The sequence below is a fragment of the Puma concolor genome, chromosome B4, assembly GCF_028749965.1.
Source record: "Puma concolor isolate L17-30 chromosome B4, mPumCon1.1.hap2, whole genome shotgun sequence".
Taxonomy (NCBI): domain Eukaryota; kingdom Metazoa; phylum Chordata; class Mammalia; order Carnivora; family Felidae; genus Puma; species Puma concolor.
In genome coordinates, this window is record NC_141673.1 from 3,866,299 (window position 1) to 3,934,590 (window position 68,292).

At 63.6% G+C, this 68,292-nt stretch overlaps 1 protein-coding gene across 5 annotated transcripts; it reads left to right on the forward strand.

The window, feature by feature from the left end:
- Window positions 1–1,067: 1,067 nt before the first annotated feature.
- On the forward strand, window positions 1,068–48,465 carry WNT7B (Wnt family member 7B). 5 transcript variants are annotated; one of them, XM_086712003.1, is made up of 4 exons: window positions 1,068–1,597; window positions 25,758–25,980; window positions 41,045–41,316; window positions 47,119–48,465. In XM_086712003.1, exons 1-4 carry the CDS (start codon window positions 1,502–1,504, stop codon window positions 47,596–47,598), a joined length of 1,071 nt encoding a protein of 356 aa, XP_086568129.1. In that variant the 5' UTR covers window positions 1,068–1,501; the 3' UTR covers window positions 47,599–48,465. The 5 variants fall into 5 exon arrangements, with proteins under 5 accessions (XP_086568129.1, XP_086568132.1, XP_086568131.1 ...); XM_086712006.1 differs by having other exon boundaries at window positions 1,072–1,597; window positions 25,758–25,984; XM_086712005.1 differs by lacking the exon at window positions 1,068–1,597 and adding an exon at window positions 5,359–5,918 and having other exon boundaries at window positions 25,758–25,984.
- Window positions 48,466–68,292: the final 19,827 nt, after the last annotated feature.

Genomic DNA, 68,292 nt, shown 5'->3' on the forward strand with positions numbered 1-68,292 from the left:
CGCCGCCGCCCTCCTCTCAGCCCCGCGAGTCTCGGGTCCCAGCGGGTCGTCGGGAACTAAGCGCTTCCCAGCTCCGTCTGCGCGCCCAAGGGTGGCACGCTCGAGGGCGTCCCGGGGCTGTGAGCGCGCGCAACAAGGGCTTGGCCAGGACAGCGGTTAGGCGGCTGGTCACGTTCCGCCCCTCAGTACAGACCGGACTTGGGCGCAGCAGGGTCTGTGGGGCTGGCCACCACTCGGCCCCCCCTCCCCCCGGCCTGTGCCAAACCGGACAGTTCTGAATGTGCGAGGGTTAGACCTCGCGCTCCGGGCTCTGAATGTGAACACTGAGCCGGGCACTGCGGAGGGGACTGAGCAGACTTCGGGGACCTCGGGCAGTGGAAGATGGGACGCAGGGGCCCCCTCCACATCCTCCTCTCCCTCCCCATCACGGTGCTTAGCGCAATGGCTTCCGCAGGAGGTCATCCAAGCCATCCGCCTGCACCTGGCGGGGCCTGTCCGTCCCTTCCCGGTCCCCTCTGAGTTAGTCTCTCTGGCACCAGCGCTGACAGGCGGGGGTGACCCTGGGTGCCAGGGGAGGGCTGATCGAGGTCTGCCAGAGAAGCAGTGATGCTTGGGCTAAGGGTGTGGCCCAGGAGGCCCCCAAGTGTGTAATTGCTGGGGGGGGGGAGGGGAAGCGTGCAAAAGAGAGGCTATGGGTTGGGTGGTCTCCCCCCCGCCCCCCCTCCCACCAGAGACTGGAAGCGGAGCAGCCATCAAGACCTGTACGGGACGTTCCTCCGCGCCCCACCCCCACCCTTTCGGCCAGCCCCACCGCAGGTGTCTCTTCCCAGACGCACCCTCCCCTGCGGGCCGCCCCCCCCCCCCCCCGCGCACCCAATCCCCCTCCCCCTGCCCAGTCCCAGGAGGGCGATCGGAAGGGAGCCAGCCTGGGCCGGGGGGTGGTGGGGGGGTGGTGGATGTGTTTGTGTGTCACGGGGGAGGGAGGAGAAAAGGGAGGGGAGAGCCCGGGAGCGAGGGAGAGAGAGCGCGCGGCGAGCGAGGAGGGCGGGCGGGAGGCGGATCCTCCTACCTGGGGCGCGCTCGCTCGCTCGCAGCTCGCTTGCCGGGGCCGCGAGTCACCTGGGGAGGCGGACAAGTGCGGACACATTGGCCGCCGCGGCGCTCGGCGAGGCGCGCACGGCCCCAGGCGGCTGCGCCCAGTGGAGGCAGCTCCCTCCCGCCTGCCGTGCTCGGGCCCCGGCCCCCGCCGGCGCTCGCAGGCCCCAGCGATCGCGCAGCCCAGCACCGAGGTCGCGGTCCCCGGCCCAGGTCACTACCCAGGCGCACGCGGCGGCGGCGGCGGCGGCGGCGCCCCGAGCTCACCATGGTGGCAGCGCGCGCCGAGTCCTCGCGCGTCGCCGGCCGCCCTAGCCGCAGCGCCGGCTGAGAGCGGTCCACCGAAGCCCCCTGCCCTTGCCAGCTCCCCGCCCGGCCCGCGCGTCCCCTCCGGTCGCCGCTGTCTATGGCGCAGCCCCCCTCCCTGGATCATGCACAGAAACTTTCGCAAGTGGATTTTCTACGTGTTTCTCTGCTTTGGCGTCCTCTACGTGAAGCTGGGGTGAGTAGCCCCGTGGGCAGGGGCCGTAGCCCCGGGCAGGGGCAGCCGGGAGGAACCGGTTCCAGAGGGTCCCCGCGGAGACGTGGGGCCTGCGGGGGGCACAGCCGGCTCCTGGGGATCCAAGGCTGGCCTGTGTATCGGACCCTCCCCTCCCCCGGCCCAGCAGGGACGCCCCCGAGCCCCGTGAGCGGCGGGTACTCCCGAAGCGCGCCGGCTCCGGGGCTGCTGGAAGGAAAGCAGGGCGCGCGGGCGGCGGCTAGGCTCGCGGGTAGCGGCGAGCGTGCCCGGCGCGTACTTTCACCTGTTTGGGCTCCGGGCCCTGGGGGTGGGACGCGCCTTCCCTCCCCCGGGCTGCGCTGGGCGCCGAGCCCGGGCCGAGCGCTCGCCGTCTGGAGGGCGCGCCGGGGCCGGGAGCCGGGCGCGTCGGGCGGCCGGAAAGGCCTGGGCGGGCGGGGGGCGAGCACCCCGGCCGCGAGCCTGCAGGCCGGGGCACCTGCCCGGGCCCTTCGACCCTATCCATCACCCGGACGTGTTGAAATTGCCTTGACAACTCGTCCGGCTGGCTCGGGATGGGCCGCGCGGCGGGCCGGCCGCCTCGGGCTCGGTCCGGGGCCCGCGCCCCCGCCCGCCCTGGGCCCTCGGCCCGGCCCCCTCTCGCCGCGCTCGCTGCAGTAGCTGCCCCGAGTCGTATTTCCACATTCCTGAACCCAGCCGAGTCCTTACCTGTTGAGCTGCGATCTCCTTTAGACAGAATCTGTCTCGGCCTCGCTCGAAGTGGGGGGTGGAGGGGCGAGGTGACCGTGAGGGGGTGCGGTGCGCCGCGCTCCGGGGCCCCGCCGCGCCTTTCGCCCCTACTGTGCGCAGCCAGCCGCGGGGAGGCAGGCGGGTCCCGGCCGGAGCACAGGCGGCGGGCTGCCCGGCGGGAGGCGGAGACGCGGCTTCCCAGGCGGAGAGGTGAAGACGCCACGGGAGAATCGTCTCGTCTACCGCCCATCGCCCGTCCTTCTGTCGCCCCCCTCCGCCGTTTTATAGGCGGAGAAACTGAGGCCGGTGGCTGCAGGGGCAGGGCTGGAAGGCCCCGACCTCGCCTCAGCTCTGCAGGCCTGGGCCGGCGTGCCTGCGGCCGCTGGTGGCTCTGTTTGTGGTGGGTCTGGGTGTCCGCTGTGTCCCTGGGTGTTTGTTTATGGGCGGTGAGGGTGCCGGCACCCGAGTCCGATAGGGGGTGGGGGTTGGGAGGGAGGCCCGGTTTGGGGATCCCCAGCAGCCCCCGCAGTTCCTCTCTCTGTGCTGCCCGGTTCTCAGCTCTAAGGCCTCGTCCGCTCCTGGCGATCCTAGATTAAGCTCCCCTTTTAAGGATCAGGAAACTGAGCAAGGGAGGCCGAGTCGCTTGTCCCCAAGGGTCAGTGGCAGAGCTCAGACTGGCTCTGGCCTCCACCACTGACCACTACTCCTAGCACCCTGACACCAGCTCCTAAATGGGAGCCACCCCAAAGAACATCCACCCCCAGCTTGTGGGCTCTAGGACCCTCACTCCCCACCCCGGGCAGCGGAAGGAGATCCCGATGCCACCGTCTTGGGCTCCCAGGGCTGGCTGCAGGGCTCTGAGACCTCCGGGTCCAGCTACCGACTGACGGTGGCTTCCCTCTCCCCACTTTCCTGGGCCTCCCTTTGCCCTCTGTGAGCGAGACTTCAGCTCTGGCCATCCTGAACACGATGGTGGCCGGTGTCTGAGTAGAGAGAGACCAGCCTGTGTGCCCAGGCACTGTGCCCGCCTCTCTGGGAGTGGGCAAGAGAGCCAGACTCTGCCTTCTGCACCACCCCCCTCCGGAGCCCTGGAGTGGGAAGCTTCTCCCTCTGCTGTGCCCCCTGAAACACGCGCTCTCCCACTCCTGGGGGGAGAGGAGAAAATCTAGTGTTCCCACACCCCTGCGGAACCACATCCAGAAAAGCCAGGGAGCCGCCCTGGGATCTGCTAAGGGGAGGGGCTCTGCCTCTGCCACTGGGGGCTTGCTTTCTTTGCAAGCCACCTTGGCTGCACAAAGCCGAGAGGAGGCGGGAGCTGGGCCCAGATGTGACCTGAGGGGCTAATGACTTGGGAGCCCAGTGCATTCAGGGTGAGGTTTTGGCTCCCCCCTCCCCCTCACTCATCGGTGGCCTTGGGTAAGCGCTCTAATCTCCCCGGGTCTGCCTCCCTCATCTGCAAAATGGGGTCACAGTAGCACCTCCTTCACCGTACCGTGAAGATTAGTCTTGGGTGCCTGTGCCCTGGGGGTAGGGGTGGGGCCCAATAAACACCTGTGCGCACCAGTGAAGCTCTTCTTACTGTTAATGACCTCGGGATCATAGCCGCTGCCCGCGCCCTGGGGACTCCTCCAGGGAGTGTCTTTCAGGGCCTCAGAATCCCAGGAGCTGGGCTATTAGGGCCCCAAAAGTTCTAACCAAATGTCAGAGATTGTCTGCACTGGGTGTGTGTGGGGGGGGTATCCTGTGATCACAGCCCCCCCCCCCCGCCCACTCCTGTGTGTGTGTGTGTGTGTGTGTTTGATGTATACTGGGAACCTCTCCCACTCGGGCACACGCATTGACGTGCAGCCCCCGGGGGGCAGGGGGGGTTCAGGCCAGCAGAAATGGAGAACTCAGGCCTCACAATCCTTTTGGGGATCCGGGCCCCAAGAGGAGTTCTGTCTTGGATTTTCAGCAATTTCGAAACAAACGGCTTTGGGGAGTCACGGTTCCTCACCCTGGGGCCGAGCCCGCTCCAAGCGGCAGCCCTTGGAGGAGGCCAAGCCGGGGCAGGGACAAGCCGTTGGAATCTGGGCACCCCTCTGCCCACTGAAAGTGGGGTCACAGGAAGTCCCAGGATCAGCCCAGCTCCGTTCCTGCCTCCTCCCCCTGCGGGAGGGGCCCAGTGGAAAGAGGTGAAGGAGGCAGCCCCCTCCTTCTGGATGCCTGCCGGGGGTGAATCTCCATGCCAGGTCTAGAAGCCCGGGGTCCTTGGCCATATCACACAGACCTCTCTTTTCTTGTCCCCTCCCCTGCCTGGTGCTTTCGCCCCAGCTGATGGGGGGTCTACACTGCATCCAGAAGATCACTCATATGTAGCCAGGCTTGGCAGACAATAGGAGGTGGGACTCAAAACCTCCAAACAGGAGGTGAGTTTCTGGCCTTTAAAACAAAACTCACTGGAAGAAGGAGGATTGTTTAGAAAGTGTATCCTTGCGGATCTGCTTCTCCCGATACCTATTCCAACCAACCCTTCCAAAGAAAGCGAAAGAAGCGAGATGGGGAAGCCAGAGCTGGGGGCCTCTGTGCACCAACGAGGGGTGCCTTCTTCGCTCTCAGCCCCTCCCAAGAGGCGCCGAGGCAGGACCCTACAGAAACACCAGTGCGCATGTGCACAGGTGAGCCCTGCCTGGCTGGGCCTGGTGGGTTAGCCTGAGAGCCAGCGACTCACGACCAGCCTAACCAAAGCCAGGGGCGCGCGCGGGCAGAGGTACAGCGCACACAGCGCATCTGTGAGCACACACCTGCGCCCTCAGACGCGCCCACGCTCCCGCGGGCACACACAGGCACATGCAGGGACATGTATGCGAACAGGAGAACAGATTGCCGAGCACAGCCCCCCAAGAGGAGCGCACGCCCTCGCGCGGTTATCCCGCTGGTGCCTCCCCCCCCCCCCCCCCCCCCGCCCCAGGTGCACCTTCCAGAACCGGCCAGAGCTGTGCGGTTCGCCGAAGTTGGGCGGGGAGGGAGGGGGGTACGGGCCTAGGCAGTTTGGGCAAGCCTTGGGGGCGGCTCCTGTCGCACGCTCCGGTCAGCCTCCCCTTTAAAAAACCCGCCCGCAGAGGAGGCGGATGTAGGGGCGGCCCGTCCAATGGCAGCTGCGCGCCTCGAGAGACTTGGAGACTTGAGCCAGAGCGAGCGACAGAGCCGGTTCCGACCGATCGACGGACGGAGGGCTAGACGGCCGCCGAGGCGCACCCGCTACCCACTTGCCGGTCCCCCGGTCCCGCGCTCCAGCCCCAGCGCCCGCCGCCGTCCCAGCCCCAGCTGCAACGCGATGCTCGGCCCTGGCGGCGGGGCACGGACGAATCCTGCGCCGGGGCCCGCGCGCCCTGGTGCCTAGCGCCTGGTGTCGCCGCCCCACCTCGGGGAGGGCCGCGGAGACCCCGGCCTCAGCTGGCCCAGGCGCGCCGCCCGCGGGGCCCGCCGAGCCCTTCCAGGAGCGCCGGCCCACCATGCTCCTGCTGTCTCCGCGCGGCGCGCTCCTCTCCGTGTATTGCCCGCAGATCTTTCTGATCCTGTCCAGCGGCAGCTACCTGTGAGTGCCGCGGGCCGCACGCGGGGTGGGCGGGGTGGGGAGAGCCCCGTCTTCGGCCTCCAGCGCTGGAGCCGGACGGGCAGGAAGCTCGGCAGCGGAGTCTCTGGGCGGGGCACCGGGTGCCCGACGCGCTCGGCAGCCCGGGGACTTTGGGTCGTCTCCTCGGCCTGAGCCGCCGAGGTGGAGGGCTTGGGGGGCGGCTGCAGCAGTGAGAAATGACGGCTGTGGGGTCAGAGAGAGCGGGGCCCGCGAGAGGCCCTAGCGCCGGGGTGGACCAGACTGCGCGCACGGAGCGCGAGGGCCGGAGCGCGCGCGGCGGCGCGGGGATTCCCTGCGCGTCCCACCCGAGTCCTGGACCAGCGGGATAGCCCCTCTCCTTTATAAGTCCGCGAGGCCCGCACGGCTGCGCCGCACTCGAGAGAGCCGCACGCACGCACCCGCTCCCCCGCGTACCCACAGGCGCACACGTGCACGCTGCGCCCCGCCAGACAGCGCCCAAGCCGTCCTCGGTGGTGACTGCGGCTTCCCGCGCCTTCCTGCCGCGCTGAGCGGCCAGACCCAGCGACGGGTGACTCCTCACCTGGGGCGAGGGGGACATGCAGCGCGCGTGCGGCTGGCCGAGGTGCGCCCTGGGGTCCGGGCCAAGGCAGCGCGCGGAGCGTGGGCGCGCGTGTGCGTCGGGACGGGCAGCGCCCACCGGGCTCCGGGAAGCTCCAGGCAGGGCCCGGCCGGGCCCGGGAGCCGAGGGGGCGCGTCGGCGCAGCAGTGGCTTCGCCCGATTCCTAATGGGACGCATATGCTCTGGCCTCCGATTTAAAAAGAAGTTTGATTTATGGAACCGCCGTTTGGGGGAATTTAAGCTGGATGCTACTGATTAAACCTCAGAGCTAGCTCTCCCTCCCCTCCCCTGCTCCCCTCCTCCTCCCCCTCCTTTACACGCGGGCCACGTCCGGGGTCGCCTAACGCGGCCAGAGGGGGCAGGCGCTGTCTTCCCGCTCCCTGCGCCACCCCCGCCTCCTCGCGGCCGCAGTCCTAATAAATCGCCGCGCCCCCACCCCCTTTTAATAGAGGCGCAGCCAATTTCTCCTCCAGCTCCTAGGAAATTACTATCTTACCAGTTTTCCTTCTATAAATAGTCGCGCATCTTGAAACAAAAGTTCGCAACCGCAGCCAGATGCTGCGAGGCCCGCGGTTTCCCGGGCTGTGGGACATAATTACAAGGTCCAGGCGCAGAGAGCGCTCCAGGCCCGGCGGGCAGCCCCGGCTGCAGAAGCATCGCCCGGGGAGAGGAGTTGGGGGGGGGGGGGGCAGGCCGCCCCAGGCAGGGCAAGGGGCCGGATGGGGACCGCCTGATCCTTGAGGAATCAGGATAACAAAGTGGCGGGCCGGAGAGTCCTGCTTTGTGGCATCCCTCCTGGGGAAATGGATCAACCAAGGGGGGGGGCCTTGGAATCCCCGCCTCCAGTTCTCAGAGGTCAGAGGTCGGGAAGCCTCCCCTTCCCCTAAAAACCCCCGCATCTCAATCTTAAAACTAGAGAAGCATCAGCTATTATGCTTTAAGAAATCATTTTTGGAAGCAGCTGGCTGAGGTTTGGCATTATGGGGAGGTGGCCAGGGGTAGGAATCCCGGGGTGGGGGGGGGGTGGTGGTGGTGGCTGGACTAGGAATCTGAGAGGAGGAGGTGGGCAGGGGGCTCAGGAGCTGTAGAGGACGAGACCAAGGCAGCAGTGAGGGGTGCCACAGGTGGTGGCCCGTCTGTATCCGTAGACCCCAAGTTTTCTTCCGGGGTTGGCTCCCCCAATCCAGGCCTGCAGTGACTGCTATCCGTCCCCACACAAGCTCATTCCCTGCGTGTTCACTGCCAGCTTTGTTGGGGAAAATTCTCCGAAGGCGACAGTTTTCCAGACGTTCCCGGGGCAGTGCTGGGGTCCAGAGTAGGTGATGGGAGACAGCAAAGCGGACTCTGCCCCTCCCCCCCCAGCCGGCCCTACCTTCAGCACCCCTGCCCCAACCCCAGCCCGCCTGCCCTTCAGTCCCCTGGGTGGGGAGAAGGGAGGGAGGAAGTGCTGAGGCCAGGCTATCCCTGAGCAGAGACCAAGTAAGGTGTCCCCAGGAGCAAGAGAAGGGGACCATGACACTTCTGGGATTTCCACCTTGCCTCCCTCCCTGCCCTGTTTGGGTGGGCACAGGGCTGGCTGGGTGTGGAGGATGCCATGGGCGGGAGAGAGCCCCCGGGGTGCAAACGGCACCGGTGAGAAGGACCTCGTGGGTGGCTACGAGCCGGGGCCTGGGTGCAGGTGAGGTGGCCGTCGCGGATGTGCTTCAGAGAACGGCTCGGCTCGGGGTCAGCGGGAAGCCCACCTCAGTACCGCAGGGATACTTGGCACCGTCAGCCCCGTGGGATCTGAGGATGCCAGGGGCAGGAGGGGCCCCGGGCGGAGGCTTCTTTCTGCTCCAGAGAACTTTCCAGAAGGCATCCCACTGCCGGGATCACAGACACTGGTGGACAATTGATCCTGCCCCTTTCATCTGGGCTGCTCTCCCAGCTCCCTGTCTCGGGCTGTGGTCCGTGCATAGCGAATCCCAGATGCATGCCTGGGCCCCTGCCACTGATTGGGTCGGACGGGTGTGCTGGCCTGGAAGGGCCCTGAGCCCTCCCGCCTGATGCTGAGCTTGGCTGGCGGTGGGAGGCAGCTCTGGCCGGCCTCACCCTTCTCTGTGCCACTGCTGTCGGAGCAGAAGCTTCCGGGGCCGGGGGTGGGGGTGGGGGGGGGTCAGTGAGGGCCCAAGGGAGGGCAGGTGGGGGGCCGCAGGCCAAGAAGAGGGCCTGCGGTGCCAGTCAGCTGGTGTGGGGGCCTTGTGCCAGGACCGGGCTGGCCTGCTGTCCTGGGCAGGTCCCTTCCGGTCTTGGCCTCCACTCCCAGATGTGGAGGCTGGCTGCAGTGATGCCCCCAGGTCTTCCGGTGCGAGCCTCTCATGGTGACCGCCCGCTCTGGGGAGCTGAGTGAGTCATGGGTGACGGGGCGGTTACTCACCGACCACCTGGCCGTGGGGGGGGGGCGGGGGGCGCTCACCACTGCCCTGCCGAGGCTGGACCTCTTCCCGGCTCTACCGCTGTGGCTTTATTGGTGGTGCCAGCCGCAGCCCCAGAAACCCCGTGGGCAGGGCCTGGGGGGGCGGGCATTGCTGAATCAGGCCCCCTCCGCTGGCATCGGGGCCTGTGTGGCAGCAGATCGGGGGCCGCCCGGCTTAGCGTGGACGGGTGTCGCCTTGGGAGGGGCCGCTCCCCGCCTGCAGGCTGCGTCTGTCCAGGTTGGAGGAGAGCTCTAGCTGTGTGGCCTCGAGCAGGTCCACGGGCTTCTCTGGGCCACAGTCTCCTCATCCGTCACTTGGCTGGGCCCTCAAGCCGCTGGGATCGAAAGGCATGGGCACGTGGTGGTGGTGGTTAGCGCCGGGAAGCTCCAGGGCGTGGGCTGGAGAGATGGGAGTTTGTCCGATCACAAGCGCCCCAGGAGCCTTGCCGTGTGGGCACAGCTCGGCGACCACTAATCAGAGGGGGGAGGGTAGCCCCTGGAGATGACCCCATTCGACCCTCTGTGTGTGTGTTGGGGGAGGAAGGGCCAGGAGGGGAAGGCGGGTCCCCGTGCCCTTCTTCCAGGTCCCGGTGCGGCCTGGCATCACGTGGAGGCCTGCAGGAGGGTGGCTCATTTTCTCAGCGAGTTTCCCTGGAATCTTCCCTGATCCGGGGTCCCATCCCTGTTCCTCCTCCTACTGTCGGGGTGCCTTCCGTAGCCTCCCTGTGTCCCAGTACTGGAACCCAGGCGTCTTAGAGTGGCTGTGAGGATCCAGAAAGCCGAGGCAGAGACGTGCGCAGCCGGGTGCTGGGTACACAGTAAGCGCTCAAGAGATGACACTGCTCAGCCACGAGGAGCAGGGAGGCTGGCCACCCATGAAGCAGCAGCAGGTGTGGTGGCTGTGTGCAGGGGAGAGTCTTGAGTTCTCTAGGGGGGGTCTAAGAGGGCTTCCTGGAGGAGGCGGCGCCTAGGTAAGGGGAGGAGTTGCCTAGACAGTAAGCTGGAACACGAGAGAGACTCTGGAAGAAGGAAGAACGCATTCGCCCAGGGTTCCTCCTGAGAGAGCCTCACGGAACCTTGCCGAGACAGGCAGACGGGTTGTGGGGGCCCCGCGAGGAGGCCCCGTCGAGGTCACACAGGTCCCAGGGGAACAGCCCCCCCCCACCCCCGATCCCAGAATCGTTCTGCCACCGCCTCTGAAGAGAAATTCTCCGACAGAGAAAGGCGTCCCCCGATCCCTGGGTCTCATCCTCCAGGGAGAGATGCTCTTCGGGGAGCAGACCATCACGAAGGGAGGTCATTTTTGAGGCCCTCACTGCACATTATTTGCACATTTGGCTCTTCCAGGGCCACTGACCACAGCCTAGCAAATCACACTCCCTGCCCCTGCCTTTCCACCCCCGCCATGTCCCCCCGAGCCTCGCGCCAGCCTTCGGGGGGGGGGGCAGGGGGCCGGGGCTCTGCAGCCTGTGGGGAGCCCGGAACCCCTACTGGGGGCCTGGCCCAAGGCTCTGTCATCAGACTAGGCTGAGCAGAGTCTGAGGGTGGTGGCAGGGGAGGTCTTGATTGTGGAGACCCAGACTCTCTGTCGGCTCAGGCTTGGGGGGGTGCCTGAACGGTGCCCCTCTCGGGGCCTGTCTCGCCCCGGGGCAGATGGAGGGGCTTCAGCCTCCACTTTTCCTGGCCCTGGGTCCGGCTCAGATAGGGCTCGGCACCCCCGCCCCCTGCTCCCCCAGCAAGGGACAAGAGGCCGGGAGCCCTCTCTTGTCAGATGAAACCTCGGCCCGGGGCTCCCTCAGCCTGATGAAAGGGTCATTGTGTGGTGCGGGCCGCCCGCTGGCCAAGGACAAAACGGCCGTTTGTCCTCCTTCCCTGGCGCGGGGCTGGGGCCTCCCCTTGGGCTGGCTAGCAGGGTGGGGGTGGGCACAGGTGCGCTCCCTCCTCCCTTTCTCCATCTTCCCGGCCTCCGTCCCCGGAGCCGCTCAGCCTGCCTGGGGCCCCTGCCAGTCCTGCCCTCAATGCGGGGTGTCCTCGCCCTCCGAGCGGGGGGGCCCCAGGCCTGGGCCAGTCTGCGGTTGGCAGGGAAGCGGTGAGCTCCCCGGCGCTGGAAGCATACAAGCAGATGCTGGGCCAGGGCCCCGCCTGGAAGGGAGCCAGCACTCACGGGGCCTCTGTGCCAGGCGGCCGTGGGGTCGGCCCCCACGGTGACCGAGGATGCGGAGGCCCCAGAGAGGTCACGCCGGAGCCGGTGGCTTCTGAGCACCGACGATGCCACGAAACGCTCCGTCTGAGGGTGTGGCATATGCACTAAAGCCGTGCAGCCCGAGTGGCCGTCTTCCCGCTGACCCTGAGCGGGACGGGAGCAGCGCCACGTTCCCCGGCCGCAGCTCCCCGGGCATCGGCACCTCCTGGTGGCCCCATCCCGAAAACACCTGTGGCAGAACCCCACCCCCAAGGCCACCCCGGTTTCCGACCCTCCTCCAGAGAGGTTCCCTGTGCTGGAGTCTGTGCCCAGCGGGAGCTGCGAACAGGCAGGGCCCCTGAGGGAAGGAGCCTTGGGACAAGGCGGGTGGTATCTGGATCCCCCCACCCCCCCAGCCTCCCCCCTTCCCGATGAAGCGGGTGTTGGTGCTGCTGCAGGGTGCGGGGGCCACCACGCCGAGGGGTCCAGAGCTGAGACTTAGGCGCCCAGAGGAAACGCTCCTCCAGAAGGATTGTCTGCCCGGCAGACTCCTGACGGGGGGCCCAGGGCTCTGCATCCTACTTCTGGAAGACTCAGGTCCTCGCGGAGGGGCCCTTCTGTCACCGGACTGATGGGTGCGCGCCAGCTGGGGTGGCCACCCACTTGGGAGGTGGTGAAGTGGGCAGTACGAGGGCCAGAGCGCCGAGTAACTCCCTAGGTCGCACGCAAGGGGGCTGAGCTTGGATTCGAACCCAGGTCTGTCCGGCTCTCAGGGCCGTGCTGCCGATTCCTTCTCGCTCACTGTCCGTGACCTCGAGTGGGAAGAGAGACCAACTAATCCAGCTGGTTAGAATTATCTAATGGCCAGGCGTCATGAGGCGCTGAGCGAGGGCCCTCTCTCTGTCTCTGTCCCCCCCCCCCCCTTCTTCCCCTGTCCCTACCTCCACACGTTCAGATTTGGAGCCAGAGGGACAGCTTTCCTTGGGGGGGGGGGGGGCGGAGTGCGGGAACCAAGAGCACCTCAGATTTCTGCCCCGGGCTGCTAACCCAAGGGGCTCTGAGGCCGGCTTGAGCGGAGAGAGAAGGTGGTCCCAGCTGGCCAGCTCATGGCCTCCGCTGGGTCAGCACGTGAATCGTTGCCACATGCCACGGACTTCAGGCAGCCTTGGGGACACCACCGCCCTGTTCGGCCTTGGCGTGTCCGTGCGGGTGATGGGGCCGGACGCTTCAGGGCCCCTGCTCTCCCCGCCTCCTCCTCTCTCCAGCCCTTGCCTCCACCTTCAACTTGCCCTTCACAACAGCGGTTCTAGCAGCCCCCGGGCCCGGTGAACAAGGCTGGCCGTGTAAGCAGGTGTAATCGGGAGGCTCCCTTCCTTCCCCGTCATTTACCCAAAGCCCTGCGGTGCCCTACACGGCAGGGGCCACTAACCCGCTATCCCAGCTGCAGTGAGGGTGGGTCAGGGGAGACCTGGGCCCTAAAGAACGTGCTGGGGAGAGTGGCATTCTCGGCCGAGGGATGGATGGCTGTGGGGCGGGCAGGGGGAGTGGGGAGTGGGGTCACAGCGCTGGGGTGGGGGGCAGCCCCGGGCGTGGGGAGCCATGGGAGGGAAGGTTTTAAGCAGGGCAGGGATGACCAGTTTCATCCTGAGCTCAGGAAGGACCACGGGCGTGGGTGGACCAAGCCAGGGAAGTTGGGAGGGGGCTGGTCCTGCCCCTGTCCCCCCCCCCCCCATCTGATGCAGGTGGGGCAGAGGAGAGGGACAAGGTTCCCCAAGGCAGGGCCTACGGGGTGAAATGGGGGCAGAGTGCGGGTGAGGGGCCCTCTGTCCACAAATGGTTGTGGTTTCGGGTTGGCCCCCGCCCCACCCCCAACCCCAGCACCCAGGACCCCGCACAGCACTCGGTGCTAAGTCGGTGCCCAATAAACACCGTGAATAGTCAGATGGCTGCTCCCGTGTCTGCGTCCCGGCAAGACCCATTGACCCGGTCAGGATCCTCTTGCCCAGTGGATGGCAGAGGCCTCCGGGCCCCAGGTGTGCTGGCCCCCAGTGCTTGTGGGCAGGCACGGCGGGGGGGCTGGGGGGGATGGGCCGGTGGGGGGGGGACTTCCTGGCTCCCTGACTCACGTCTTCCCAGGGTGACTGCATCACTGGCGGGGAACACGGGGAATTTCCAGGTGCTGCCGACACGCCCCCCCCTTTGGAAGCAGCCGCTTCTATCACCTGCCATCCCCGTGTTCCCTGGGGGCCCGTCCTGCGTGCCCATCCACCCATGTGAGGCCCTGTGGTGGGCTGAGGTGCCAGCTGGCCGCACCTGGGGGCCAAGCCCCCCTCACAGCCCCAGCAGAGTCACCTGCGGGCACGGCCCAGGCTCGTGGGATAGGCTAGGGTGCCAGCGGCCGGCCTGCGGAGGGTGCCCAGGGAGGATGTGTGTGGGGTGGCAGGGTGGGCTAGTGTCACAGGAGCACGGGACAGGGAGGTGGCAGCCTGGCTCTGGAGGCTCACCCTGTCCCCAGTAGCTCAGGGCACTCAGGCTTGGCCCGTCACGCAGGGCGTGGGGGACCCCGAGGGCACGGGTCCTGGAGACGCCAGGTGGAGACTGCTGTTGGTCAGCGTCTGGGAAGGGGTGCTGGGCCGAGGGCTGAGAGCTGCCCCAAGGCCCCAGCGTATCATCTGTGTCAGACCCTGCCTGGGCCACCCCTGCGTGATCGGGCTTTGCTCACGGCTGTGGGGTGAAGCTGCACACGCCTCGTTCCTTTATTTCCCTTCGGGCAGCCCCAAGAGCCACGAGGCAGGGAGTAAGGTGTGACGATCCCATTGGACAGAGGTGGAGGCTGTGGGAAGGAGGGATGGGGCAGGACTCCAGGCCACTCACTTAAGGCAGGGCGTGGGTGGGGGGCTGCTGAGCCCCGGGGAGGTGTACTGGGGGTGCGAGGCTGGTGAGGGATGCAGTGGGCTGTTCCGGGGCAGGGGTGAGCACCCTGTCCCGTGAGGCATCCCAGCTGAGGCGGTTGGCTGGGGTGGCCCCGGTGGCCCAGAATTCTCAGAAGGAGCAGTGGGATGCTCAGAAAGGGAGGTGGGTGGTGAGCGAGCCACGTCTGGGGTGTCCTGGCCCAGAGGGGTCCCCGGTTTTGGTGAGAGCAGATGGCAGGGCGGTGGAACTGGGGAGAGCCTGGGTGGGGCCGGGCTCGTTCTCTGCTCTGCGGTGCTGTGTGGCCCAGGCAGGCCCCCGCCGCCATCCAGTCCCGGAAGGGGGCCCCTCCGGGGCGCTGACCGGAGGCACAGCCCCAGGACCGGGAGCTCAGCCCTGTCCTGGCGTCTGCACAGAGGAGACTTCTCAGTGTCCTCTACCTGTGGGGACTCAGCCCCTGAACCCACTGCTCAGACCATGTCTGTAGCAGCCAGGAAGGCTGAGGTGCTGGCCGACCCATCAGGTGCCCAGACTGCCAGCCTGGCCATGGGCCAGACTCCCTGCCAGCTCCCTCCCACCTGTTCCCCTTGCCTGGCTGTCCATCCACCTGTCCTGAGCCTTCAGGTTGACATCCCGGTCACCCAGGCCTGCAGGGTGCCCCAGGGTCTGACAGATCTGGGGTATTAGGGCCTAGGCCAAGGCCAGGGCTAGGGGTCTCGTCCCTGCTCGGGCCTCAGCTCACGACGTGGCTTCCTTTGCCACAGGTCGGTGTCCCCATCTGCACAGTGGAAAATGAGGACACAGGTCAGGGTCAAGGCCTGGGAAGGTCCAGAGTATAGCAGAAAGAGCTGGAAGCGTGTCCATGGCTTAAACAGGTGTCGCTGAAGGTCAGACCCCGGCAGCCCCCTCGGGAGGCTGGTGTAGATGTGAGCACGCGGGGAGGGAGGACAGAGGAGACACCGGGGCAGGCTTCTCGGAGGAAGAGGCACCAAGCTGGACCTGGCTGCTGGGAGGGTCTGGGTGCCTCTAGCCTTGCTGGTCAGTGTGACCTGAGCCCAGGAGTGTCACGACGGGTCCCGCCTGCCCAACAGAGATCTGGAAGGGTCTGAGGCCGGAGGTAAATGACCTGGGGTTTTGGGGTCACGGTGAGTGAATGGGGTTCTGATTTCACTGACTTAGCAGGTATGGGGGCTGGATGGACCCTCCAGACCCTATGCCCTTTCATCCGTAAGCTCCCCGAACCGGGCACAGGATAGACAGAACCCCCCGGCTGTGCTGGCCCACCTCTGGCAGCCTCGGCCCCGCCCGAGACCCCCGTCCACCGCCTGCTTTCTCCCAGGATGCCTGGTTTCTCTCCAGGGTGGGGTCCCAGAATGCCAGGCCAGGAATGCCAGCTATGCGGGGAGGGCGGGCGGGCAGCCGCCCGCCGGGGGCGCGAGGGAGCAGGCGGACGCTCCGCTCTCTTCCCCGGGAACACTGCGGGCAGTGAGCTGAGCCGGGCAGTGGGCTGGAAAGATTGCAGCAGGCAGGACCCACGGAGGGAGCCGGCCTGCACGCGCCCCACCTACGAGCAGGGGCTGTTCTGCCCATCGGACAGATGGGCAGACTGAGGCCAGTGAGAGTCGGCGGCCGAGCAGACCTCCAACCCAGGACCCCAAGCCCAGAGAACCCTCTTTAGGATGCAGCCACAGGTACCTAGATTGTTGCTTCACTCCCTCACCACACGCGCAGATGGGAAACTGAGGCCTGGGCAGGGCAGGAAGGGGCAGAGGGATGGCTTTCTTTCCCAGCTGAGCCCCCTCCTGCCTCCGGCCCTCTCTCTGGGACACCCCCCCTGCCCACCACCCATGAAGCTCCCTTCGGGGCGCTCTCTCAGAGCCCCAGTGTCCTCATCTGTAAAGGGTGCAGTGGGGGTGAGGTGGGACAGTGTGGGGGACGCCACTCAGGAAGGGTGGTCATGTTGGCTTGTCCCTCCCCTGCAGGGCCCCCCCACCCCCTTCGAAGTTCTTCCCACCCAGGCCAGCAGGGGGAGAAGCCATTTGCCAAAACAGGGCTGTTAGGCCCTATTTTCAGATTGGAACACTGAGCCTCAGAGCAGTGAGGTCCGGGAAGGTCCCCAAGCCCCATGCCTCCCACTGAACTGAGCCTAGAGCCCCAGCAGGGGAAGACGAGCAGACGAGCAGGTGTAAGGAACGCCAGGACAGGTGGGCTGAACACCACCGGGCCTTTGCACCAGCTGTGTCCAGCTCGGCCCCAGCCGTTCCAATCCTTCCTGCTCCTCCCCACAGGGGAAGGCTGCGGGGACCCTGCTGGTCCCAAGCTCTGGCACTGTGATGATGGCTTGGAGGGGGGGCGTGGTCCGCAGAGTGACCCCAGACCTGGCAGACATTCTTATCCCCGTTTGACGTGTGGGAGCACCGAGGCCACACCGGCCGCTGCCCCGCGGGACTGCTGGGCTCCGGAGCCGGAGAAGAGCCTCTTCCGGGAAGGGCTGGGCCGACCCCTGCCCACCTGAGGGAGACGCTGGTGGGGACCCACTTTAGGTGGGCGTGGGGGCCGGCTGCCATCTTCCCAGGTATTTGCCAAGTTACTTCCTGGACAAGTGGACCCAGGCCCGCCTCCCTGGCTGATCGCAGATAATTAGAACATTCTTCAAATATTTTGCCGGAGGATGCCCGAGAAGGAAGAGTTATAAAGCGCCCCGGGCCAGGAGCGTGGGCTGCAGGAGCTGTGGGCAGCCAGGCCAGGGCCAGGGATGGGGCCCCAGAGGGAGACCGGGGATCCGGCCCAGGCCCGGCCAGCCTGTCCCCACCTCCCGGGGAGCTGGGGTGGGGTGGGGGCTCATGGTCAAGGCCGGCTCACGGCTGGGGAGGGTGCTAGGCCGTGTGCGGGGATCCCTGCGCTGGGGAGCTCACAGCCGGTGGGGGCGGACAAACCCTACCCCAGATAGCTTTCGGAAAAGCCTGAGGGGGTCAAGCACCCCCTGGCCCCCTGGGGGGGCAGGCGGGCGAAAAGGTCTGTGGAGGAGGGGCTCTACGGCGCATCTGGAAGGAGAAGGAAGGTGCAGGGGCGGCGGGGTACGGAGTGATGTGGGTGGAGAGTGAGCGGTAAGGGGGTGCCTGGGGCCACCCTCGTGGCTGACACCCGCAGCCGGGGCAGCTCAGCACCCAGAAGCCCTGCTCAGGCTCCGAGGCCGCCGTCCCGCTGTGTTGGGCTGGGAGGTGGGCGGCCCCGGAGGGCAGAGGGTGGGGAAACCCTCTCTTATCACTGCTGACCTTCCTAAAAGTGGTGCCTACCACCTGAGGACGCGGGGAGACCGGGAGGACCCAGGGAGGGGGAGACGTCCCCCCCTCCGGCTCCTGCGGCTTGTGGGGGGTGGTGAGTCTGGGATGTTGAGGTCCAGCTCCGTCATGAGGTCTGAGTTCTGGGAAGTACTTGGATGCTGCGTCTGTGTCATGGCGTGCTGTCCTGGTCCCAGCCTAGGGAACATTCCCAGGATTCTGTGGTTGGTTCGGGGCAGGGGCTCCTCCGACCCAGGAGCCTGGGGTGGGGGGTGGGCTGCAATGCGGCTGCTGCTCAGGCCAGAGAGAGGGTACAGAGGATGGTGGCCGGCCTGGCACGGGGTCCCCGCCGTGGTGGGGCCGGGTCCCCTCTACTGGGGCATCCCGAGCTTGGGCTGTGGTTTGTGGGGTCGGTTGCTGGGGAATTTGTAGGAGAAACGGGATACCGAGGTCGAGGTGCCTGGGTCCTGCGGCCTCCTCAGGACACTCGACCACATCAGTGGCCATAGTTTTAGGGCCCTGTGCACGGATCAGAGGGCTCGAGGCTTCCTTGGGATCTGAGAGGCCCGTCTGCCACGCGGTCCTGGGCTCGCAATGACACGATTTCTCTCTGGCTTTTTTTTTTTTTTTTTTTTTTTTGTGAGAGAGAGAGAGAGAGTGCAAGCAGGGGAGGGGCAGAGAGAGAGAGATTGAGAATCCCAAGCAGGCTCCCCACTGTCAGTGTGGAGCCCGGCCTGGGGCCCGAACTCATAAACCATGAGATATGACCTGAGCCGAAACCAAGAGTCAGGCGCTTGACCGACCGAGCCCCCCAAGTGCCCCTCTCTCTGGCTCTTGAACAAAAGGGGCAGAGCTTGTCCCACCACTGGCAATGCGCAAGGGATCAAAGCCCTTTGGAGGATGGAGGAGGAAGGCTCTCCAGGTAGACAAGTGACCACCCCCAACTGTCTTGGGGGTCAGGGACAGGGATGATGAGGCATTGACCAGTCGGGGGGCGGGAAGGGTGGGCCCCAACCCCTGTTCCCTCCCACCCTCCCTGAGCTACTCAGCAGGTGGCCGGACAGCATGGCTCTGATCCCGGGCTCCCCACTGACGCCCCCATCTGACTCCTCTCTGGGCCTCAGGCTCTCTGGCGGTGAGGTGCCCCAGACGTTGTTACCTGAGGAAGCTGGAGGAGGGAGGCTGCCCCCAGGAGGCCCCCAGGCTGGGCTTTGGCAGGAGTGGGGCCAGACCAAGAAGGGGTCTTAGCTAGAGTGGCCACGGCCCGGAGCTCTGTCCTCTCCCAGCCTCGGACAGCACTGGGAGGCTACCTGGCCAGACCTGGCCCCACTGGTGGGCCCAGCCCCTCTGGGCACAGGGCTGGCCAGCAGGGATGGCCGAGAGCACTGGGCCAGGTGCAGGCGGAGAGCGGGAGGGCACTGTCTGGCTGGGCGGGCAGTGGCCTCCACAAGCTGCTTGGGGAGGGGCTGGCACCCCTCAGGGGACATACAGACAGGGCATAAGGGGTTGATATGTAACGCTCATGTTGTATTTCTTTTTTTTAAAAAAAATGTGTATTTATTTTGAGAAAGTGAGCGAGCACACGTGCACGTGTGTGTGCAAATGGGGACGGGAGGAGAGAGAGGATCCCAAGCAGGCTCCGTGCTGTCGGCACGGAGTCCCACGCGGGGCTCCATCTCCCAAACCGTGAGATCACGACCTGAGCCGAAACTGAGAGTCAGATGCTTAACCGACTGAGCACCCCCACCCCCAGAAGCCCCCGTATTGTATTTCTTAAGTGTATTTTCTTTACTTTAATTTCTGTGAGAAAACTTGGAGTTTTCACTCTGAGTTTGTACTGCATTTTCACTATGAAGTTTGTGTTGCAATATTTTGCTTTTTGGTTGATATATAACGTGCATTACGTACAGACGTCTCGAGTGGACAGCTTGGTGCGTTTTTACATATGCGGGCGCTCATGTAATCCATTTCTCAGCTTGGGAGAGGGAACGTCTGGAACCCAGAAGACTCCCGTGGGCCCCTCCCGGCCCGTCCCCAACCACCCCCCCCCCCCCCCCCGCCCCAGCTAAGGGTAACTCCTGGCCTCTATGTTGAAGGTGCGTTTTGCATGGTCTGGGCCATTTCTCCTGTCTGGCTCACGTGTAAGCTGTTTGCCCTTTGTCACTGCTAAAGCCTCCCGCCGTGTGCACATGCCAAACTGTGCCATTCTGCTGGTGACAGACGGACGGACACGGGGGTTGTGGTTCCCGGTTTGCGCTGGGGACACCTGTGCTCGTCCCGTGGTAACTGTGAGGGTTTGCTTCACTTGGGTGCGTAGCCCCAGACTGAATCTGCTGCGTCCGAGGGAAGGGTCCATCCACGAATGGACCCAGTCGTGGTGGGTGTGGCGGTGGGTGTGGACACCCACCAGCTCCAGAATTGCCAGTTTGAGCGCTGGGCCTCCCGATCGACACAGCTGGTCCCTGATCCCCACGAGGGACTGGATCCCGGTGGCTCGGTGCATGGAGATCAGGAACGGGTCCCCAGGGAGGGTCGACAATGGCCAGCCTTGAGGACCACTCACCACAGGCCAGAATCGTGTCCTCCTCCGAGCCGCTCTGACACACCCCACTTCACAGGTGTGGAAACCGAGGCACGGAAAAGTTAAGAAACTTACCCAAGGTCTCACAGCTACGAGGAGTCAGAGCCAGGGTTCCAACCAAGCTGGCCCGCACCGGTGATCGTGTCCTAACCCCTGCCCCACCGGCTGCCAGCTGGGTGACCTGCCCAAGGCCATAGCCAGCGTCCCACCCCCTTGGCCAGTTCTGCACCACCTGCTACCTGGCAGTGGCCACCTCGCCCCTCGCCCTCTGGCGTCCCCTAGTCCCAGAGGCAGCCCTGGCCCCTTGGGACCTCTGGCAAGGTAGGAAGATCTCCTATTGTCCCTTGGCACCCTTGATGGAGCCCAGAGCCGGGAACCCGCAGGGAGGCGCGTCCCTGCAGGACTCGTCCTGGCTTCCTGCCTTCGTCCCGAGGCCCCTGAACAGCGCCAGGGGATGACTGAAACGCGAGCGGCCAGCCCGGCTTCTCTGTGCTCGGGGCCACTCAGAACGTCCCTGCCAGCCCTCCCGGGGCACCTGGGTGGGCGGCTGTGGGCTGAGAAGCCGCCCAGGGTGGGGATCTTGCTGCTTGGGGGTGACAGGCAGGCCCATCCTGTGGGCGGGACCAGGGTGCTCACAGCCTGCCCTCGCTCCCAAACTGCCGATCATTCCAGATTATTCCAGGATGCGGCCTGGGCTCACCCTCCTCCCTCTTCCCTTCCCCCTTCCCTCCCTCCTCCCCCCTTTCTTCCCCTCTTCTCCCCTCCTCCCCCTTCCCATCCCCCCTCTTCCCCTCTCCTCCAGGTCACCAGTTTTCAGTTATCACGTAATTTTGCCTCTTTCCGCTCTGGCGGTTTCCTGATGAGGGCCGGTGGCCCAGGGCTGCAGGCCCTGTCCCTCCAGGTGGCAGGAGCATGGCTGAGGGTCGGAGTGTGACAGGGCCAGGCCTTCTCAGGGAGGGCAGTGCTCAGACTCGCGGTGAACGTGTGGGCCGTAGTTGGTGGGGAAGGGACAGCGCGGCTGAGACGGCCAGCACCAGCAACGGAAGCCGTCCGTAAATGTGGAATGGTTGATGAGTGACCTTGGAGGATTTCAGGCAAGGGAAGGATGTGAAGCTGTGTTTGGGGACTAAGGAGTGGGCACAGCTTTCCGCTCGAGGCCGTCCACCGGCACTTGTTGTGCACCTGCTGTGTGCGGGGCTCTGGACCCCAGCGCTGCCTTCACCTGAGTTCTGGAAGCAGAGACCGGGCTCTGAGCCTGGCTGTGCAGCCTCAGGCACGGCCCCCAGCCTCTCTGAGCTGCGGTCTGCACATCTGTGACACGGGGATGCAGGGAGGGCACTGAGACCCAGCAGAGGCCCGTGTTGCCCAAGATGGGCGCTCGGAGTAAGTGTATTTACTACTGTTAGTGGAGAAACGATTTCTGAATTAGCAACCGCATCTGATTATTTATGCTCCGGGCACAAAATAGATTCCCTGATGCCTTTGCTTCGCCTTTGACCCATGCGCTGGCTGCTGGGGGGTGGCCGGGGGCTCTCGTGTCCCCTACTCTGTCAGCCCCACACGTCCTGGGAAGCGTACAGGCGGGGATCAGCCAGGCAAGGCCCCTCTTGTCCCCTTCTACCCATCCCACCTGTCCAAGGGTGCAGAAGTCCTGCATATACGTAGGGTTTTTAAAACTTGTGTCCAGGGGCGCCTGGGTGGCGCAGTCGGTTAAGCGTCCGACTTCAGCCAGGTCATGATCTCGCGGTCCGTGAGTTCGAGCCCCGCGTCAGGCTCTGGGCTGATGGCTCGGAGCCTGGAGCCTGTTTCCGATTCTGTGTCTCCCTCTCTCTCTGCCCCTCCCCCATTCATGCTCTGTCTCTCTCTGTCCCAAAAATAAATAAAAACGTTGAAAAAAAAAAAAATTAAAAAAAAAAAAAACAAAAAAACTTGTGTCCAAAGTCCACATAACATAGGGGCAGCCTGGGTGGCTCAGTCAGCCGAGCATCCGACTCTTAATCTCGGCTCGGGTCCTGATGTCACTGTTCACGGGTTCGAGCCCCGAGTCGGGCTCTGCGCTGGCAGTGCGGAGCCTGCTTGGGGTTCTCTCTCACTCCTTCTCCCTCTGCCCCTCCCCTGCTCACACTCTCTTTCTCTCTCTCCCTCGCAAAATAAATAACCCTAAACAATTTTTTTGAATAAATTTAAAAAAAAAGACTGTAACTCGGAGGCGTTCTAGTACATTCACGATGCTGTGTGACCGTCACCTCTCTCCGGTTGCCACACTTTGTCAACACGCCTCTCAAGCAGGCAGGCGCTCCCCGGGGCCCCTCCCTGCAGCCCCGGGCGACCACTGGTCTATCTTCTGTCCCTGGGGATTTACACCTGTCTTCAGGTCTTGGGGCCAAATACCAAGCAGTGGAATTGTTGGGTCCGAGGGGATTTCTGAGGCTCTTCCTGACGGCTGCCCACGTGGCCGCCGCCTTTTACGTTCCCGTCGGTGCCACACAGTTTCCCCACATCCTGCCAACACCTGTCATTTTCTGTTGTTGTGACTGAAGCCGTCTCAGCGGCCGTGTGGTGGCACGTCACTGGCTTCGGTTTGCATTTCTCTCGCGAGCAAGCGGGAGTCAGAACCTCCTCGTGTGCTGGTTGGCCGTTTATGGCTCTTTGGAGAAATAGCTATTCGAGTCCCTTGAGCATTTTGGACCTGGACTGCCTTTCTGTTACTAAGGTGGAGGAGCTCTTTTGGACGTAATCTTTGAGTATTCACTCATTTGTTCATCCATTTTGCCATTCTGCAAACACTCAGGGACAGCTACAGGGGGAGCCCCCTGCCCCCTCCCCCCGGCCCACCAAGCCCCAGATTTAGCTCTGACCTGGCCCTGCTTGTGGTCTGCTGGGAAGGCTGGATGTGGAAACAGCCACTGTGAGCCCGTGGGGGGTGGGTGGGGGGTTGTTACTCGAGAGACAATGCCCACCACCTGCTTTCTCAGTGCCTGGGGGCCAAGGGGTGTGAGCTCAGGGGGCTTTTCCACTTGGGCACAAGCCTAGCAGAGTTTGCCAGAAAGATAAAGGCAGGGAGACCGGCACAGGCAGGCATGGCAGGGCGGTCGGAGGTCGGATCCCGGGGGGCCTCTGATTCTACACCAAGGAGCCTAGGGAGCTGTGGATGGTCCCTGAGCAGGGGAGTGACATGGCCAGACCTGGGTGCTGGCAGGGGGGCTTTGGGGGCTCCTGGAGACGGGAGACCAGGGCTGCAACATCTGCGTCGGCCCCTGGGATCCCCCCTCGGTCCACTGGGGATCCCCCCCCTGCAATTCGGAACCCATTTGTCCAAGCTCCTACCCCCAGCAGGGTTCTTAACCCAGGCAGTGAGCTTTGCAGCCTGGAGTCTGCTGGAAGACTTTGGGATTGGGGAGCTGGCTTTTAGCGTCCGGGATCCAGAGCAGGCTCCTGCCCGAGGCCTGGAGGCTGGTTCCCATCCATCTCATTTCCCCGGGTCGGTTTTCTGAGCATCTACAATTACTTTGGGCTGAATTCCCCGGATTCCAGCCTGCTCCCAGCCCAACCCGCCCAGATGATCTTCCTCCATGCCAGCCTCGGGCATTTCTGCCCATTGTGCCCGTGGGAGACCCAGGGGGGTCTTGGCCAGATTAGTGAGTGGGGCGGGCGGGCCGTGGGGATTGAGTGTCGCCGGGGCACTCTGGCTACAGCACGTGCTGCGGACTCATGCCACACGGGGACTTTCCCAGCTGGCTGTGGGTGCCTGGCTGCCCTGGAAAAACACTGACTCGTTTCTCTCAAGAAAGGGGCCGGCAGCCAGTGGGGAGGAGGAGGGAACTCAGTGGCGCTAGGAGGCCAAGGCCCGGGACATCAGCTTTGGGGAGCCCCTGGTGGTCTCCCTCATTCCCACACTTTGCCCCTCGCTAAGCAGGCCTGGTCTGCCGTCTGGAAGCTGGATGCCACTTTGAAACTCAGCCGTTGCCCAAAGGTCTGCCAAGATCACCCCCACCTCCTTCCAGCTTGCCTGCCCTCCTCCTCCGGGCGCTCGAAACCAAATAATGAGTTTTCCAGCCTCTGCGGAAGAACAGTTCGGGGGCCGCTCCGAAAGCTATACAAACTGCCACGTGACCCAGCAATTCCACTCCTAAATCTGTGCCCCAGAGAAGCGGGACAGGGGCTCAGACCTAAGCTTACACGCCCATGTTCGCGGCGGTGCTGTTCGCGGTTGCCGAGAGGTGGGGAGGAACCCCGCGTCCGCTACCTGGTGCCTGGATCCGTGCAGGGTGGTCCCTGCTTACGATGGAGAAGGATTCAGCTATAAAAGGGCACTGGCACCTGCTGCAAGGGGGCTGAAGCCGGGAAACAGGATGCCAAGTGAAAGGAACCAGCCACAAAAGGTCACACAGCGTGTGATGCCATTGATATGAAAAGTCCAGAATATGCAAATCCACAGGCACCGAAAACAGATTGGTGGTTTCAGAGCCTGGGAGAATAGAATAAGGAGTGACTGCCCAGGGGACTTGGGGTTTCTCTTCGGGGGCGGTGAAAACGTCTGGGAACACAGTAGGGGTGGTGCCTGCGTGGCTCACCACTGCTGAACTGACTGCACACTTTAAAATGGGTAACGTTGGCACCTGGGGGGCTCAGTCGGTTGGGCGTCCGACTTCGGCTCGGGTCACGATCTTGCGGCTTGTGGGTTCGAGCCCCGCGTCGGGCTCTGTGCGGACGGCTCGGAGCCTGGAGCCTGCTTCGGATTCTGTGTCTCCCTCTCTCTCTGCCCACCCCCCCCACCACCACCACCACACCCTGTCTCTCCCTCCTTCAAAAATAAATAAACATTAAAACAATTTTTTTTTAAATGGGCATTATGTGGTGTGGGTGCCACCTCCTACAACAAACACACGGATAAACGCCTCGAGTTAGGAGAGAGTGAGCCCAGCAAGTGCCCTCCTGCCCCAGGCCTCAGTTCCTGGCGGGTGCCAGGTTAATTCCACAGCAGCCTCGGGGGGCCACCGGTGGGGGGGCGGGGATACGATGTTGCCGTAAAGCAGCCCCACCCAGCCCAGCACATGATAGGGGCTCAATTCACATCAGCTCCTGGTCCCTCTCCTGAATCTACCCAGTGATCCAGAAGCGAGGGGACAGTCTTTCTCCATGAGGCCGTCTGGTCTGAGCCCCTGTGGTGGTGGTAGGGTGGTAGAAGTAGATGCTTTATACTCCCATTTCATGGACGTGGATACTGAGGCTCAGAGAGGCAGCGTGCCTTCCCAGGACTATAGACGGGCTGTAAATGGAGTCAGGAGCCTATGGGTTTGGCTCCCAGCAGGGCCAGCCGGCTCAGCAGCCTGCCTGGCCCAGGAACCCCAGGGGGAGCCCAGGGCGTGCGAGTAGTGGGGAAGTCTGATGGTCAACAGTTGGGGAAGCTGCGGACAGTTCGGAGCTGATGGCTGTCAAATCCCAGGCGTGAAGTTCTCGGACCCGAAGGGTCTGTGTGTCTGGTTCAGAGGCATGGAGAGCTGTGGTTCTTACGTTCTGGGTGACCGTTGGTTCCTGGATTTGTGACCCTGGTTCTCGTGGTCCTGAGGCTGAGAAGGCATGGGCGCAAGTGCCTTTTCAGGCTGGGATCACGCCTTGTGGTCAACGGGAAATGGCTCGTCCGGGGCAGGGATCTGTGTTTGGCTGCCTGGTGGGCACAGCTTGGCCCACGGTGGGCGCCCAGAACCCACCGGCTGGTGGCAGAGACTGAGGGAGGCAGGGCGGCAGGCAGAGAGGGCTGGGGGCCCCGCGCAGCCACTCACCTGCCCGTGTCCTCTCCCGTCTCCGCAGAGCGCTGTCGTCCGTCGTGGCCCTGGGAGCCAACATCATCTGCAACAAGATTCCTGGCTTGGCCCCACGGCAGCGTGCCATCTGCCAGAGCCGGCCCGATGCCATCATCGTGATCGGGGAGGGGGCGCAGATGGGCATCAACGAGTGCCAGTACCAATTCCGCTTCGGACGCTGGAACTGCTCCGCCCTGGGCGAGAAGACTGTCTTCGGGCAAGAGCTCCGAGTAGGTAAGGGCGCCTCCGGGCTTGCGGGGACCCCCCCCCCCCCACTGTCAGGGCTTCAGGGCCACCCAAGGCCAGGCGAGGCCGGCTGGTGTCTTTGCGACGGGAGCTCCCTCTGCGCCCTGCTGTGCGCCTGGCCAGGGGTGGGGGGGAACAGGGGCTCAGGACCCCAGGGTCCCATGTGCGCGGGCGAGGGACCCCTCGCTGGGCTGTGGGGCCGGAGGGCGTCGTTCCCGCGAGGCTGTGAGCCTGCCGGCCGTGGCAGGCAGTGCAAGCGGTTAGAGCCGCATCCCGCTCGTGCGGATGCTGTGTGGACCTAGGCACACCCCCTGCCTCGGTTCTGTCCCATCTGGAATGGGACAGCAGGAGTTCCCGCGTGGCGTCTGGGGGCAGGGGGCTGAGGCGAATGGTACCATTTGTGCGGGAGGAATTTCGGGCAGAGGATGCTGTACAGGCACGTGTGGGAGCACCAAGGGAGTCTGCCAGGCTGCGGGGGAGGCTGGGCGGGCAGGGCGGGTGGAGTCGGGCCGAGGAAGGGGTCGCGCCTCCCAAGTCTGTGGGCAGTCCCACGGGTGCCATCTCACGTCCTCACAGTCCTGAGGGGGGCTCTGTGGCGCCCATTTTACAGGGAAGGAGACTGAGGCCCAGGGAAGGGCTTAAAGGGAGACGTGGGACCTCCAGAGCCCGACCTAGATCAGAAACCGGCTGTGTGACCCTGGGCCTGGCGCTCGGGACCTCAGAGCCCTTATTTGCGACACGAGCTCCGAGCGGGCGGGCCCTCCCCTGGCACCCCTCTGGGGCCTACGTCCCGTGGGTTCGATACACAGCTGTCGAACAGGCGAGGGTGCGGAGGTGATGCAACCTGCCTTCCAGGAGGGGCAGATGGGGGAGCGATAACTTGGGGGGCACAGCGCCAGACATGCAGGGGGGCCCTGTTATTTCAGACCCCGGCCTGCAGGCTCAGCACGTCCTTCCGATCCCAGTGGGCCGAGGAGCCACAGCTGCCGGGACCCGGGCCAGAGCCAAGCCGTGCAGGGCTTGGAGCGCCCGGCATAGGGCTGGGGGTGGCGCAGGGGAAAGCCCCCGGGGCCCCTTTGTGGTGAGCAGCCTGTGGGTGGCACCTGGCACAGGCAGGAGGGTGGCACCACCCCCTCCCTGGGGCCCCACCACCCAAGTGCAGCTCCCGGCCCGTTGGGGAGGGAGGAGTGCCCGGCCCATCCCCCGCAGTGGGGAGGGCGTCGGCCCCGGGACCTGCTTTGTGCTAGGTGCCGCTTGCCTATCTGGCCCCCCACCCCCCCATAGGTGCCTCCTTGCCTATCTGGCCCCCTGCCCCCCCCAGGTGCCCGCTTGCCTATCTGGCCCCCTGTGCCCGCCCCCCAGGTGCCTCCTTGCCTATCTGGCCCCCCACCCCCCCACGTGCCCGCTTGCCCATCTGGCCCCCCATCCCCCCGCCAGGTGCCCGCTTGCCTATCTGGCCCCCTCTGCCCCCCGCCCAGGTGCCTCCTTGCCTATTTGGCCCCCCACCCCCCTCCCCGAGACTCCAGGCTCCAAGGTGGCTGTGAGCACCGCCCCCCCTCCCCGCACAGCCGAGCTGGGTGGTTGCCTGCGGCCACACGGTCTGCGCTCGGCAGAGCTGGGTTCAGATCCAGGTTCTCATCCACCACCCTGTTAATCCTCACTTCTTCGCTGTGCAGAGACGGGCACAGGAGATGTTCCTGGGGCTTGGACTTCCTTTGGGACCACCAGACACAGGCAGTGACGGGCACGTGGCTTCTTCTCAGGTCAGGTGCTGGGCGGGGGAGCTCACTGGCGATGCACTACAAATGCCCATAAAAAGGCCACGGGGAGCGACGTTGGCCCCAGCAGTGACCCGGGCCCCCCCCCCCCCCCATAGCTCACACTGTCAGTGCCCACCCGGGTGACCTTTACTGGCCGTCACGTGTCCCCTGGATCACGGCTAACAGCTCATAGCTGTTCCTTCTCGGAGGCCAGCCCTTGGTCCAACAGGAGCCCGCGAGGGTTTGCAGTCACTTCGCCCCTGGGGCTGCTCACGGGGGGCCATCCAGCAAGGGGGACCCATGGGAACCTCTGGCCCGACATGCTCAGCATCTTGTTGCCTAAGTCTGCCGTCCCCAGCCTTCCCCCTGACCTACGCACCTGTCGTCTCTGCAGAAACCTGGCGTTGTTTCCCCGTCCATCCCTCCACCCTGCCCCACTGCCACTGTGGGGCCTGCCTCGCTGGCCCTCCCCTGGCAACCGTCAGTTCCTCCTCCTGCCTCCCCTCCAGCCCTGGTCACGCCATGTCACTCCCTTCCTCCAAAACCTGCAGTAGCTCCCTATTGCCCAGGATAAAATTAACTCCTTAGCTTGGAGGCTGAGTGGCCTCTGTCTTACATCACCCTCACCTCCCCGCATCCCTTCTAGAAACCAGAGCTTCAGCCTGGCTCACTTCCTCCTCTTCCCAGAGCGTGCCAAACCTTTCCTCCTCTGGGACTTTGCCCCCACTGCCCGTAGCCCTGGAAGGCCCTTCCCCTCTGCTTGCATCTGGTTTCCCTGGAGAACGCCCTCTCACCCCTCCCTGGCTTTTCCTGTCCACAGCCCGGCCACGCTCACGTCCTGGGGCTTTGTCCTCAGAGCCTGTCAGCCCTGGGCCCGCTCAGCGCCTGCCTCAGGCTCTCCCTTCGCTCTGCCCCAGGGGGGGGAGGGGTGGGCTTCCTACCAGCGGGGCTGAGGCCTCTCGCCCTCGGCCCTCCCCGGCTCCAGGCTGCGCCTGGCGAAGGCCCAGCTCCCTTTTCAGCCAGGAGGGCTCGGCTGCTGGGAGTCACGAGCAGGAAGCGGGGCCGGGTGGCAAAGCCAGCCCGTGTCAGAGGCATGCGGCTGCCCCGGGCACGAGATGGGAGACGGGCCATGAGTTGGCAGGCAGCCGGGGGCACTCGTGGGAGCAGCCACTCAAGCGGTGCCAATTAATGATTGGCCCCAAGAGGGGGAATGGCCTGGGTGGGTGGGACGGCCCCCTTCAGGCCTTGCCTGTGACCTTGGGCCATGCCTAAATCTTGAGAGCTGGAGGGAAACCCCTTAATAGGCAAATGAACCCCTGTGCCAAGGTCCCATCCCTTCTCCAGCACCTGGTGCCGTTGCTTGTATACCTCCAGGGACGAGGAGCTCACTACTCGCTACTAGATAGGTCTTTCTTACGATGCCACTGCCCCGGTTTCAGCCTGGGACCCTCCAGGTGCCTCTGTTGCTCTGCTCCCTTCAGGGAGTCAGGACCCACACGTGGTGTCACCCCATGTCTGGGGGCCTCCACCCTCTGGCAGCCCAAGCCCACCCCAGGCCTATTTCCTCGGTGATCAAGCGATGCTTGTGGCCTGGCCTCTTCTGTTAACTGGCAATGAGCTTGGAGGGTGGTGCGGACGGGGTAGGGGACACCGCGCGAGAGTTGCGGGGGGAGCCTTGTATTCCGGGGACGCTTGTTAGAAACTTGGGCTCCTGGTGACCCCGGGCAAGGCAGGGCCTCTCTCACAGGCAAGCACCGTAGTCGAGTCGGGACTGTTGACAAGGGCTCGCCTGACAGGGTGACGGTGAGCTGAGACCCAGGAGAGAATCAGAGTGACCCAGACTGGCCTGGGGTGAGCACGGGGAAGGCGGTTCTGGGCGGAGGGAACAGCAAGTGCCAAGGCACAGAGGCCACAAAGGGGATGGTATTTCCCAGGGACGCCGGGAGGGTGAACCAGAGGGTGGGGAGACCTGAGGCTAAAGGAGGGGACAGGCTGGGTGGGGCGCAGTGAACCCGAGGGCCCCACAGAAGGCACGGAAGTCTCTGAGCAGGAGAGGGACTTCCCTCGAACCCTGGCTCCCTCCAGCCACTGCCCCACCCCCAGCCTGAGCCCGGAGCCCCTCGGGACCCGCGGGCACAGGGCATGGTGGCCGCGGCTGTGTGCACTCCAGCCCCCGCACCCCACCCCCCCAGCTGCCATGGAACACTGAATCGCGCCCATCATGTGCAGCCTCAGACATGACCAGGCATAGGGGCCGCCCCTAATCCTGGCTCACGTGCTGCCTGGGGCTGGCAGCTTGCTTTGCGGTAGGGACTCAGCAAAGGCCGTCGGCTCCTGGACAGTCCGAGGGGGCGAAGTGACTTACCTCTGACAGACGAGGGTCTCTAGGCTTCCAAATCGGCCACCGGCAGGATCCTTGGAGAAGAGGCTGACCTCCAGGCCCCCCCTTGCCTGGGGTGCTGCTGACCAGGCCCAGGGGGAGATGTGACATTGGTTCCCAGGAGGGACGAGGGCTCCCGGGCCGCCGCTGGCCAGGAGCCCTGGAAATAGGGTGCGTGCCAACCGCGATGTGCCATACGTGTGAGATACATGACAGATTTTGGAGACTTCAAAAGAAAAAGCAAGCAAACTGCCTCTTTAATACTCTCTGCAATGATCACATGATACAGTGGTGATCCTTGGATATATTGGCTAAATAAACTCAGTCACTAAAACGAAGTCCACCCCGTTATTCTCACTCTTCTTAAGTGACCTGTGGGGCTTCCGGGAGATTTCTGCTGGGCGGCCCTGCTCTCAACTGCACGCCTGTCAGCGGCACGACAGTCCCCCGGGGTCAGCGGGGCAGGCCTGGACAGGTGAACCCAGATCTGACCGTCTCCTCCCAGGAGAGTGTCCTTCATCTCGGGGCGGGGGTGGGGGGGGCGGTGCCGGGAGGTGGTGGCGGTCCGAGGGCAGAAGGTCACTCGTCACCTGCTTCCTAGGGTGGCGCAGGAGTGTGAGGTTGGCAGCCCCTGGTGTTGAGCCTGCATGCATTGAGTGCCTGCTGTATGCCACTTCTGGGGCGGGGCGCCGGGAGGCACAGTGAAGGCCACCAGCCCCGCTCCTGGAAACTCGTGCCCAGGCTGCTTCTCGGGTCCCGTGGTGCAACCTGGGGCACAGACTCGCGCTCTCTAGGTCTGTTTACCCGCCCGTTCCAGGGGCTGAGGCTGGGGTCAGGCCTCTGCCAAGACTTGGGGGTCTCTCTTCAGAACGGGGGGCAGGAAAGCCCTCTACTTCCTCAGTGATCACGCTGGGGTTCTGCCCAAGGGTCTTGTGGACAGGGAATCCAGGGCTCTGGCCCACTGAGGCAGGACACAGATAACAGGGTGGGGGGGCCTTCACCCTTGGCCTCCGAGGGGCATGGCCTGGCCGGACCTCAGCAGGTCTCCAAAGCTTCCTGCTGCCGAGGAGGATCACTTCTGTTCTACTGTCCGTGCACCGTAGACGGGGACACTGGGGCTCCCAGGAGGCTAATGTCTCACCCAAGGTCACACACCGCTAAGGCCTAGAGATTTATTAATTAAAAACATTTTTTTGATGTTTATTTAATTTTGAAAGAGACAGAGTGCGAGCAGGGGAGGGGCAGAGCGAGAGGGAGACGCGGAATCCGAAGCAGGCTCCAGGCTCTGAGCCGTCAGCACAGAGCCCGACGCGGGGCTCGAACTCACAGACCCAGAGATCGTGACCTGAGCTGAAGTCAGGCGGGATGCTTAACTGACTGAGCCACCCGGGCGCCCCAGGCCTAGAGATGTGATTCAGCAGTCCAGCACTGTGCACCAGCAGGAGTCCAGTTGCCAGGGGGCCGTAGCATAGACCAGAGGGGCAGGGGCTCTCATTCCACTGTGTCCCCACGCATAAGCCATTGTTGATTTGCCGCAAGCCAGGATGAAGGAACTTTCGAGGGCAGTCTGTCTGAGGCTGACCTCCGTAGCAAGAGGGGCTACCAGAAGCCAGGGCTGCAGGAGAGGCCGTCCCAGCGTCCCCAGAGCTCTGAGTGGGGGGTAGAAGCTCCTGGAAGGCCATCCCAGCTTGGGACACGGATCCCGGGGCTCGGGCTCATGCTGGCCCTAAGCCAGGCTCTGCCCACTCTGGGCCTGGAGACCCCCTGCCCAGCTGGAGCATGACCCACCGCAGGGCTGCTGCGTGGCGTGCGAGGGCCTCACTGGGTCAGAACAAAGGCCCGGCGTGTTCGGACCTGGCAGGACGTTTTCCAGTGCTCTGTTTATGACAACGGCAGAGAAGAGCTTAGTGCGGAGACACTGACTCAGCCACAGGTGAGCTGGGGTGGGGGCCGGGGCGGGGCCAGAAGGAGACAGAGGGACAGATGGGGACAGAGGAGGAGAGAGAGAGAGAGAGAGGAACAGAGAGAGAGAGACAGACATACAGAAAGAGGGACAGAGAGAGGGCAACAGAAACACACACACAGAGAACGCGTGCCCGCCCACGGCTTTAACACAGGCTGCACCCACCCACGCAGCCTTGCCAGGCCCGGGGTCTAGGCCCATCCTGACATGAATCATAAAAGCAGCCCACGTGCGTTGGGCCCTTCCTGCGTCCCAGCTGCTCTGAGCCCTCCCTCCGTGGCACTCACTCACTCCCGCTGCCTGGACCCTGCAAGGTGGAGGCCTCCTCACCTCCCCTGAACAGGCGCAGAAACAGGCACCTGCCTGGCCGTCACGGGACAGAGCCCGGATCCCGGCCCCGGGGGTCCGGGCCGGGCCCCTACGGAAACCCCAGGCCGGGCCGGGGGAGGGGAGGCTGGTGCGCCAGGGTTCTGGGCTTGCCGTTCTTCAAGTGCACAAATAGGGTTCGGGACCCCGCTGGGCTTGGAGGCATCTCTGGGCTCGCCTGACACCCGCTGTCCCTGCTTCTTGTAGGAACCACCTCCCCGTCCCCCAGCCGGGTCGGGATACACCTCAGGCAGGGAGTTAGATGCTCAGGGCCGGTGGCTGAGCGCGGTCGGGGCCAAGGGGCCAGGGAGGCTCACCAGCCCCACCCCGGTCCCTGGGCTTCCCCCCTGCCCCCCCGTTCCTATGCTCCCTAAAACCTGGACATGGGCAGTGCACCTGCTTGCCTGAGTGATGCCAGGAGCTCCCAGTTTGGCTTAGGGTGTCTTCTCGCCTCCCGGGCCTCAATCTCTCCACCCATAAATTGGGTGTGTGTGTGGGGGGCAATACTTTCATCCCACTTCTAGGCTTATGAGGAGCTGCGGGCGGGTTGGGGTGGGAGTGGGAACTCAGATGCCCTCACCAGTTGGCAGCGTCCCACTGGCCAGGCCTCAGGTCTGGAGGACTTGGGGACCACTCCATCTCACGTCCTTTCCCCACCTCAGCCCCAGCAGCCCTGTTCTGAGGTTTAGAACCCACGGCACTGGCCTCACTTTTGTGTCACATGGGGAAACTGAGGCTAGGAGAACGGAGGACTGGGGAGGGTCACCCGGGACCCCGGTCCCGTCTGGGTTGGCCCCCGTGATGGCAATCAGCAGGGCCGGGGGACTCCCAGGCAGGGCCTGAGTGCCCAGCGTCCTCTGCCTCCCTTCTGCTGTGCCCCGGGGAAACCCAAACTGCCTGTGGCCAAAGGCAGTGCCTTGATTTCCCCCAAACCTGATCCTTTCCACCACTCTCTTGGTAACAGCCCCGCCAGATGCCCGGGCCCCACATCGGGAGACTTCGGGGCTCATCTTTCCCTAAACAGTCCACCTGCTAGACCTGTTGGTTCTACCCTTAGACTGTGTCCCAAGCCCGGCCATCGTCACCTCCTCCGCCTGGCAGGCCACCAGTGTTTCTTACCCAGCCCCTTGTGCCCTGCTCCCACCGTGCTGCCCACAGTCAGCCGGAGGGGCCTTTTAAAAAGTCGTTCGTAGGGTCACCCTCCAGGGGCTCCTCCTCTTCTTAAAGTCCAGCCCCCTCCCCAAGGGCTCTCCAAGTCGACACAGTGAAACCTCATGTTTCACACTCTCTGTGGGGTTGGACCACTCATGCTCTCCTCATTCCTTTCTCAGGGACTTAGCATTGCAGTGTCCTCTACCTGCACACTGTTCCCTGTTGTGTGTGTGTGGCTCATGTCTCTTGCCACGCCCTCCCCGGTCACCCCCCAGTCACCTGTCCTGCTGACCCTCCATGGTTCTGACCCTGGGCTCCTGCCCATACTCTCAGGGAACCCCCTCCCAGATTGTCGGCCCCCTGGCTGTGCACTTGGCCTTGGGCCGGGGGATGGGTGGGGGCTGAAGGCCTCGCCTCCAGGGCTCTGGGGGTCTGGCCAGGAGGGCGGGCTGTGGTCAGTGTTGAGGGTGCCGGATGGTAACAGAGAAAGCAAGGGCTGACGTTGGCCAGCCCGGGTCCCAGGCACCGTCGGCAGGACGCGAGGCAGGACAGAGCACGTCGCTGCCTGGCAGATGGTAGTCTGAGCTGGCAGTCTGAGTGTGACTGTGGGGTCCCGAGTGAGATCCCGGCTCTGTAGCTGGCCTGCTGTGTGACCTCGGGCCAGTCACCTGCCTCCTCTGAGCCCAGCATCCTGAGAGCGTTCAAGCAGAGGACAGGTTGTATGCAGTCCGCTAAAACCCATCAAGTGCTGTATGTTTTTACGACAGCCTGTTGAGGTAGAATTCACGGAGCCCACAGTTCATCCACGTAAGGGTCCCATTCCGTGGTTTCTAGTCTGAACGTGGAGTCGTGCACAAATCACCACCACCAATCGTAGAACATTTTTAGCACCCCAAAAGGAAGCCCTGCACCCCTCCGCGATCACCCTCCAAGCCCCCGGCCTTTGGCCGACACTCATCTGCTTCCTGTCCCCATGGACTGACCTATGCTGGCCATTTCACATCCTCGGGATCATGCAATAAATACGTGGCCTTTTGTGGCTGGCGTCTTTCACTCAGTACGTGTTTTCAAGGCTCCTCCGTGTCGTCGGGGTTTGAGTCTTTTATGTGGCTGAGGACTATTCCGTCACGTGGCTGGACCGCCTCTTGTTCATCCATTCGCCGCCGCTGGACGTTGGGGTCACTCCGGCTCCGGGGCTGTCATAAGTAACCCTGCCGTGTTTATGTAAAAGCTGCTGCGTGGACGCACGTGTTCATTTCTCTTGGTACCCTGCGGGGGAATTTCTGGCTCTGTAGTAATTCTATGATTAACTTTCATCTTTTTTAAAGTTTATTTGTTTTGAGAGAGGGAGGGGGGCGGGGGGGAGAAGGCACGCAGGGGAGCGGCAGAGACAGGGGGAGAGAATCCCACGCAAGCTCCGTGCTGCCAGAGCAGAGCCCGATGCGAGGTCGGATCCCACGAACCGTGAGACCGAGAGTGGGGCGCTCAACCGACAGCCGCCCAGCCCCCCCCCTCCGCTTTTGAGGAGCCGGCAGACGGCTCTCCACAGGGGCTGCCGTGTCCTTCGCTCCCCGCGGCAGCGCGTGAGGGTCGATGTGTCCGCATCCTCGCCGACATCTGTTTGTCTTTATTTTCGCCATCCTGTCGGGGCGGGGGGGGGGGGAGCCTGGTACCTCGCTGTGGTTTTGACCTGCATTTCCGTGACGGCTGACGATGTGGAGCGTCTTTTCGCGTGTTGGTGGCTGGTTTTAGATCGTCTTTGGAGAAGTGTCTCTTGGGATCCTTCGCCCGTTGTAACTTGGGCTATTTGCCTCTTTTACTCTTGTGTCGTAGAAAGCGCCATATTGTTTTATGAAGGCCGAGTACAGGTGGGCCGACAGGTGGTCTGAACCGTGTTGGCCACGAGCACAGGACGTGCACAGGTGCACACGCTCGCTCACACCCACGGGAACCGCATTCACGTGTAAGCCCGGGTGTATGCCCATGGCCGCACGCGTGTGCGCACACGCGCACGGAGATTCCACGTGGGGCACGCCTCTGGCTCAGCCGCTTGGCCGTTTTGGAGCAATTATCTTCATTTTGCACGTGAGGAAATGGAGACAGAGACTGGTCTCCTTGACTGGTCCAAGGCCCCCCAACTGGCCAATCTTAGGGTCCAGACTTGGACTCCAGGTGCCAGACTCTGAGCCTCCCCTCTGGGGCTGTGTGTGGCCCCAGACTTTTGGCCTCACCTCAGTCACTTCAGAACCTCCAGTATGGGCTCCACTCCCTGAGCTGCTGGGTGACACGGGGCAGCACACTGTCCCTGGCCGGGCCTCAGGTTCCTTGCTGGGGACAGAAGGATAGCGCTGGAGGGGCCTCAGCTCTGAGGTCCCGGAGTCTCGGCTTCCCTTCTCAGAAGGGGCCAAGTGCATTTCCTACCTGCTTCCCCCGGCCTGCAGTCAATCGGGTCATTATGAGCTCAATTGTGGTCTTCGAAAAATAGTGTGCCAGGGCCCTGGGGACGCCAGGAGGTGGCAAGTAGCTTTGAGGGGACAGCGAGGGGAACGCACGGGACATATGGAGGATGGGTTTAGCCCTGCTCTCCCCTGGAGGGCGGGGGTAGCTCTGTTCTGCCCGCCTTCCCGATTTGCTCAGGAGGGGACATCCGTCCCCTCCAGGAGCTGCTCGCAAAGATCTGCCTGGTGTCCAGTGTCCTCCTCTGGGTCAGGGCGAGGGTTGACGGGATGGACTAAGCCTGCTAGGCCCTGGGCCTGGTGGTCTGGCTGGCACGGTGAGGGCATGGGGCAGGCAGGAGGCTGCTTCTGCTCTCTCTGAGCCTGGCACCCAGCAGGGTCAGGGAGGGCTTGACCTTGAACAACCTATAGGAAAGGCATAGAGGTGCGTAGTCCCCGAGGGGCCCGGTGCCTCAGTTTGCCCATGTAGCAGCGGTTTCTGAAGGCTGTGCTGCTCCAGAGATTGTGGATTCATCCAGAATATGCCTGGAGGGAGCAGCTGGGCAGGCCCGGCTGGGTCGGCCCCAAGGAGGAAGCCCAGAGTGATGCCTGGGCCCATCCTGGGAGCCCTGGGCTTTCCCTGCTCAACCCCCGCCGCCTGAGTCCTGCTCACCATTTGGTGACGTGAGGGCAATGGCCGTTTGTCCTATTTGCTCTCAGAGCCGGGGCGTGGAGCGGATGAGAACTGTAAGCCCCACTTGGTAAATGGGGACACAGGCTCAGAGAGGGCGTGTGACTGGCCTGGAGCCACACAGCAGATATGGCTTCAGGTCCAGCGCCCTCCTGCCTGTTTCACCCTCCGTGTCCTGCTTTGCTGAAACCTTGGGCCCTACGGGGCTAACGGTTCTTGCCTTGACCTTCCAGGCCCAGGAACGGACTGGCCAGGAAACAGCGGGCCCTGCGTCAGGGGCTTTGCGCTAGGCGGGGATGGGTGGGGTCAGGCCCCGGGGTCTCGAGGTCATCTCACAGATCTGGGGAGCCACCAGTGGTAGCTGAGCTGGGCCCACAGGTTTGAGGGGCTTGTCACCCACCTGTTCTCACCCTGAAGGAGGATTGTAGGCAGTGCCCCTGGGGCTCGCGGGATGGCCCCAGGAGTGACCTCGGGAGGGGCCTGCCCCCCCATCCGGGTCTGCAGAATAGCGCGGTGATGCCCCCACCCCCGTGGGGCCGCGTGGGAATGACACGAGGTGTGTGCGTGCAGAACACGGGTGCCACAAAGCCCCCCCGATCCAAGACCCAATGTCACCCTCCGCGATTCTCCCCAAACTACCCCTCGCCTGCCCCCCCCCCCCCCCGCCCCCGATCGCCTCCCCTTGCCTTCATGGCGAGACAGGGTTTGGCCCATTAGAACCAAATAAAAAAGGAATTAGCGGGAGTGGCCGCCCCGTGAGTAACCGATGAGTAACCGAGAGTCTGCGCGGGGCCTAAAGCAGGTGACGCCAGGAGCTGGCACAAAGGACGGAAGGGAGGCTTTCGAGAAATGTCCTCCAGGTGCACGGGCCCGGCCTCCATGCCTGCTTGGGGACTTCAGGACAGCAGGACGTGTCGCATTCTGGGTAGGGGAGGGCCGGGTGGCAGGTTCCGGGGCCTCGGCGGGGAGCGCCCACGCCATCCTGGCTCGGGCAGGGCCTGGCTGTGGGACTTGGGACTCCATCCGCAGGCCTCTTGGTGCGACTGAACAGTCCTTTCACCCCACCTCCCAGGCGCCTCGCTCTCGACGTGCCCTCTGCGAGGCCAGCTCCCGCCCCGCGTTCACCTGCCGGCCACTCGCTGAGTCCCAAGGGCCACGGAGGGTCCAAACGCCTCGCTCCGGGGGCTGCGTGTGCCTCTTCCGCCCGAAGTCCCTCAGCGGCAAAGAGACCAGGCTGAGCCCCAGGCCCCGCATCCCTCCCTCTGCCCCTCGGGGCTTTGATGCTACTGCCTGCGTTCAGAACCTGCTCCGGCCACTAAGCCCTAGTTCAACAGCCTCTCTGTGCCTCGGTCTGCTCACCCGTGGGATGGGCCCATGACGAGCCTGCCTCGCACGACTGTCTGGGAGCTCAGGGAGGACATACGTGGGGGTGAGGGTGTTTGGCATGCGGCGGGAGCTGGCAGGTGACAGCGGGGATGAAGGAAGCATGGCTCCGCTGACCCGCTTTGCTGAACGGTTCCTGTAGCCAGAGCAGGCTCTGAGGCCCAAATCCACAGCAGCGGCCCCGGAACCAGGGCAGGGAGCACCATCCACTTCGTGGGGTGTCTCTGGCCGCCCTCACCTGGCTCCCCCGAGCCTCGACGGCCTCTTTTCTCCTTACTCTTGAGCTCACACTTCTAGCGTCAGATCAGCAAATGATTTCTTCTTCTTTTTTTAAGTTTTTATTTGTTTATTTGGAGAGAGAGAGAGAGAGAGCAGGAGAGGGGCAGAGAGAGAGAGGGAGAGAGAGAATCCCAAACAGGTTCCATCCCAGCGGCACTCGGGGCTCCAACTCACAAACCATGAGATCACGACCTGAGCCGAAGCTGGATGCTTAACCGACTGAGCCGCCCTGGTTTCCCCTCCCCCCCCTTTTGTTTTAATGTTTATTTATCTATTTTTGGTAGGGGAGGGGCAGAAGGAGAGAGAGAGAATTCTAGGCAGGCTGCATGCTCAGATTGGAGCCTGACAGGAGGCTTGGTCTCGCGATTGAGAGATCATGTTCTGAGCCGAAATCAAGAGTCAGACCTCAACTGACCGAGTCACCCAGGCGCCCTCAGCAAACTGTTTTGCACCTTGGACCTTTGCTCCTGCTGTGCCCACCGCCAGGAGCGCACACACCCACGTGTACTCATCCACTCATATCCACACACAACACACACCTTACTTAAGGTGTCCCCTCCTCCAGGAAGCCTTCCTTGACTCCACCCCTCACAGAGGCAGGTGGGGACGTCCTCTGAGGTTCCGTGACACCCCCCCCATGCCCTTTCTTACAAAGCTCTACGGTCACCTCCCCTCCTGGAGCCCCCGAAATGCTTTCGCGCACCCTCCCCCGCGGCGTGCGCCTGTGTGCCCGTGCGCGTGACCTCGTCGGCAGGCCTGCTGGGCTTGGGCAACACCAGCACCAATAGCAGGGAGTTTGGTAACCACTTTGCACCCGACACCCTTCCCTTCGGGTAGCCTCGGCCTGATTTAGAGCTGGGGAGGGAGAGCCCCATATTCTCCCTTGACCCTGCGTCTGCCTGGGAGCCCCCAGCCGGCCCGCCTCGACGCTGCAGGGCTGGGGGCTCCTCGGTGCCCCTCAAAGGGCAACTGTGCTGACAGATGCTTCCCACAGGAGTGGTGCTGGGGACAGTGCCCTATGCCGCTGGTTGGCAGGTCCCAGGTGGTGGCAGGTGTGGTGGGGGGAGCGGTGTGGGCAGGAAGGGCCCGGAGAGGAGCAGGGGCTGGACGGGAAGGCGGAGGCGGCCCTGTGTCCTTTGCAGACCTCGGTCTTGCCCAACGCCACCCTCCCTTAGCTCTTCTCAGAGGACGGACGTTTTCAGGAAGCTGTGCCTCCTCCTTGGTGGCAGAGGTCGACCAAAGCTTCCTCAGCACTGGGTCTCTAAGACCAACAGGTCCTCAGCCCAGATGGGAGGACCCCCAGGGAACAGGAAGCTCACCGAGGCGAGCTTCTCCCCAGCAGGCTGTAGGTGAGGAGGGGACCCCAGAACACACATTCAAGGCCGATCACACAGCTGGCATGCAGGGTGGTGCTTAGTGGATGTTCACGGAAAGGACTTGACCTTCGACCCTCTGGGGCCATCACTCTAGCCCCCACTCGCAGGGACAGCGGTCAAGCACTCTGAGGGGCCTTTCCGATCACAGGCACAGGCTCTGTGCAACTACAGGGGCGTCACCGAGCTCCAGGCCCACAGTGCCAGCTGCTGAGGACCTCACAGACCGGGCCGTGGCCTGCAGAGAGCCTCGGGGCTCAGGGGCAGGAGAGGCCGGGCCAGGATGGCGGGATGCCCAGGGCCCAGCCGGAGCCTGTGGAAGAGAAAGATGAATTGGCTCTGGACCCTTCCATCCAGGGGGCTGTGGGCCCCCGTGGAGCCAGGACGGCTCAGCTACAGGGCTGACTGGGTAGACGGCATCAGGTGCAGTGAGAGTCAGATCCGTGACTGGGGGCGGTAGGTAGCCCAGGCCCCCTTCTGGCTGGCAGTCTGGAAAGGCTACCTGGAAGAAGAGGCATTGGAACCGGTCTTGGAAAATCATGAGGCTTTGGACAAGGAGGGCAAGGCCGTTCCCCTGGAAAGACCAGGAAACCCCCGGAGCACAGGAGCAGCTCTTTCCGGAAGGAAAGAGACATTGTTTTGGGCAGGGGACGAAAAAGGGGGGATGGGGAAGCCAGCTGGGCTCGGACTGAGGGCCTTTCCTGCTCGGGCAGAGGAGACCCGGTGAGGGTGCAGGGTAGAGGTGCACTGTGGGCCCCCTCGCTGGTGGCTGGGGGTGGGGGAGGCAAGGAGGACGGGCACCCAAAGTCTGGGCGGTTCAGGGGGGCGTCTGAGCCAGGCAGGGGTGTTGAGAGAGAGGAGAGCCCCAGGAAGCCGGGGCCTGGGGATGGGGGGACAGGGGGTGGTCAAAGACACGGAGGCGGCAGCAAAGAGCCTGGAATAGGGTGGGGGGTGGGTGCTGGGAGGCTGGCCGAGTGGAAGGGGCGGGGCACAGTCCCCGGTGCCCCCCTCGCAGAGCCCGCCCCTGCTCTCGCCCAGGGTTGGGGCCCTTGGGACCGGGAAAGGAGGTGACAGTGGTCTCGAGTGCGGGTGGCAGGGCCGCGGCCACGTGCCTGCCACTGTCCTCACCACAGCCCTGCTGGAGGGGTTCCGCCCGCCCCCCTTTGCTGAGCCCGGAACTCAGAGAGGGCGAGCGCAGAGGCCAGGGCGGCCGGAGACGCGCGCGCGGGTCCTCACCGCACGCACCCCATCCCCCCACCCCCGCAGGGAGCCGGGAGGCCGCCTTCACCTACGCCATCACCGCGGCCGGGGTGGCCCACGCGGTCACGGCCGCCTGCAGCCAGGGGAACCTGAGCAACTGCGGGTGCGACCGAGAGAAGCAGGGCTACTACAACCAGGCGGAGGGCTGGAAGTGGGGCGGCTGCTCCGCCGACGTGCGCTACGGCATCGACTTCTCCCGGCGCTTCGTGGACGCCCGTGAGATCAAGAAAAACGCGCGGCGCCTCATGAACCTGCACAACAACGAGGCCGGCAGGAAGGTAGGGCGGGCGCGTCCGGGGAGGGGGCGGGCGGGGTGGCTGCCGCCTCACCAGGGCTCCCCGCCCCCACCCCCGGCCCTGAGCCTCTCCTGGGGTGGGGTGGAGGGGGTCCTTGGGGATCTGGACCCCAAAGGTGTGTGGTGGGTGGCGCTGGGCCTGGTCGGCCCCTCTGACCCTCCCAGAGGCCTTACTGTTCCCATTTCGGAGGTAGGAAGACTGAGGCTGGGAGTCAGGAAGTGATGTGCGCGTGGCCAGCAGCTGGGGGATGGCAGGGCCGGGACCAGGGCCCGGCCTGGGGGCCACAGTCCCATGTCCCCGCCCGGGTCCCAGAGGGGTCGTACCAGCACACCAAGAACGCTTCCCGGAGGAGGTGGCCTTTGGCTCAGATTGCCCTGAGAGAGCAGCCTGAGGAAGGGTGGAGACTGCAAGTTGGGAGGTCTTGAGGAGCAGCCAGCTTCACACACGGGGCGGGTGCAGCGGTGTGGGGCAATCATGGAGGACGTTCAGGCAGGGCCACACTGGGGCAGAAGTCAGGGTGAGCCCGGCCCCGCCTCAGGGAGATGAGGGCCCCAGATACTGGGCCGGGAGGAGCGGCCACCATGGCGGCAAGATGGCCCGAGATAGAGCGCCAGCCGAGCGGAACGCCTCTCCAGGTCTGGTTCCCCGGCCCCAGGGGCTGCACCCGGGGCACCGGGGCCTGCGGGTCTCTGCAGGCACGGGGACAGACTTGCCCGCCCTCTGCCGTGGGGACCACAGCTAAGGCCACCAGCTGCTCGCTCACTCACTCGACGAACATTCCCTGCCCCTTCTTTGTGCCTGGCATTAGCTAGGCTGGGCACGGGAGACAAGGAGTAAGAGTGGCCGTGGTCATGGGAGCCCCCGTGGTGCCAAGTGGGTCCACTCGGGGGTGCAGAGGACAGATCCAGGAGCAGTGAGAGCTTGGAGGCGGGGCGGGGGCGGGGGGGAGCAGAAGCTCTCCGGAGGAGGTGCTGTCCCAGCAGGCCAGAAAAGAGCACAGGCAGAGGGAGGTGGCGATGGGAGCAGGGGCCAGCTGCCCGGAGCAGGCCTTGAATGCCAGGCCCAGGGACGGACTTGATCTTGTAGACGTGGTTATTAGCTTGGCGTCCAATGAGTGCACGGGTGGACGAATGAAGGAAAGAGGGACACAGTCTTTGCCTCCAAGGAGCTCACACACGGCGCGGAGGCTCCATTCTTCAGGCACGGACACATCCCCACCTGTGCCATGGCAGGCAGAGGCAGGCAAGGTTCGTTTCCCTGGAGGCATGGGGAGGGCTCCCTGGAGGAGGAGGTTCCTCTTAGGTCCCGAGGAAGGGCTTTCCAACAGCCCTGGGAGGAAGGTCTCACCATCCCCCTTTTCTGCACGAGGACAGTGAGGCCCCAGGTGGGCAACAGAGACACTGGGGTCCCCGGAGGCCTGGGCCCTGGTTAGTGCTTGGTGGAGAAGCGTCCGAACAAGCAGCAGAGATGCAGGAAGGGCACTCCAGGCACAGGGACCAGCACAACCAGGGCCGGGACGTGGGGGTGGGATTCTGGTCACAGCTTCGGGGCAGTGAGGCCTCTGGGCCAGCTTAGGGTGGCGGCGTGTGGGACGGGCCCCTTGTGCAGGGCCACGAGGGCCAGGCCGGATTCCGGCCTCTGGGCGACAGGTGCCGTGGGACAGGTCCCTGAGACAGTGATCCCAGCAGCCTGAGGGCCAGGGGGCCCGGGTGGAGGCAGGTCAGCGCGTGGGGTCTTGAGCCGTGAAGCCGTAAACTGAGATCAGGAGTAGGAGGGGAGGGCCCATCAGGGCAGGGCGGCCACAGGAAAGGGCTCCGCAGGGCTCAGCTGCCAGGATTCTGGGGCCGGCCGGTGCTGCCCCTGACTGCGTGCGAGGCTTCCTCGGAGCCTCGGTCTGCTCGTCTGCGCCGCGGACGCAGCGAACCTTGTGCCCCTCCCCCACTGCCCTTCCAACAGCCCTGAGCTGGGGAGCACACGTGTGGTCTGAGCCTTCGGCAAAGGCCGTGACCCTGGGGGGCGGGGATCCTCCTGCTCCCGCTAGCACGGAGCTTGGGGGTGGCAGTGAGGGGGAGCTGTAGCTTTTGAGGGTTCCACGGCTGGGTCTGGATCTTCACAGGTCCCCCCCCCCAGTGCTGGGGTGCCCTGGTCCCCACCCTAGTTTGTCCAGGCCACCCCGCCCCCTCCCACTTGCTCAGGGCCCCAGAGGTCAGCAAGGCGGGTGGAAAACAAGCTGACTGGTACCGCACGAAGTCCCATGGCCCGGGTGGCTCAGAGCGACAGAGATTTATTCTCCTAGTTCTAGAGCCGGAAGTCCTAAATCCAGGTGCCAGCAGGGCCACCGTTCCCCGTGATGGCTCTGGAGTAGGACCCTGCCTGCCTCTCCCTGCGGCCCCAGGCGCTCCTCGGCTTGTGGCCTCATTATCTTGGCTGCCCCCCTCTGCACATGGTCCCCAACCTCTGGGTCTGTTTTTTCCCTTCTGTCCCTTACAAGGACATGTGTCCTCGGAGTTAGGGCCCACCCTGGTCCAGGATGGCCTCATCTCGAGCCTTAATTACACCTGGAAAGACCTATTTTCCAAATAAGGAAATAGGTCACATACTGAGGTTCTGAGTGGACGTAAATTTCGGGGAGACACTATTCAGTTCACCACATCCTCAGTGGGCCAGTCCTGGGCACTGTTATCAGGATGGCTTTGGACTCCTCTCGTGGCTGACGGAGGTCTGAAGTCAGTGATGGCACCGGGAGCTGGGGCAGGACCCCCGTCAGCTGGGCGCAGCCCCTACCCGACCTCATCTAGGTCGTGCCCCAGGGGGCACGTCCTTCCCATCCTCTGGGTGAAAACCCAGGTTCCAGGGAGGGGTGACTTCTGCGAAGTCCCCAGCTGGGAAGCTGCCGGCCACGCCAGGCCCCCAGGCTGGCCGGACCGTGCGGCCACCCCTCTCCTTCACGGCCCGGGCACTGAGCAGACAGCTTCACCTGACGCCTACGCCCAGGTCAGAGGGCGAAGCAGATGTGGGCCTCGTCCCCCGGGGCCTCGCAGGCCCACGGAGGGTCAGGCCACCAGTGAGGGCCCAGAAACAAATGTGTCACGTCCCTCTGTGGCCCCAGGCTCAGAGCCGCCTGCCCGCGGCTGTTGCCGGAGTGGAGTGTGAATCGCCTCCTCTAGGATGCCGGGACCCCCCCCCCCCCCCCCGCCCAAAACCTGGCCACAGCTGTTCCCGGAGCACAGGCCGCACCCTTATTGCAGAAAGAACACCAGCTTGGCCTTTTCCCGGAGGCCCCCACCCCCCGCCACACGGCCTGGGTCCGGGGAAACCGAGGCCCCGCTCGTCTGGGCGAGGCCAGGTCACCCCGCACCCTCCCAGGTGGTCTCCTGGGGCAGCAGGGCTGGCGCCACCATTGCTGTCACTCTTATCTTGAGGCCACTGGAGACGGAAACGGCACATTCTTGAATCCTGTGATCACTTCCCAGGAGAGGCTCAGGCCCCGGGGACCCAGCCAAGTGAGGATGCGTCTCCTTGCTTTGCAAACCGCTGCCCAATCGGCTCCGTCTGCCCACCGTCACCGGCCTGGCCGTGCGGGGTCCGAACGTGCCTGGGCGGGTGGGCAGGAGGGCAGGAGGGCGGGCGGTGGAGGCTGGGCTGCCTGGCCTTGAAGAGGATGGGGAGATGGGCGGGGGGGGGGGGGCAGGGGGAGGGAGGGGGCAGCCGTCCCGCAGGCTGCAGCAATGAGGCTGGTCCAGCTGGCCTGGATACCCCTGCCAGGTCTCAGGCCATCACGGCCTCAGGAGGCATCTCCTGGGCCAGCAGCCCGGGGTAGGGGGCACTGCCCTCCAGGCTGGGGACTCTGAGAGAGGCATCCATCTGGCCACTCTTAGGCCGAGGGGCATACGTGGCAGGGCGGTGTGGCCAGGGCAAGAGAGGGGCAGGTTAGTGGGGGAGGATTGATGCAAAACTGAGCATGGGGTAAGGGTGAGGGAGGGGAAAGAGAGGTCTGGCCAGGATGAACAGAAGTGTGGAGAGAAGGGTAGGAGGCAGGCAGGAGGTCCAGACATGCGTTCCCTCGGTGGGGGGCAACCCGCCCTTCACCTAGACCCCCAGAGCTGACTTCCGGTTCGTGCCCTCAACCCAGACACCCCTTGTCCCGCAATTCCAGTTCTGAATATTCCTTCCCCCGGGTGCTGGGGCCCTCCCCCACTCAGCCCTCCCCCTCCCCCTAGCCCCTTCCTCCTCCCAGCCTCCCGGGCCTCCAGCCCCCAGACATCATCCACAGGAGGGAATCCCACCCACCCCCAGGTCCTAGACACCAGCCTCAGGGCCTACCCAGCACCCACGTGATGCTCACGTGGGCTGAGCTTTTCCTCTGCAGACCTTGCGCTGCCCCGTTCCGGGAAGACCTTCCCCTCTGCCTAAAGAGCTTCTGCTCCTGCATCCACACCCATGCAGGCACCCCTCCTCCAGGAAGCCCTCTTACCACGGCAGGGGTAGGCTCTCAGAGCGCCCGTTTGTGTCGGCTTCCTCTTCCCTCCCACACCGGGCTGGGAGCCCCCAGGTCCTTGCCGAGGACCAGAGCCCCAGGTAGCCAGGGTGGGGAAGATGGGATGGTAGCTGGCCCTGTGGGATGTTTCTTTCATTCATTTATTCATTCATTCATTCATTCATTCATTCGCTATGGGTCCCCTGGTCTGGGCCAGGGCTGGGGTTCCGGCCCAGGAAGCAGAGAGTGGCCAAGTTCCTTCAGGGCTGGGCTGCTGAAGTGAGGCCGCCAGAGCCCGGACAGCTGACAAATGGCCCTTCTGCAATGGTGGGGCGGCAGCTAATGATTCCCCATCTTTAATCAGGCCGGCTGGCAGGGTCCTTTCGATCCAGGTAAATGAGTACCTGGGGTCAGGGCTGGCTCTGGGAACCGGCCTTCCGGGACCACGGAGGGAGGCCCAAGGAAAACACACCCTGCGCCCATTGTGGGCCCTCGGGGAGCTGGGGAGAAAGAACAACACCGGCCGGGGGCCGGCTTCCCAGCAGATGGCACGCCTGGGCCTCGCTGACCCGTGCACTCACCTCCTGCTCGTCCACCCCCTCCGCCCTTCAGCAAACACGCGCAGAGCTGGGTGCGAGCACCAGGCTTTCGTTGAACAGCCAGCCATTTATTAAGCACCAACTACGTGCCAGGCCCTACCCCAAGCATGAGGGCAGGGAGTGGAGAGATGGAAGGGTGGGGATCTGCAATTAATAAGCACCTACTGTTGCTGGGCCTGGATCACCGCCGGGCTGGGTGCGATACCAGCTTCGCCACATTGCTGCCCTGTGACCTGCACGCGGCAAGCCGCGCGGTTGAGCCTCGGCTTCCTCCTCCGCGCGTTGACCTGAAGGGTTGTGAGGATTTAGTGAAGCACGTTTGATAAACATCCGCCGTGTTCTGCCACGTTCTGGACACTCTCACTGGACCCTCATAAGGTCCTCTGCAGTAGGGACCTACGGTCAGCAGCCCCATTAAACGGACGAGGAGACGGAGGCTCAGGAAGGAAGGGGAGGCACTTAGGTGTGGTCGGACAGCGGGAAGTGGGGGAGCCCTGGAGGACGGGGGCAAGTGGGAGCGGGGACGCCCAGGCCCTGCGGGTGAGCACACTGGGCCCCCCGCCCGGTCGCCCGCAGGTCCGGGAGGGCTGGGGGCGGGGCTCCCGGCCACGCCCGCATCAAGCCCCGCCCAGTCGCCCGCAGGTGCCGCAGGGCTGGGGGCGGGGCGCCCGGCCACGCCCACGCTGAGCCCCGCCCTGTCGCCCGCAGGTCCTGGAGGAGCGCATGAAGCTGGAGTGCAAGTGCCACGGCGTGTCGGGCTCGTGCACCACCAAGACGTGCTGGACCACGCTGCCCAAGTTCCGCGAGGTGGGCCACCTGCTCAAGGAGAAGTACAACGCCGCGGTGCAGGTGGAGGTGGTGCGGGCCAGCCGCCTGCGGCAGCCCACCTTCCTGCGGATCAAGCAGCTGCGCAGCTACCAGAAGCCCATGGAGACGGACCTGGTGTACATCGAGAAGTCGCCCAACTACTGCGAGGAGGACGCGGCCACGGGCAGCGTGGGCACTCAGGGCCGCCTGTGCAACCGCACGTCGCCGGGCGCGGACGGCTGCGACACCATGTGCTGCGGCCGTGGCTACAACACCCACCAGTACACCAAGGTGTGGCAGTGCAACTGCAAGTTCCACTGGTGCTGCTTTGTCAAGTGCAACACCTGCAGCGAGCGCACCGAGGTCTTCACCTGCAAGTGAGCGCGCGCGCGCGCGCGCCCCCGCCGCCGGCACGCGCGCGCCCCCGCCCCCCCTGCCCTGCTGGCTGCGGTGTGGGGGGCGGCGGGGAGCTCAGGGCGCGGGAGGGCTGCTCCCACCGGCGCCCCCTCGCTGCCCTCAGGGGCTCCTTCCCGCCTTTCTCGTCACTTCCGGTGGTCGAGCGATGCCCAGAGGGCAAGGCCGATGGCACCGGTGTCCCCGGTGGGGCGCCCAGCGAATTCTTGTTCTTTTCTCTGGGGAATTGAACCCCAAGGACACACGTCCTGGAAAGCGAAGTGACGACAAGACTCTGAGTGTCCCCCTCCCCCACCTTGTGGCATGGACATGGATGTGCCATGCCGGCTGACCACCCCCGCCCCCTCCCCGCGGGACTTTTTCCCTGGCCGCATCAGCCACAGGGCTTCCCCCCGCCCCCCCCCCCCGGGTGGTCTGGGCAGATGCTGACACATTTTATTTATGTTTTCTTAGTATCAGAAAAGGATTCTTAGCACTAAGGCATAGCCAGTCCTAACTCTGTACTCCGTGTTAGCGTGTTCCCTTGTGGCCCTCTGCTCCCTGTCCCCGCCTCTCTAGACCCCAGGGAGCATCTCCGTGCCCAGCTCTCTCCTGGCCCTGCCCCCAGGGGGCCTCTGAGGGGAGCCACCGGCAGGGATCCTTCTTTTTAAAAAATCACATCCAACAAATCAAAGTGTCACCTATGTCAGGTTCCAGGAGTGCTGTGTTCCCTCCCCGATGCTGTCACCCTCCCGGTCCCCCCTCCAGCCTGGCACCCAGTTTACAGAGCCCCCTGCCCCCCTGGAGCCAGCTGAAACCCTAGGACAGCAGTGTGCTGGTGGCGGGCTGGTGGGGTGGGGGTGGTTCGGGGCGGGGAGGGGGGTTGCTGCCTTTGGCAGATGCGGACACCGAGTCCCAGAATGGCTCAAGAATTAGCCAGAGGCCCCGAGGCCGTGAGTGGAGGCTCCTGCCTTGGCTCGGGCATCCTGACCCCCCAGGCCAGGGCTCCTGACCCTGGAAGACCTACTCTGGGGACATCCAGGTTGGCATGAGACTTGACCCCACGTTTTGTGAAATCTGGCTGCTCCCCTCATCCCCTGCTGCCAGCCACACTGGGACCTACACCCTCAGAGGTGCCTGCTGGGATTTCTCTAGTGGCCCCGTGCCCAGTCCTACTCCTTTGGCCCTGATCCCAATGCTGAGAAAACTTGGATCCACGAGGACACTTGGCCAGAGCTCCCCACCTGCTGCCCTCCAGACACCTCCCCCAGGGTCCCCCCATGCACACCCTCCTCTTAAAGTTCAACTCTCCCTGAAACCTGGGAGAGGAGGACGAGAAGGGTCCCGCTCGGTTCTAAACCACGGGCAGGGTGGGGAGGGGCCCAAACCCTGGGACTTGGGGCGATGCATCCTCTGTGAACATTCCCACCCTCCCCTGGGGAGTCTGAAGCCCAGAGGAGGTGAACCTGCCAGCAAGGATGGTGTGCAGCTGGCTCCCGGTGTGCCCACCACTGCTCCTGTGCCCTCCCCCACCCAAATATAGGGTATTTACTCGTAGAAACCTGTGGAAATGTGTCCTCAGGCAGCTGCCCGGCCAAGTGGGCGAGACATTAGCCAGGGGTGAGTGACACTGTCTGGGCCCTGGCGTCCACCCTGTTGTGCCCCTGATGGTGCCAGGACATGCCATTAGCTGCTGTTCTGGGCACTTCCTGGCTGCTGTGAATGCCCCCGACCTGCACGGCACCCCCTCCCCCGCCCCGCCTCCCCGGGTCCCAGGACACCACTGAGTCCACAGGCCCAGCACCTTCTGCCAAGGAACCTGGTTAACTTATATTGTTATATAGCGTTAAAGTGTCTATCATGTCTTTTAAATTATTGTGACCTACACTGGGTACTGGAGGGAGGGGACAGCCTCAAGCATTCCCCGGAGCCAGGCTCCTCCTCCTGCTTGAAACAGACTCTTGGGGCCTCCTGATGCCATTGAGTCACGCGCACTGTCCAGGCACCTCTGCTGAGACCCTGCCCTCCTTAACTGTCAGCAGCGACCCTTCCCTTGGGTGAACGGGGGTCGGCGCGGCCCGCGTGGGGCGGTGGCGGTCTGGGCACTGCGTTGTCCCCGTAGCGCCTCCCACTTCGGGAGAGCTGCTGGGTTTCCGACGGGCTGTGTCTTGCCTTCCCTGGAGGGGAGCGCCCAGCTCCAATAAAGCTGGAATCAGAAGTGAGTGTGCGTGGAGCCCGTGCGACGCCCCTGCAGCTCTTGTCCCCGGGGGGTGGGGATGTGTGTGCTGTCCATTGAGGACCGGCCCTGAGCCTTAAGCCCCCTGGCCCTCAGGTGCCCCCACCCTTCTGATTCCTTACCCCTTTCTGCAGGCTGGGCTGGCACGATGCCCACGTGTCTCCATTCTCACACCTTTGCCTGGGTCCCAAGCGAGGCCTTGAGTCGCGCCGGCCTCCGGGCACCTTTGGGGCCACCACACCCAGCAAGGGCCACTGGTGGTGGCCGGACATAGACCCGAGGCCTCTCTGGACAGTCTGGGCTCAGGATGTGAGGTCAGGAGGCCATGGGTCTGGTGCCAGAGCCAACGCATGGATCTGGGTGGGGGCTGTTCTTAGGAGAACACCGGAGGTGGGGGGTGGGCGCTTAGGAGTGGAGGACCCACAGCCAGGAGGCCCTGGCCCCATGTGTCTCCCCCTGTGTGTCCTTTCTTCTTCTCACCCCGGCCGGCCTCAGGACCCCTACGGATGCGTCAGTTGTGTCTGGTGGGGTTTGGTTGAGGTGCCCCCCGTGGGGTGCTCCTCGCCCTCTCCAGTCGTGGGCAGATGGCCCGAGGCCCCCCGGCAGCCCCTGGCTGGCCACCAGGCTCTGCTGCTTCTCCCTAGAGGCCCGGGTGCCACCGGGCCTCAACACTGCGGTAACCGTGCGAGCACCGGAGGGATGAATGGCATTCCTGCCGAGGGCCGGAAGGCATGCGGCGGGGCCGGTTTGGCCGCTGCCCGCTGTCCCAGCAGCCTGGCATCGGGCGGAACCGCTGATCAAACAAGCCCCTTCCACGCTGTGCCCGCCAGGGCACCCACGGAGCCTGGCCCTGGACCCGGATCCCAGTGGAGAGGCCACCAGGTGGGCTTTCCGAGAAGGACGTGTTCCTGTGGGGTGTGGAGGCCGGGAGGCCGACGCAAAACACCCTGGACTTGCGGCCCAAGCCCATTCCTTCCTACTCGGGCGTGGACAGCTTCTAGGGTGGCCCTACTCGATATATGGCCTCAGTGTCCTCATCTGAGAGCAGGAGGGGGCCCAGGCCAGCACTCAGTGGTTGGGGGGGGGGGGCCATGGGGCCCGGGCCCCGGGCTGGCTAGTTTGGCAGGAGGCCCCGGTTCCCTGCGAGACGGTAAGCAAATCCGCGGTGGTGGCTGCCTCGGAACGCCGGGGTCCGGCTACTCCCACAGGGCCAGGAATGAGGAAGGAGCTTCGAGAATGCCCCGGCCCCGGTGCCCAGACTGTACTTACTTCTTGGCCACGGTTCAACCCCAGCCCCGGCCTCCCAGGGCCGCCCGGCACATCCTCCGAGGGGCCCTGCCCGAAGCGTCGAGCCCACACCGCCCAGCCCGCCTGGGGGCCCACCTGACCCCCAGCCCGAGGCTCCGCCTCTGAGGCTGCGATTTCAGGAGCATCCACAGGCAGCCCCCACCCTCCACCACGGTGGCTCATCACCATCGGGGTGGCACCCCTGCCCCCTGGGCTCTGGCCACACTGCTCTTAGCTGGCCACGAAGCTTCCTGTCTCCCCACCTTCACCAGGGATGCTCCCTCTCCAGACCTGCCTGCCCGCCGTGCTCCAGGAAGGCAGAGTCACCCAACAGGAGCGAGTCACGTGGGCTCCGCCACAGGATGTGGGGACATTACCACCCATTCATTCATTTCTTTCTCGCTCGTTCCCTTGGTTCGGTGGTGCCGGAGGCTGGGTGCTGGGCTGGGCCCTGGGAACAGAGGTGGCTCGTGCCTGGCCTTGACCTCTAGGGACTCTGGCTCCTCACTTGGCTCTCCCGCCCTGAGCGGCAGCCTGTTCTCGAGGGCAGCTGCTGGCCGAGAGCCTGGGAGACAGGAAAGGGCTTTGGGCGGGTGCTTCCACAGCTCTGAGCCTCGGTTTTCCTCTCTAGAATGGGTACGGGGGAGCAGCTGTGCCGGCCAAGCCCGGCTCCCTCCTTCTCTGCGCGAAGGCTGCCCTTGCCCACACTCTGCTCGAGGGCTTTAGCAAGCCCAGGATCTCCCCCACTGCCCACCCCCAGGGCCGCCCAGGCTGTCCACCCAGCTGCCATCTGGTGGCCAGAGCTCGCAGGGGGCTGTGGCCCTGGCAGACAGAGGTTCGCTCCTTGGTGTGGCCTTCGGAGTCCTTCCTGATCCTCTGGCTCATCAACTACAGCCCATCTCCACCCACCTCCACGCAAAGCCCCCTGCCCTGCGGGCAAGCCACCGGTCCCCAGAGCTCCCTATCACGCTCCACATCGCCGCCTGTCCCTGCCCAGCCTCCGCTTCAGCTGTGCCCTTTCTTCCCACATCCCCGGCCCACATCCCCTCCTTCCCATAATGCCCACCTTCCCAGCAAGCTTGCTGGGGCTCCTGCCCTCTCCTTCACTCTCCATTCCGGCTTTCACCATGATGGACGGGGATGTCACTGTTGTGACTGTCCCTGCACCCCAGCAGGCCTAGGGTCCTGAGAAGCTCTGTGGAATATTGAACACCCCCCACCGTGCCAGACGCTGAGTGTGGTTCACAGGTAACCACAACCTTCACCCCTTCCCCACATGGGTCAGCGCTGGCTCCATTTTGCAGATGGGAAAACCTAGGCACAGAGAATCGAGTGTTCTGTCCAAGGTCACACAGCCAGCAGAGGCAGAATCAGGATTGGAATTCGTGTCCTCTGGGGTCTTCCTTCTACCCAACTCATCTCCCTCCTCTCATGAGGGGAAACTGAGGCCCTGGGGTGTTGCCCAAGGCCGTACAGAGATGTGCGGGAAGGGAATGGCTGAGGCTAGTCCTGGGGAGGAGGTGAGGGCAATGCTCTGTCTTGAGGACAGAACAGGAAAGACGAGGCTAGAAGACAGCAGTCAGGATCTGGATTAGACATCTGGGTGAACTTCCCAACGCCCAGAGCTGGGAGGCAGGCGGGCTGGGGAAGAGAGGCGAGTGGGGCTGTCGCTCTTTGCACTCAGGCAAACGGGAAAAGTGCGAGTTCCCCTGAGCGGAGCAGTCAGGACCGCTCCCGGGAGGCACCAAGCCAGGAACAGGGCCGCCAGGGGCCAGAAAGTTCAGCTGGATGTCAGCCTGGGTCTAGCCCACTGCTGTCCTGGTCCCTTTCCCTCCTCTGGGTCTGAGCTTGCGCCCACCTTCCTTCTCTGGGATGCCGCCTGCCTGCCCATTGTGTCCTTGGTCTTCAGGGCCCGGGGACTCAGCAGCCTGGCCCGGGCATCCCAGGGTCTTGCAGTCTAGGAAGGCCCAAGAGGGTTGTAGGCTTGGAACCCACAGCAGTGCCCAGCAGAGGCCTGGGCGGTGGGCGGGTGGTTGGCACATACTGGGGCTCAGGGATCCTTTACCTTGCGCCCTGGGCAAGCACTGCTCCCAGGGCCCCAGGGGTGAACAGCACCCAGGCCAGAACTGCCTGGCCGGCTGCCCCGGCTGGCCCTTCCCCGTGTGATCTGGGCCTCACGCCTCTCTAGGCACAGCTGGAATCCCACAGCCATCTGGGACCTTGTAGAAAGGAACGCCCTCACGGCCTTGCAAGGAAGCAGCCCAGGAGCCCCCTGCCTGAGCCACTGGTGCGGGGCCACCGCTGACGCCATTCTGCTGGCTCGACCTGTATGGGCTGGGGGGGGGGTGGTTTGCTCAAGGCCCCTCCCCTGGTTTCTGGCTCAAACCCTCACTTCTGGCTCCTGAGCCCCTGGCTTTTCCACCAAGCAGGACAGGGTACGACATCCATCCACTCACACGCCCTTCTGTTCCCTCGCCCCTCATTGCTGGGCTCCTCAGTGCCCAGAGCTCAGCTAGGTGTTGAGGTCTTCCGGAGCTGAACGGGCGATGAGGTCTTCTCCTAATCAGCACCCAGGATGGCGAACGGAACGGTGAACAAATGGGCCTTGTCAGCCCCCCATACCCAAGGCTGCCATGGAGGGAAGTGGGGTCTGGAGGGCAGCGGAGTGTGGAACCCAGCCTTGGGTGGACCTTGGGGTGGTCAGCAAAGGCTTCCTGGGGGAGCTGGCATCCAGGCTGGGCCCCAGAAGAAACGGGATGGAAGGAAGGAGGTGGGAAGGATGCAGAAAGGAAAGAGACGCTTCGGGCACAGGAACGGAGGCCAGAGGGGCTCTCGTGGGTCCCGGGGTAACTGTGTGGACAGTGGAGCATGGGGTTTGGGGGTGCCGGGCAGCGAGGAGAACAGAGCTTGAAGGGCTACCCCATGCCCGATAGGGTTCCAGAACCCTCTGGAAGGCACTTGAGCCTCACAGTTTCCAGCATTTGACAGGAGCATTCCCGGCCCCCCTTCTTCTTGTGGCCAACACGGTCTGGTGCCTTCTGGGCAAAGGCCCGCATGCCAGCTGGCTTCTCTGACACCCAGGCTGCTGTTTGGAGCCCCTGTTTTCCAGTGGGAAAGTGTCTCAAATGAGAGTCCTCGGGCCGTGAAGGGTGCAGGGAGCGAGGGCTGACATCGCTGCCCCTCCATCCAGGTCCCTCTGCTGGGCTCGGGGGCCAGGGCTCTTGGTTACCAAGGCTTTGCCAGGCCTTGGGCTGTTTTCCGAGGTCCCACCAGCTCAATGAAAACATGCGAGGACGGGCCTCCATGGGCCTCCTTTGGGCCTCAGTTGCTTTATTTGGACTCTGGTGGATCCCAGGGTCCTTGTCAGAGCCAGGAAGAGCCCCGTCTGGGTGAGCAGTGGGCAGGCCGCCCCCCCAGGCTCCCTGTGCCTGCCCTCTCTGGGCTAACAAGGCCGCACCAGGACCCCGAGCTTCTCCTTGTCGACCAACCTGGGAGGGAGCGCCCTGCCTGCTGACGGAGTGGGGGCAGCCTTGTCAACATGTCCTATCAGGGGCATGGGCGTGGGCCGGCTGTTTCACACCTGCTTCCCAGGAAAGAGAGATCAATGAAATCTCAATGACAAGGACTCTGGGAGAGGGCGACATATCTGAGTCACCAAGACTGTCTCCAAAGCTGGGAGAGTGCCCATTAGAGGGAGGGACATCTCAAAGGGCCTGTCTCTAGTGGAGGGTCCTTCAGGCCATCAGGGTCCGCCAGCGCCTCATGGGGGAGACTTTGGGGCAGCCCAGGAGGCCCAGCGGGGGGGCAGGCCTCAGGCCGTATCAGGAGAACTTTCTCATGGCCAGAGCTACCGAAGACTACTGAAATAGTCCAGGCGGGAAGGGGGAGAGTGGAGAACCTGGGCGCACTTTGCAGACAACGCAGCGGCATTTCCGGAGGGGAGTTCGGGCCTTGGGTAGGGATCCGCAGAGAAGGGCCGGCCAGAGAAGGCCGATCGCATGCTCAGCCCCGGCTATCCCTCGAGGGCAGTGGGGAGGGACTTAGCCCAGGACTCAGTCCAGCCTGCTGCTCAGAGGGAGGCTGGGAGAGCACCTGACCTGTCTTCACCCGTGTAGCCTTGGATCAAAGGCGTGGCCCCGACAGCTGGGCCCCGGGGAGCACGAGGGGGGTCTGGGTCCAATACTTCCTGCCTGTGTGACCTTGGCCCCACTCTGCCTCAGTCTCCCCTCCGTAGGATAGGAAGAGAGTGTCCGCCTAGGGCCCGTGACCAGGGGCCAGGGAGATGGCTGGTGATGAGTCAGCGGAAGTCGGCAGCTGCCCCCCTCACCCCCGCCCCCCTCCCCATCCAGGCCAACTGAAGACCAGACGTGCCCCCCCAAGCTGCGAAGCCCCTCCACCACCCCCCTGCTCAGCGCTCCCTTTGCTGGGCAGGCTCCTCAGTGGAGGGGTGCTGTAGGGGCTGGTAGACCCTCCCCGTCCTTCCCTACCATGCAACAGGGACGGTCCTGCCCCCCCCCCCCGCCCCACCTCCCTGGAAAGTCTGCCTGTGAACAGGCCTCTTGCAGGTGACAGCCAGACAGGCCCCAGCGCAGGCCTGCCCTCCTATGCTCACCACACTTTACAGTTTACAAATTTCCCTACGACTATTTCCTGGCTCAGGGCCTAGACGCCCCAGGTCCCAGCCTCTCCCTGGTCTCCAAGGCCCTCTCGGCTGGTACCCCTCTCCTCTCGCGCTTCTCCTTGGGGGCCTCTTGCTGCCCCCTGACTGAGGCTGGGCCTCAGGGTCCTCAGGGCCCCCTGCTGTCCCCCTCACGGTGTTTTCATGGCCATGAAGTCACCTGTCTCTCTAGCCGGCGTGGCCAGAGATCTCTTTGACCCTCAGCTCCCATCGGTGGCACCCAGCACATCCCCCTAACTGCTTCTGTCCCTCTGGGACTCCCTGGGACCTCTTGCCCCGGATTCCTACCTGCATCCTGGCAGACCCCCCTCGCCGAGGACCCCCCGGGTCCATGTCCCGGCCGTACCCCTGGAATCCTGCCTCGTGTAGCTGGGACACCTGGGCCCGAGGTGCCACAGGGCCGTCTGGCGGGCCCTCACCCCGCTCAGACCCCTTGAACTGGCCCATTACATTGCCCACTTAGCCCCCATTCTTCACAGGCCTGCAGGCTTTTCACCCACCCCTCCCTTCTACCCTCCTCCAGGCCCTCTGGCCTCCCTCCTTGTGGCCCCGATGGCACGTCTTTCAGGATGCCCTGGTCTGCACCAGGTGCTCTGTGCTACCCCCACGGGCTGGGTTATTGTTGTCTGTCTACTCTGAAATGGGGCGGGGGGGTCATTCCTGTCGGGTGAAGGGTGGGTGCCCCCGGCCCTGCGCCGGCCCACCTGGGTGTGGCCGGCCGGCGAGGACACGCCTCCTGCGCAGCCGTAATGGGCACCTTTATCCCCTCACCATCTTCTGATACCTTCATACCCCTGTCACCGACAGTTAAGTCAAAACTTGGCAGGAGCCCCGGAGGGCCAGGCCAGGCCTTGCACAACACGGGGTGGGGCGCAGGGGTGGGGGGAGGAATCCCCGCAGGGACGCTGAGACGCCCCTATTTTTAGCCTCCAGAAGAAAACTAAACCCCAACACACACACAGCATGCAACACAAATATTTGTTTTTATTCTTAAAAGGGCTCGGGTGGCGGGTTTGGGGCCTGAAGCACACGCTCGGTTGAGCCACGCTGGCTTGGAGGAAGTCTCGCCTGTCCCCACATGCCCCACCCTGCGCTCCCTCCGGGGGACCCCACCCTGCAGCTCCAGGAGCCTCCCGGCCCCGCCCACCCTCGCTGTCCTTTAGGGAACTAGCCGGGCAACTTCCCACCTCCCGCCCTGCTCCCTGCTCCGGCCCCCGGGTGTCCCTCCAGCCCCGTCGTGACGCCCTGCCCCTCTGTACGGGCCGCAGCCCTGGAAATCCGGCCTTCGAAAAATTCCTGCTCTGCGGAAACCTTCCCCAGCTCAGGATTCCCTGTGGCCCCGGGACCGACCCTCCACGGTGACGCTGGGGGACAGTCGACCCCCCATTTGGGAGCGCTCGTCCCGATTGTTCTGCCACGGCGTCCGGGCTGTGTCCCTGGGAAGCAGACACGAGGGAGACATCCCCAAAGCGCTCCCGGCCTCAGGGACAGGCAGCGGGGTGTTTGAGCTGCACGGGAACAGGGGTGCCGGGGAAGGAGGGGGCATGGCTCTCTCGCCAGGGCCAGGGCCGCCCTGACCAGTGACAGCAACTGGGGCAGCTCTGAACAACAATGAACTTTCTCACGGTTCTGAGACCAGGGTTCGAAGCCAGGGTGTCGGCAGGGGGGCCTCCCCGCGAGACTCTGCTCCTGCTCCTGGTGGCTGCCAGCAGCCTGGGCTCGTGGCCCTGTCACTCCCTTCAAGGCCAGCACCTGCTCATCTGTCTGTGCTCCTCCTCACGTGGCCGGCTCCTCCGGGCGCGTCAGAGGGCCCCCTCGGAAGGTCCCCTGTGATCGCACTTGGGGTGCTCGGGTAATCCAGGACAATCCCCCGTCCTCCAGACCCTTCCTTGGTCACATGGACCCTAGAAGGAAACATTGACAGCTTCTGGGATTAGGACCTGGATGTCCCTGAGGCTCACAGACTCCGTGAAGTCTCTGAAGAGAGAGTCCCCCCAGAGGCAGCTCTTTCTGAGAAGAGGGCAAAGTCGGGAGGCACCAAGGCAGAGGACAGACCCGAAGCTGCTGCATCCAGAATTTGGGATCGGGGACAAATGCAAGCTCTTGGCTGCATCACAGACTACCAGGCAGATGGGGGGGCCCTCTGGGGAGGAGCAGGCCTGGGCTGGCTTCGCTCACACTCCTGAGCCAGCAAAGAAGCAATGGTCTGAGGCTGGCAGGGGTCCCCACGATCCACGGCTCCGAGGGCCCCCCCTTGAGGTGTTGCCCCAATAAATATTCGGTAAAGCGGTGGCCCTTAGCATTCTTGTGACTGCTCTGTCCCCACCCATCCCCTCCTGCCCAGGACTGTCTGGTTCATCTCCAACTTGGTTAGGGTCTACCCAGGATCCCTAGAATTCCTCCCGTCTCCGGCCCTGCCTGTGGGGCAGGTGAGGTGTTCCCTGACTCATAGAATCTTTCCAAAGACCTCTGAGTGGCCACCTTTTTGCTCCTTAGGCCTCAGCTTGGAGGTCACCAACCCAGAGACTCATTTATTTGTTTCTTTATTATTTTTGAGAGACAGAGTGTGAGCTGGGGAGGGGCAGAGGGGGGAGGGAGACACAGAATCCGAAGCTGAGCTGTCAGCACAGAGCCTGACACGGGGCTTGAACCCACGAACTGCGAGATCGTGACCTGAGCCGAAGTTGGATGCTTAACCAACTGAGCCACCCAGGCGCCCCCCAGAGACCCTTTCAGGCTCCAAACTTAGAAGCGGCCCCCTCCCCAGGCCTCTCACCCAGCTTGTCCCCCAGGGTTCCGGTTGGTTTGGCCACCATGTACATCCTTGGATAGGACTATTGCTGGCCCTTCATCACCGCGGCCCAATGACAGGACCTAGAGCGTGGCAGAAATACGGCGATGTTCTGTTGACCCAGTGGATGGATATGTACCACACATTGGTTCAGTGATGAGAAAATGCCATAAATACCGGAAAACAACACCTGAGGACAAAACACCTAGGTGTCTTGCCCCTGGCAGGGCGAATGCGGGAGCAAGCAGACTGCTCTGGCTAGGCGGGGGATGGGTGGGGTGGGGGGGGTGGTGGGGGGTGGTGGGAGTGGGCTGGGCTCAGGTTATAAGAAGAGGAGCTCAGGTGGAACTTTTGTCCAATGAGTGCACTTATTAAGCGCCCACTGTGTACCAAGACTGTCCAGTGAACAGCGTACTAAGGGCCAGGGCCAGGGCCAGGGTCACTCCTGAGCTGGGGGCTGCACAAGGCCCTGAGTCTGTCCTCAGGGATCCAGGAGGTTGTTCTGGAGAAATGCAGGAGGCTGGACATCTTTCTGTCCTGCTCTCCTGCAGTCGGGACGCTGTGGGGCTCAGGCAGCACTGAACCAAGTCAGGCAGGACGACTAGGGTGGGGGGCGCCTCTATCCGTGCACACAGCCAGGAGGACCTCCGAAAGTGTTCACCTCACAGGAAGTGTGTTTGGAGGGGAAGGGGTCCGGGGCCTGAATCCCCAGCGGCTCAGGTGGGTGCCAGGTGGGGCGGACCCTGTGGCACATCGGGGTGAGCCTCACAGGGCTGTTCTCACGTGCTCTGGGAGCCCTAGGCTCCATCCAAAGCCTGCTGGGGGCAGGGGCTCTGGCCCTCAGACCCGCCTCCACAGGGCGCCTCCGCGGTGGCCGGCTTTGACCGTCAGGGTTCCACAGAAGAGTTAGTTTGACAAAAGGGTCTGGCTGCTAAAAATGCCAGAAAACCACGAAGAGAGTCTAACGCTGGAGTGTCACGGAAGGTGTGCAAGGCTCAGAGAGGGCCCTGGTCTGCCCCAGGTCACACTGGCTGGTCCCCTGACTCCACCCAAACAAAGGCTTCCTGAAGCTGGGCTTCTCAACGCCCCCGGGGCCCGGGACAGAGCAGCCCGGTTCTGATCCCATCACCCCAGACTCGGCTGGAGGTCCTGAAGGAAAGTTCCAGTGAAAAGCCAAAGCTGGGAGACTCTGGGCTCAAATGTTCCTAAGTGAAACTGGCACACGAGAGACAAGTTCCAGAAATGCCTGGAGAACTTTTGGCCATGCTAATTAGCCACTGAGGTCACGGGTCAGGGTAGGCGGCACAGGGAAGCCGGGTTACTGGATGCAGGCTGGCTTAACTGGGGTTCTGGTCGATGCCATACTTCCCGGTAGGTCTGGCTGCCTCTGTCTGCTGCTGGGTGTCACCCCGTGGAGACAGGAGCTCTGGCAGGGTGGGTCCTCCTGTGCCCGTGGCTGGGGGTGGGGCTCAGCGCTGATCAACCTCAGGAGGCAACGCTCCCGAAAGGACTCGGGGCCCAGAGAGAAGCGTCTGGGGGGGGAGGGAGGTGCGTGGGGCTGAGAAGGCCGACCGCCCCCAGCTTTCTGAGCAGAACTCAGCCCTCCCGGATTGGCTGGCTGTGATGGCGAAAGGACTTCGGGAGCCAAGGCTGAGGGCAGGAAAGCCCAGGGAGCTCCAGGGCCAGATGGGGGAGTCCCGGGTGCCCCAGGGAGCAAGCAGAGCCCGGGGGTCCCCAGGCCTGCAGGAGTCTGGGCCTAAGTGTGCAAGGCCTTGACTCTCAAGCCTGGGCCGCTGACTTTTCTTCGACCCCTGGTGACCCCGGCAGTGGCCGGTGACCTGGGGGTCAAACCGGTGGATGCCCTCAAACCTCTGCGGCTGCTGGTTGTCAGCTTTGTCTGGAAGACGTCTCCCCCGTGGGCCCCATAGCCAGCAGCTGCCCCCAGGCCTCCCAAAGGTGACAGGTGAAAGAATGAAGCAGTGAAAGATGCGTCAAAGGATGAGTGAGTGAACGTACGGAGGGGGGAGGGAGGGAAGGAGTGCACGAGCGAGCAGAATTTCCCCAGGAGCCCAGACCCGTTGAGCAGGGCTGAGGGATAGGACCCCAGGCCTCACCCGGGCAGGACCAGGCAGGGGTCAGCCCAGGCTCTGATCCGCAGGGCCTCGCTGACTGCTGGGTTCTTGAACACCTCAGCAGGTGCCCTGCAGGACCGCGAACACAGCTGGAGTAGCCCATACTCAAACCCACAGGACCTGAGGCCCCTTCCCCCGTTGGTGCACCTGCTGTCCCTTAGCTAAGGTGACCTTCCAGTCCTGTCTGCCGGGCAGACTCCTACGTATCTTTCTTTTTTTTTTTTTTTTTTTTAATTTTTTTTTCAACGTTTATTTATTTTTGGGACAGAGAGAGACAGAGCATGAACGGGGGAGGGGCAGAGAGAGAGGGAGACACAGAATCGGAAACAGGCTCCAGGCTCTGAGCCATCAGCCCAGAGCCCGACGCGGGGCTCGAACTCACGGACCGCGAGATCGTGACCTGGCTGAAGTCGCGCCCCTCCTACGTATCTTTCAAAACCGGTTCACGCGGGGCGCCTGGGTAGCTCCGTTGGTTGGGCGTCTGACTTAGCCTAAGTCACGATCTCGTTGTGACCAGGGATCCCCTGGGTCCCCTCTGTGAGACGTCACGGCCCGACAGTCACAGCCCCACTCCTGTGAGCTGTCAGGGCCTCCCGCCTTTTTCTGGGGATGCCTCGGACGGACGGAGCTCAGAGGGGCGGGCAGGCGGGAGCCAGCGCTGGTGGGCCTCTGGTCTCAGGACAGAAGCTCCCCTCTGGGGCCTTGGCCTCCTCGTAGCCAGGCGGATAATCCCCACCAGCATTGTGGGAGCCGGAGCCGGGCCCTGGGAAGATGCCCCAGAGGCTCTGCTTGGGCCCTGGAGGGCGACCTCTGGGGTTTTCACTGGTTGCCCCACCCTTGGGGTAATTGAGAAAGCGGCTTCCTTTTAATTAAAGCTCTGCAAAGGGTCTGAGCTCCCCAGGAAAGGAAAAGTGTAGATGCAGAATAATTAGCCAGACAAAAGGCAAATCCCCTTAGCATCTCCCTGGGTGATTGCAGGTTAATTGGTTGAGGCTCTAACCCGCCTGCCCGGGCCAGACACCCGGGCTCTCCCCAGCCTCCCGCCGCTCGCTGACCCTGAGGCCACACCTGCCCCACTGTCCGGTGTGGGAACCCAGCAGGGGCTCCGGTTGCCCTCTGATCCGCCCCTGCCCCGCCAGGCCCTCTGCTGGCCTCCTGGCCCCTCCCCCGTCGTCGTGGCCCAGAGCCAGGGTGAGCCTGCCGAGGAACCCCGGCCCGTCTCCCTGGAGCCCCTGCGGCCCTGGGCAGGCACGCTTTCCTGTGCTGTTCCAGCCCCAACGCACCTCTGAACCTTTGGCTGGGCTGACCCCTCTGGCTGGCAGGCCCCCCCCTCCCCACCAGCGCCCCAGGATGGCACTTAAGCACTTCCAGGCCCCAGGCAAGGCTCTGGTGCAGGGTGTAAATAACGAGCTGGGGAGCGCCGGGGGCATCCTTAACCAGCCCCGACTCAGGCCGGGGAGTAGGGCTGCCTTCCTGCTCAGGCCCTACGTCCACAGGAGGGAGCTGGCTTGAAGAAATGGAAAGGTTATCAGTGAGAAAGAAAAGGAGGGAGGAAGGAGGGAGAAAGAGAGAGAAGGCAGACGGGAGGCAGGGCCCGAGGACCAGACGGCCAGACCTTCAGGATCACCAGCCCCCAGACTGGGCGAGGCTCCCTGGGAGGCCTTTGCTAAAATCGTTCTGAAATGTGTTTTCCTGCCCTGCTGTGTGAGGCCTCTCCTTGGCTGTGGCCCCCGGGGGGACCCCTGAGCCACGGCCACCACCATCACTGTCCACAACCGTGGTCAGAGCAAGAGGTGCCCAGGCCTGCATCTGGTTTAGTTGACCAGGCCACCGAAGCCGGGCGGGAGAGGTCAGGACCGAAGGTCACACACTGAGCTGCGGGAGGGCACAGTGCAGCGGGACGGGCGCACCCCCAGTCCCCCCCCCCCCGGCTCAGTGGACGGTGTGGGGCCCAGACAGGGGTGGGTCTGGCCTGAGGTCGCGGAGGGGCTCCTCGGGGCAGCCCTGAGCCCCTCTCGCTGCCTCCGCCCCGGTGGCCAGTGAGTCAGCCCCACAGCTTGGTCTGAGGCCTGGGCTGCGACGGTGTTTCCAGCTGCGGAGAGAGGGGGACAGCTGTTTATTTTTCTTGCAGTTAAGGGGGTGGGGTGGGGGCGGGGACGGAGGAAGCTGACCTTGCTGTTCTCACACTGCTTCAGGCTTCCCGGGAGCCCCCGAAGGAAAGGGGGGCCGCAGGGGTAGGCTGCTGGGGGGGGGGCGTGGGGCCTCCCCACCACACTCCTGGGGCGGCCGGCCAAAGCCAATTCCACAGGCCAGTTCCTGGAGCGGGATGTTGGGGTTTCCGAGGTCGGGAAGGAACTGGCAAAGCTCAATTCATGATGTCACCGGCCGGGCCCCAGCCCTGGCCCAGGCCCCCGCCCTGCTACCGCCTCTGGAGGCCGTGGGGCACCCTGGGGATCGCTCAGAGCTGACACAGTGAGGTGCTCAGGGGATCGCTCAGAGCTGACACAGTGAGGTGCCCAGGGGGGACTCAGGTGCCTGTTCCAGAGCAGCCCTGGGCATCCCTGCCCCTCAATACCCAGATCCTGGCTGCAGGGGGCCCCTAACCCGGGGACCCCTTGGAGGCAGGGACGATCTCCTAGCTTCTGGGATTGGCCAAGGTGGCACCAAAGGGGTGTTTCCTGAACCAAGAGAACATCTTTCCAAAACGCAGTGACTCACCTGCAATGCGAGGCCCTCCGAGCACTCCTGGCCCTCCTCCAGGCAGGCCCAGGGCTCAGCCCCCATGGAGGGTGGGGACCCCTGCCCAGCCCAGGACCAAGTGGGGGGTCGGTGCTGGGGGCAGCGTGTCACCTGCAGGCTAGAGTTGAGGACCCCTCTGAGTGGGAAGAGAATGGACGAGAGGGGCCGTCTTCTTTCTCCTTTCCTGGGATTTCCAGTCTTCTGCCGCAAACACTATTTTTTCTGGAACTTTTTAATGAAGTATAACCCACAGAAAAGTGGACACAGAAGTATACAGCTCGACGGGTTTTCACAAACCAAACCCTGCACGCAACCAGCACAAGATCAGAAACAGAACGTGGCCAGCTCCCAGAAGCCTCTCGATCCCCTTCTGACCGCTGTCCCCCCCCGGGGGCCACGCTCCTGACTCCCACGGCCGTGGGTTCGTCTTGCCTGGTTTATAACTCACATGAACGGGTCGCACAGCCTGTCCTCACATGGAGGGTCACGCAAAGCCTGTCTGGCTTCTTTGTTCAAACTTGTGTTTGTAAAAAGAAACCCCAAAAACAAAAAAACCCCAAACCAAGGAAGATTCTGTGCAAGGTAGGTACAGGGGTACCCACTGTCGTGTGTGGTTGTAACTCATGTGATACTCTTAAAAAAAAAAAAAAAAAAGTCCTGTACAAAAAAATTGAGGGGAAAGTACAGAGTTCCCATATACCGCCCTCCCCACCCCTACTATTCGCGTCTATTTGTCACGACTGACGAGCGGATGGTGGTATGTGATCGTTCATAAAATCTATAGGTGACATTCGAGGGGCGCCTGGGTGGCGCAGTCGGTTAAGCGTCCGACTTCAGCTCAGGTCACGATCTCGCGGTCCGTGAGTTCGAGCCCCGCGTCGGGCTCTGGGCTGATGGCTCAGAGCCTGGAGCCTGCTTCCGATTCTGTGTCTCCCTCTCTCTCTGCCCCTCCCCCGTTCATGCTCTGTCTCTCTCTGTCCCAAAAATAAATAAACGTTGAAAAAAAAATTAAAAAAAAAATCTATAGGTGACGTTCGAGTTCACGCCTGATGGGTTCATCCTATGGGTGTAGACAATGTGTGATGAAACCTGTCCACCATCATAGCATCATACACAGTGTTTTCACCGCCCTCAAAATCCTTGGTTCTCCACCTCTTTATTTACTTCTCCCCTCCCAGCCCCTGGCAAGCATCGATCCTTTACGTGTCCACAGTTCTGCCTTTTCCCGAACGGGACAGACTTGGAATCATGCAGTGTGGAGCCTGGTCCTAGGTCCTTCTTGCAGTTAGCGGTGTGCTTAAGGTTCCTGTACGTCTTCTTGTGGCTTGATAGCTCATTTCTGTTTAGCACTGAATAACATCCACGGTCTGGACGGACCGTCGTCTGTTTACCAGATCACCTGCTGGGGGCTTTCCTGGTTGCTTCCAAGTCTTGGCAATTATGAATAAAGCTGCTAGAAACGTCCACGTGCCGGTTTTTATGTGGACGTAAGCTTGCCAGTCCGTTGAGTACCCGCCGAGGACGGGGATTGCTGGGCCGAATGAAGAGCATGATTAGTTTGGTAAGAAAGCACTGCGCCGTCCTCCACGGTGGCCGCGCCATCCCGCGTTCCCGGCGGCCGCGGACGGGCGCTCCTGTGGCTCCGCGTCCTCCCCAGCGCCACGTGCTGTCTGCGTTCTGGATTTTGTACCTTTCTCCTAGGTCTGTCGTGGTGGCTTGTTTTCACATGCAAGTCCCTGATGACACAGGACGCGGAGCAGCTTTTCATGTGCCCATTTGCCGTAAATAGGGTTGAAATAAGCCATCTCCTGTGTTATTTTCCCTCTTTTCAGATCTTTCGTGTATTTTTTATTTGGGTTGTTTTCTTCTCGAGTTTTCAGAGTTCTTTGTGTACTTAGGACAGCGGCCCTTTATCAGATATGCGTTGCAAATATTTTCTCCCCGTCTGTGGTTTATCTTCTAATGCCCTTTGCAGCGTCTTTCACAAGTTTCTCATTGTAATGCTGTCCGGCTCATCAATTATTTCCTTCACGGATCGTGCCTGTGGCGTTGTGTCTAAAATGGCGTCACCAAACCCAAGGTCGTCTAGGTTTCCTCCTCTGTGATCTTCCAGGAGCTTTATATAAAGTGTTGCATCTTAGGTCTATGATCCGTTTTGACTTAACTTTTGTGAAGATCGCAAGGTCCGTGTCTAGATTCATCGTTCTGCGCGTGACGTCTGGTGGTTCCAGTGACATTTGTCCAAGAGCCTGTCTTTGCTCCTTTGTCAGGGTCAGTGACTGTATTTACGTGGCCTTAGTTCCGAGCTCTCCATTCTGGTCCATTGAACTGTTTGGTCCTTACCCCAGCACGCTGTCTTGATGACTGTAGCTTACAGTGTTGGGTACTGGGTATTCTTTTTCTTTTTTAGTGTTTATTTATTTTCAAGAGAGAGAGAGAGAGAGAGCATGAGCAGGGGAGGGGCAGAGAGAGAGGGAGACCCAGAATCCGAAGCAGGCTCCAGGCTCTGAGCTGTCAGCACAGAGCCCGACGCGGGGCTTGAACCCACGGACCTCAAGATCATGACGTGAGCCGAAGTCGGCCGCTCAACCGACTGAGCCACCCAGGCGCCCCTGGTGCCGCGTATTCTGTAGCTTTGTAGGAGTCTTTGCGTAATACTCTTTTTAATTAAGAAAAGTAGCCGGTGCTATTTTAAAGAGATGCCACGGGAGGAAGCCGCTTGCAGCCGGCCCGCTGTTTGGGGTGTCTCCTCCGCTGGCCCCGTGGTCCCCTGCAGTAACTTCTAGGTCCCAGCGGGCCTGTGGGTGGCAGGATGGGCAGGGAAGGGAGGTCATTGGTTTTGCTCTTTAGGCTTGCGGGCTTGTGGGGTGGGGATAGGGGAGGTGGGAACTCCTTGCTGTCACGTGACTATTAACCATTTCGTCAGCCGGACCAGGCCTGGGGGCAGCTGGAGGGGGAGCCCCATTCCCCCGAGGTGGACCTCTCCCGTTGTTGGCTTCCCACGGCCATTCTAGAGAGAAGTCCCCATTAAGGTTTGTGAGGCTGGGGTGGAGGAGGGGCCCAGTCCCCATGGGACCTCGGCCAGGTCACTCCTCTCTTTGAGCTCTTGTTTCGTCACCTGCAAATTGGGCCCCTGAGGGACACGAGCAATCACTATGGCTCCATGGCTCCCGGAGAGGGGGTGAGGCCCCTTGCACACTGTAAAGTGCCAGGCAGACCTGTGAATGTTAAGATCGGTTGGAGCGTGAGCACGGCCCATCGGCCCGGGGACCCGTGCCACGCCAGTGACGTGGCCCCAGTGGCCCCCTGGGCAGCTTGGTTCCGGGATCGATGGGACATCTGCCTCCCAGCGCTTCTTCTGTTCGGTTACCCTACTCCGTTCCACTTAAGAACATGCAGCAGCCCTGTGGGGGGCGGGGGTGTCTCCCTGCTTGTCTCCATAAGGCATCTGGGGCCCAGAGCTCTGTCCCGGCCTGGCGAGAGCCACTTGGCCAGGAGAGGGTGGTGAAGGCTGAGCTTTGAGCCCCTGAGCCCAGGGCCTGGCTACATCCAATGACCCTGACCCTGACTCTGATGGGGGACAGGGGGAGGGGCCTCTGTTGGGGCCCTCCCCCACTGGGGCCTATGTTCCCCTCTTGGGCCTGGCCTCCTCATCAGCCTGCCCAGTCTCCAGACGGTCATCTGCTCCCAGCAGATGCACCGGGGCCTCTCGTCCCCAGCCTGACCTGAGTGTCCCCTGAGGCAAACGTTCCCGCCCCCGGAGTGGGAGCCTGGGTGGCCCAGCGCCTGCTGCGTGCTCCATTGAGGGCATTTTAGGGAATAAGAGAAGGAGGAAAGGGTACAGCCCGACAGCTCTGGAACACCAGGGGGTTTGGCCTCTGTTCTCTGGGCACTTGGAGAGCCATGGAAGGTTCTGGGGCCTGCAGGAGGGGGTTTGGAGGGACATCACCCCGGTGGGCCTATTGGATTCTCTAGGATTTACAAACCCCTCTTGGGACATCTGTTCCCTCGGCTGGGAGAAAGTTCCCCCAGCAGAGGCTGGCGTGAGGCCTCAAACAGAGGGACACGAACCCACTGGTGGGTGCTGGGCCCGTGGTAGGCGGGCAGTCCCCATGGCCCCTTCTGAGGAAGTGGAGCCCCGCTGTGTCCCTGAATGTCAGGACCGGTGGGCTCTCGGCCACAGGACAGCCTGGCCCACGGTGGGCCCCCCGCCCCCCCCCCCCACACACACACAGGGTGGGACAGCACACAGCGGGCCAGACACAGTCCCTCGTTAGGCTGAAGGAGCCAATCCGGGTCCCGAAGGAGGACATTCTCGAAACTGGCCAAGCTAGCTGCAGGTGCAGTTTACCGAACCAGGCGACCGGCCCGTCGGTTTCTTCAAGAAGCGGCACCCTCCCTGCCGCCTCCTCCAAGGCCAGGCCCAGCGGAGCCCGCGGACGGCAGCCCGGCAGGGCTCTGGTCAGACGTGGGCCTCCCTCCCCCCGCTCACTCCGTCACCCACCTGGCGCCCCCCTCCCTTGACACGGGGCCATGGCCAGGCCTCCTCCCAAGAGGGTGGTCTCCCGAGACCTGGGTGCCACCTGGTTAAGCTGCGGCCCTCCTGTGGTCTCCAGCCAGCCAGGCGCTTCTCTCTGGGCCTCAGTTTCCCTCTGTGGGAGCAAAGAGCTCTTCCCAGAAGTTAGCTGGACAGGACCTGTGATCCCCGGCCCGGCCGGTCATGGCACCAGTACCCCTTGAGCTCCAGCCACTGATGGGCTAAGGAGGCAGCCCCAGGGTGAAAGCCAGAGCCCAAAGGACAGGGCCTCAGGACCCTGGC

Coding starts and splice junctions, on each gene's coding strand:
- WNT7B (XM_086712003.1), top strand. CDS start 1,502: ATGGCGCAGCCCCCCTCCCTGGATCATGCACAGAAACTTTCGCAAGTG. Junction 1,598..25,757: donor GTCCTCTACGTGAAGCTGGG/GTGAGTAGCCCC, acceptor CCGTCTCCGCAG/AGCGCTGTCGTCCGTCGTGG. Junction 41,317..47,118: donor ACAACGAGGCCGGCAGGAAG/GTAGGGCGGGCG, acceptor TGTCGCCCGCAG/GTCCTGGAGGAGCGCATGAA.